This window comes from Sardina pilchardus, chromosome 6 (assembly GCF_963854185.1).
Source record: "Sardina pilchardus chromosome 6, fSarPil1.1, whole genome shotgun sequence".
Lineage (NCBI taxonomy): Eukaryota > Metazoa > Chordata > Actinopteri > Clupeiformes > Clupeidae > Sardina > Sardina pilchardus.
In genome coordinates, this window is record NC_084999.1 from 19478693 (window position 1) to 19548232 (window position 69540).

General features: G+C 42.4%; 7 protein-coding genes across 9 annotated transcripts; 3 read left to right on the forward strand and 4 right to left on the reverse strand.

Moving 5' to 3' along the window:
• Positions 1 to 7541: 7541 nt before the first annotated feature.
• On the forward strand, positions 7542 to 16859 carry smg9 (SMG9 nonsense mediated mRNA decay factor). Of its 2 annotated transcripts, XR_009939667.1 has the most exons (15): positions 7542 to 7657; positions 7898 to 8052; positions 8134 to 8208; positions 8424 to 8655; positions 10659 to 10756; positions 10915 to 11027; positions 12077 to 12188; positions 13073 to 13168; positions 13306 to 13391; positions 13679 to 13785; positions 14062 to 14169; positions 14471 to 14596; positions 15061 to 15217; positions 15448 to 15668; positions 16117 to 16859. XR_009939667.1 is itself a non-coding variant. In XM_062538907.1 (14 exons), the coding sequence occupies exons 2-14, from the start codon at positions 7909 to 7911 to the stop codon at positions 15524 to 15526; spliced, it is 1533 nt and encodes a 510-aa protein (XP_062394891.1). In that variant the 5' UTR covers positions 7542 to 7657; positions 7898 to 7908; the 3' UTR covers positions 15527 to 15742. The 2 variants fall into 2 exon arrangements, 1 of the variants encoding a protein (XP_062394891.1); XM_062538907.1 differs by lacking the exon at positions 16117 to 16859 and having other exon boundaries at positions 15448 to 15742.
• Positions 16860 to 17950: 1091 nt separating this feature from the next.
• Positions 17951 to 19114, forward strand: LOC134083385 (urokinase plasminogen activator surface receptor-like). Its single transcript, XM_062539713.1, has 4 exons — positions 17951 to 18083; positions 18196 to 18342; positions 18678 to 18791; positions 18912 to 19114. Exons 1-4 carry the CDS (start codon positions 17951 to 17953, stop codon positions 19112 to 19114), a joined length of 597 nt encoding a protein of 198 aa, XP_062395697.1.
• A 3890-nt stretch (positions 19115 to 23004) lies between these two features.
• ywhabl (tyrosine 3-monooxygenase/tryptophan 5-monooxygenase activation protein, beta polypeptide like) lies at positions 23005 to 36643 on the reverse strand. Of its 2 annotated transcripts, none has more exons than XM_062538909.1 (6): positions 36544 to 36643; positions 33724 to 34029; positions 30259 to 30382; positions 24356 to 24519; positions 23756 to 23851; positions 23005 to 23403 (listed from the first exon to the last, which is right to left on the reverse strand). In XM_062538909.1, exons 2-6 carry the CDS (start codon positions 34015 to 34017, stop codon positions 23344 to 23346), a joined length of 738 nt encoding a protein of 245 aa, XP_062394893.1. In that variant the 5' UTR covers positions 34018 to 34029; positions 36544 to 36643; the 3' UTR covers positions 23005 to 23343. The 2 variants fall into 2 exon arrangements, with proteins under 2 accessions (XP_062394893.1, XP_062394892.1); XM_062538908.1 differs by lacking the exon at positions 36544 to 36643 and adding an exon at positions 35591 to 35609.
• A 1858-nt stretch (positions 36644 to 38501) lies between these two features.
• On the reverse strand, positions 38502 to 46456 carry LOC134082881 (zinc finger protein 706). Its single transcript, XM_062538910.1, has 3 exons — positions 46220 to 46456; positions 41470 to 41613; positions 38502 to 39676 (listed from the first exon to the last, which is right to left on the reverse strand). Exons 2-3 carry the CDS (start codon positions 41602 to 41604, stop codon positions 39581 to 39583), a joined length of 231 nt encoding a protein of 76 aa, XP_062394894.1. The 5' UTR covers positions 41605 to 41613; positions 46220 to 46456; the 3' UTR covers positions 38502 to 39580.
• Positions 46457 to 46935: 479 nt separating this feature from the next.
• Positions 46936 to 52702, reverse strand: si:dkey-29h14.10 (uncharacterized). The gene is made up of 5 exons (XM_062537736.1): positions 52419 to 52702; positions 51887 to 52141; positions 48124 to 48189; positions 47744 to 47947; positions 46936 to 47408 (listed from the first exon to the last, which is right to left on the reverse strand). The coding sequence occupies exons 1-5, from the start codon at positions 52459 to 52461 to the stop codon at positions 47206 to 47208; spliced, it is 771 nt and encodes a 256-aa protein (XP_062393720.1). The 5' UTR covers positions 52462 to 52702; the 3' UTR covers positions 46936 to 47205.
• A 216-nt stretch (positions 52703 to 52918) lies between these two features.
• prelid3a (PRELI domain containing 3A) lies at positions 52919 to 58116 on the forward strand. Its single transcript, XM_062537737.1, has 7 exons — positions 52919 to 53026; positions 53829 to 53997; positions 54420 to 54509; positions 54720 to 54790; positions 54899 to 55001; positions 55735 to 55812; positions 56170 to 58116. Exons 1-6 carry the CDS (start codon positions 52995 to 52997, stop codon positions 55804 to 55806), a joined length of 537 nt encoding a protein of 178 aa, XP_062393721.1. The 5' UTR covers positions 52919 to 52994; the 3' UTR covers positions 55807 to 55812; positions 56170 to 58116.
• Positions 58117 to 59385: 1269 nt separating this feature from the next.
• Positions 59386 to 66214, reverse strand: fbxo32 (F-box protein 32). The gene is made up of 9 exons (XM_062538911.1): positions 65961 to 66214; positions 65098 to 65210; positions 64948 to 64997; positions 64709 to 64801; positions 62165 to 62258; positions 60774 to 60958; positions 60264 to 60446; positions 59796 to 59939; positions 59386 to 59571 (listed from the first exon to the last, which is right to left on the reverse strand). The coding sequence occupies exons 1-9, from the start codon at positions 66074 to 66076 to the stop codon at positions 59482 to 59484; spliced, it is 1068 nt and encodes a 355-aa protein (XP_062394895.1). The 5' UTR covers positions 66077 to 66214; the 3' UTR covers positions 59386 to 59481.
• Between the last annotated feature and the right edge of the window lie 3326 nt (positions 66215 to 69540).

Genomic DNA, 69540 nt, shown 5'->3' on the forward strand with positions numbered 1-69540 from the left:
AACGTCTGCATTTCCAATTTTTTCGTCCCCTCAAAACCCGCGACTGCCGCTAAAAAGGTGCGCTCATTGTGGAGACATGGAGAGGCTTGATTGGAAATATACTGTAAGAACCATTTGTTGTTATGGCAAATAAAGATGTTTCCATTGGCTATTTAAAAAGAGTATGAATAATTTTGGTCAGGCCATATATCATAAAAAATGTTCTGACTCCATGTTTCTAACACATTGTCTCAATGTGCCAGTGTGATTCATCCAGAACAAACATTGGTCAAGAGAACATTAAATCAATATTTGCTAAGGGTATGAATCATTTTGTTCCTAACTGTAAATGCAAAAGACCTACAGTATGATTTACAGTGCAGACCAGTTCTTGTGCGTATAAGCCATTGAAAGTACAATGTGATGGGGCCTTGACGCGTCCAAGTCAAATAAGCACATATCACGTGAACCACTTTCACGCTCAAGAACAACATCACACACTGTCAAAATATTTAATTTCCTCCTATTCTTCAAATGTCATTTCATATTTTGCACAATCAAGTTTCTGTCTCCCCAACAGATTTGTATACATGGAGCAGGAAGAGTTCTTTGAACAACGATGCCACACAATGTCATGTCACACAAGGAAACCGCAATACGGAAAGCACTAAAGGATTATTTTCTTCCAATGAGCACATTTATGTTCATATGATTATAATTATGGTTGTAATGTATTCAACCTTCAAAAAGGTATCTCCGATATGTGCAATATACATGTATGTATATATCTCCTACTCTTGCAGCTCATGTGTATATAAATGAGTGTGTGCATGTGTGAGTTTGCTTTAGTGTATAAAAGTGTGTGTGTGTGTGTGTGTGTGTGTGTGTGTGTGTGTGTGTGTGTGTGTGTGTGTGTGTGTGTGTGTGTGTATGTGTTTGTGTGTGGAATCTGTGGATGTGTGTTTATCTGTGCATGTGAATCTGTTGATGTGTGTGTGCGTGCTTAGTTACTTTTTAAACTAAGCCCCCTTCCGTCTCAACATTAAAATGGCAACCGTATTTTCCAATACTCACTTTATTGGAATTTAACCGTTACGCATTTTAACAGTAACGTCAACAATATATAGAAGACATCACAACCTGCAAAAAGTAATTTCAGGGAGGTTTCAGGGCCTCCTGATGCAACATGCAATGCATTGCTATCATAGTAGGATTCTTCTGCTTGGCTTTGGCTAAGAAGCATTTGACCCCATTCCGTGTAGTCTACCTGCACTCCGCCTTTTGTCAATACAGAATAACGAACAAACTAACTGTTGTTGACATTACACCAAAGATCCTTGAAGAACCCTCTCTGGTTACACCCTGAATCAACAGTAAACTGTAGCTTTAACTAAAATAATAATAAGTTTAAATAAATAAATAAATTAAATAAATACATTTTGAAATTGATTGATGAAATTGACGGCTTTTAAAAATGTAATTAAATGATCAAGCCTTGAACCATTACACGGCACCCCTAAGCATGCGTCACAGTACCCCAGGGTGCTGCGGCACCCACTTTGAAAACCCCTTGCATAGGGGTACCAGCAAACAAGGTTAAACCACACAAATTTCAAAACAAGATGAGGTTGGTGTGTTAACAGTTTGTACCTATCAGCCTAAATTCACACCTAGTGTGGAGATGCAACAGAGGCCTCAAAACATTCATCAGCACAGTTGAAGTGAATTCTAATGTGAACAAGGGCCTTAAATTGATATTCCGCCATTTTTGGAAATAAGCTCATTTTCCACCTCCCCTCGAGCAAAACAATTGATATTTACCTTTTTCCCGTTCATTCAGCCATTCTGTGAGTCTGGCATACAACTTTTAGCTTCAGCCTAGCATAGATCATCATTGAAACGGATTAGACCAGTAGCATCTTGCGTGCTAGCATCATGTTTAAAAGTGACTAAGATTCCGGTAATTTTCTCATTTAAATCGTGTCTCTTCTCAAGTTAGAAAGTGCAATAAGACCAACTGAAAATGAAACCTGGCGTTTTTCTAGGCTGATTTGACATGGAACTACACTCTCATCTGGCATAATAATCAAGGCAACTTGCAAACGTACCATGGGCGTAGTGATATTACGCAGCATCTGAAAATAGCCCCCATAGACAACAAGCAGTAGTAGTGCCAGTAGTTTGCAAGTTGCCTTGAGCTACTTACATTGAATATTCACATCTGCTTCGATGATTTTGCCTGATTACGTTTCTAAACAGAGACCAGACATTTTAGCTCGCCACAGATGAAATTTCACAAAACTTGGCATACTCCAAGAGGATGTCAGGTTAATAATACACATGAAATTTGGTGCAGTTCATAACAGCTCATCTGAACATAGGGGCAATTAACCTTTATGTTGTCCTCAAATCTTACCGACGTTCGTTATCCTTGGGGTCAATTTGACCCCAGCTAAATAAACTCTCAAAAAATGACTAAAATGAATTTTTATACCCAGTTTTCTTTGTGGTAGGTACTTAACAAGAGTGCAATAACCACCATCAAAAGCCCTACAAAACAATCCCATCCCCCCCACACCCCTGTATGAACCCTGGGACACTGGCTGGCGATATTGCCCATCAACAGCCCAAAGGCTGACTTTTTGGACTTTTTCAGACCTGCCAAAATAACTTATGGCAGAGACTATTTGCACCCGGGTGTAAATAATGAACATTACTATTTACACCCGGGTGCAAATAATCAACATTACTATTTACACCCGGGTGTAAATAGTGTAATAATCAACATTACTATTTACACCCGGGTGTAAATAGTGTAATAATCAACAATACTATTTACACCCGATGTCTAACATCCATGTTCTCTGTCAATAGGCCTGTGTATTTACCAGCTCTACAGTAGGCTAGGCCTAATTTAGTTTTGAACAGTTTTTAGCTGTTTTGCCATGTCTGGGTTACTTGGAAGTGATTATACAAATATTAGGCTAATGAGTGGTCATGTGGTAGCTTCATCAAAGACAAGCTACTTTAAAGAGTTGTTTTCTGAGTTGTCTTCCAGGCAGCGCTGCCACTGTTGACTTAAAAGCACTTAATCCTACTCCTATCCTTAACCTTAACCCTAACCTTAACCTAACCTTAACCTAACCTCAACCCTAACCTTAACCCATGCCTAAGCGCCTTCCAGGCAGCGTTGGGGGCTCAAAGTCAAAACACAACCTTTCTACTAACAACTACTGAAGCCTACTTCTACTTAACTGTAGGCTACTCATAACTGAAATAAAACCAGTCAATCTTTGACAGGTTCAAAAAGCACAAACTCTTATTTGCCGCGAGGTAACGTCATCTAAGAAAAAAGAAGTCATCGTGCGTACTTTGGCAGGCAAAAAAACCCCACATTTCATCTGAGATTCAAACCCAACACCTCGAGCATGGTAACACGGTCACTTATCCGCTGTACTTCACCCCGTTGAAGAGGAGTGGGAGAATACTAATCAAAGATTCTAGAATCTTTGATACTAATCATTCACTCACTTGTTGGGGTTGCTAGGTAACGGTAAACAAAACTAAAAGATCGTATTTCTTGATTTTGCTTGCAAACGGACGGCTTTACCCGTTCACTGAATAAAGTTTGTGGAAATTTAGCACCACTTTCCCATCTCAAATATAGTTTTAATAATACTAACTTGTTAGATTTAGGTAGGCCATCTCCTGCCAAGATGGTCCCGCTATGTTGGATAGCACGCATTTCAGGTTTGGTGAAATAAGAAAATGCCTCCATTCCACTATTTACACCCGGGTGCAAATAATCACTCCGATTAACTTATATGTAGGCCTAATATGTACTTGTATAATAATGATAATAACTACATGTTCTCATACTATTACAATAATAATATCCATAATGTGTCAAATATTCATTTACCTCATGTTTCATAAAAATGGGGTCAAATTGACCCCAAGAACACCAATGTAACAATTTGTTTTACAGGCCATTGGAAACATATTTTTGTGCAAATTTCATGTTTACTCTGTTGTACCCTTCAAATGAGGAAAAGTCATGAAACTTGAAGCAAAACAAAAAAAGTGAACCATATATTTTATGATGTTAAACATTGCATTTTGTCATCCTCGGTGCCACGTGCGCAGGGGTGGAGTGGCCCCCGGGGACGAAACATTTTTTTTCCGCAGAAGTCTACAGGGGCTAGGCTATATGCCCACCAATTTTCATGTGCCCGGTGTTGTACCCATAGGTTGTACCGGGAATCGTTGACCAGAAATTCAGGAAGTAGATGACGGGAAAAAAAAATAAAAATACAAAAAAAATACAAATTGAAAAACTTTGACAAGAACTAGGTACATGACCATTACAGGCAGTCATAATGACATGCAAAAAATGTGAAAACAGAACTTTTAAACTTTATGGAGACAATGAGCATGAGGGGATAGACAATGTTGGAGTGCTGTAGAAATCTGTAGCCTACCGAGGCTGCTGAGTCGCTATCAGAAAAGAAAGAAAAGAGTAAAACAAATTCATTTCTTGTAAGTATGTAACTTGGTTGTTCTTGGTGTTCATGGTTCAACAGTGATGGTTACAGTCTTTTACCTTTAAAATGTTTTTGTTCCATTACAATGTTTCAATACACTGTATAAATAATAAAAGTTGTGGTTAACACTAAAAGTTTCTGTTTCCCAGAGTACAATCTTTACATGCCCCCTCCTATTATAATATAAAGAGGTTCTGCACATCTACACCCTCATCACTGCAGTCAACATGAAACCAGACATCACCCTTTGTCTTTTGTGCACAGTCTTTTCTGAAAATAGTGATAACTGAAATTGCATTTTATTTCATGCAGAATGTTTCTGTAGCTTCTATTCATGGGATTCTCAAACTTCTTAAAGGTCTCTTCTTGGTTGCATATGCCATTTTTTACTCTCTAGTATCTGGTGTTCTTAGTTCTTAGTTCTTACTCTTAGTCGCACAAGATGCGTGATCAATGGGTATGGTTCAAATGACTCCGTACGCTTGGGTAGTCCTTCAGACCAATGATCCAGGTTCGTCTTTTGGATAAGCAAGTTTGTGATTGGACCCAAAGTTTGTGGACAAGAAGCAGGGGAGATAGATGTGCAGGTTTCCAGCCTGAGCTGCTGGGCAAAATCCAAATTCGCCAGCAGGTCAGCCTGGGTTTACCCAGTGTTCTGGCAGGTGTGTAATTTGTCTTTGGTCAACTTTGGATTTTACTAAGACTGGTTCAAACAGCAAATCTAGACAGCTGTAGGATTGTTTCATTGTGACATGAGTCAAGTTATTCAAGTTTAATGTTAATGTGATTGGGAGCAACAAAATACTTATTTTGTGAGTGAAAAAGATAAACCACTCAATTTCATCTTCACATAATTTATCGCAAATAATTTTGCGGAACCTTTTGGGTATTTGGGTTGTAGAGAGGATCTCCAATCCAGATCAAGATTTTGAGAACACGTGCTAGCATCATCACTTGCATCTAGCAAGTGTAGTTTTACATCTCGATGACAGAATTTTAATTACACTAACACTTTAACACTATAACACTTTAAGGGGTTGTATTCACACTACACTGGTGTTGGTAATCAAATAAAATGTTTGCTTTCTTCAACATCAACACTAGTGTGAAGACAAAAAAACCCTCAAGGGTTGAAAATGTCTAAAAAATAAATAAAATAACTACAATCAAATTGAGATGTATTTGTCACAATTATACAATATGTGAAATGTTTTGTCCACTAAAGAAATGAGTAGAAAAGAAAAGAAAGTATAAATGCATGAGCTGTTTCCAACATGCTTGTGTTCGAGCTACAATCCTCATTTAGAATCCGGATAGCCAAGGGATAAAAAAAAAAAAAAAAACATTTCTGCATTCTATCAGTGTTGGCGTTCAGGCAGCAGCGTTTCCCAAACCATACAGAGAAAAGATTTTATTTATTCTACTCTAGCCCTCATGCGCAACGTCCACATGCGTGGACAGTAACTTTAACTCTGTTTTCTACTTATTTATCATGTTGATATACACCAATCCACTTCAGGGCAGTTTTAGTAGGTCCTTGGCAATATATTAACAATATGTATCATCTTATATTTGGAATATTGACTGCTTGATGACATCATCAATTCAACATGAGTGACAGTAATGACCACGTGCTGAATGCTCCAGGCATATCCGTAAAAACCTAGTACTCAAGAGGGCAAAATCATGTTAAAAAAAATATTATGCTGTACAGGAGAGTGTGTTGAACAACTCTATGTTTTCAGAAATTAAATCCGATGTAAAATGGAGTTTGTAGACCCTAAAAAGCAACTGTCCACGTATATGTGGACGTTGCGCAACAGAGGAGTTAAATGGCCAAAAATTAGATTTTGTAACTAGGACTTTTTTTTTTTTTTTTTTTTTCAAATATGATTTTAATTGCTTTAAATTACAAAGAAACAAACATTTGGTAAACATTTATAAATAATGACCTAATTACATGTGGTAATGCCAAGGTGGTATGGTAATATGGGGGTAGTAGAGGGGTGGGTGGGTAGTAGAGGGGAGGGTATGAGAGTACTAGAGGGGTGGGTGGATTAGTAGTAGAGGGGTGGATAGTAGGGATGTAGTAGAGGGGTGGTTGGGTAGTGGTGGTAGTAGAGGTGGGTAATATAGGGGTAGTAGAGGGGTGGGTGAGGGTCGGTGAGCAATAATGGGGGTAGTAAAGGGGTTGGGCGGGTAGTATGGAGGTAGTAGAGAGGTGGGTGGGTAGTATGGGGGTAGTAGAGGGCTGGGTGGGTAGTATGGAGGAAGAAGAGGGCCATAGTTTCCACATTTTCTGTCATTACATTTTATTCTTTTTTACCCCTTTGTTGCGCACTGTCACATACGTGGACAGTAACATAACTTCTATATAAAAGCATATTTTTAAAAAATAATATTTTTATTGGGCTCATATAGAGTAATACAATCAATACTAAAAAAATCTAGACACTTTTTTTCATAATGCGTGCATGAAAGGGCTAGACTGACATCCTCTGATATAAATCATGAAGGTTGGGTAGGCTACCCAGCATATATTTAAACAGCATTCACACATAATGATCTCTGCTGTTATCAAGGTGGGCTAATGTAGGCCTATAAATGATGGCATCATAGCAAGAACGATAAGCAAACTGCACGGGATCTAGATTTTGGGGTAATAATAAGCCATATGAGGCACCCTAAAAACTAAAAGCTTAGACATGTAGGCCTACTACATTTTTCTGCACTTGAAAAATCTTCACATAGGCCTACAGGCCTGTTTTCTTACAATTATGCTTTCACATAAACTTGCACATCCCAGTCAAAAGCTTAAACACATACTACTTCAACAGAAAATATCCTCTAATCCTGGAATGTCCCATGTAGCCTACATATGCAAGAAAAAGATTTTATAGTTCATATATCACCCATTCTTGATCTAAGGGGCGCCTCGTAATTACACTCCAATGCAGGTGAGAGCGCCATCGGAGTCTGAGGGCAAATTAAAGCGGTGCACATTGCACACAGGAAGTACTTTTATACATGCCAAACACGATTTGCAGTGCTGTGTAGATGATTCCTACAGGGTTGTCTATTAACGCATGCTTATTGTTAGATACGTTCAAATAACCTACGCTTGAAACATCACGGTAAGGAAGGACATTTGTTGTGATGTTTATGGCCTAAGTGTCATGCTGAACGACATAAAACTACAAACTAGCCAGTTAGCTGGTTCGTAAGCCAGGGTAGCCTGCCTCTTGTTGATGTTTTGTAGCGATAGCATTAACATTAACTTCGTGTTAGAATAGCTGATTTATGCTAACAGTACAGCATTTCCTCGCCTCATCAGTCTCTTGATTCTTTACATTGTCATGCCATGTCTGATGCAGTTGTTTGAACAATGTCGGAGTCTGGCCACAGCCAGCCTGGCGTGTATGGTCAGGGGCGGAGGAGGCGCCGACGCCGGGACAGGGATCCCATAGGACCGGGACAAAATCTGTCGGGTCCCAGCCGTGATCGGGAGTATGTGCCTAGAGAACGCAGGGTAAGAACGTCAAGCCTTTTGAAAGAGCGATGGATGATCGTGCTCTTGGTTCCTAGAAATGATTGCCTTCCTCTTGTGTAGGATGGTAGTGAGGATCCACCTGGACCACTTCTTCAGAAGACCCCCATAATTCTCGCCAAACCACCTGGAGAAAGGGTTGGTAATGTTTCTGCAGTCCATCCGAAATCGAACAATTTATTTTCATTATCCCACCAAATGTTAGCCTGACCAGCTCTAGATTCCTAGGCTAACCAAATGTTGTTATGAAGTGCACATTTTGCTCAGGCGAGTTTTCCTTTAGCCATTTGCCAATGTAACCTATCGGGCCGGTACACTGAAAAGCTCGATCTCTCTTGGCCCCTCTATTCCAGAGCAAGAGTCAGAATGTCCCTGTTGGTGGCGCGCCATCCCTGGAGAAACCCATCATGCTCATGAAGAGCAGGGAGGAGGCTGGTAAACCTGGGACCCCGCCAGATACTGGCCCACCTGTGACTGGCACTGGAGCTGCCAAGCTGGAGAGGGAGGGCCAGCGTCCAACCCAGCCCGTGTATCAGATCCAGAACAGGGGCATGGGAGCAGCAGCCTCCAGTGCTGCTGTGGACCGTGAGTTCATCAGTTGCCTCTGGTGTTAACCAAGATGTATGCCCTCTTCGGAGACTGTAAATAGCACCCACACCTCTAACGCTAATTTTTATACAATGTCAGTGACATTCGGATGCTGTTTTATAGAACATAGAGCAAGATATTGACATAGGGTCATTCCACCTCAATTCAACAAATGCCTTCTGCTTGACCATCTCAGATTTCCTTCAAAATGTTACCATCTAAAGAGTAACCATTTAAACTGACCTAGCCAAAATATTAGATTGGTATACCTAATACATCCAGAGAAAAACGTTTTTGAACATGGTACCCCCCTTCTGATTTTTGGCACATTGGCGCCCTCATCTAAATCTGCAGCAACGTTCAGATGTCATTATCTCAAAAAGTGTTCAAGCTAAAGACTTCAAATTTTCTGGGAATAATGATTGCTACCTATAGATTCCACATCTTCATTCATAGGCCGTATGTATTGATACTGACTGTGTTTCAATCTTGTGAAATCAGAAGAAAAATGGCTGATTTTTTTTCAACCCCCACATTGGGTGCTCCATTACACAATTTGTAAACAAAATGTTTGACAAATGGTTATGTCTCTCTACAGAAGTGCTTAAGCTGTCTTTGAAAAAGTAATTAAGAGGTGTCTATATTGCTTTTTTGTTGGAAGTATTGTAACACAAAACTGAAAAATAATCAATTTGGATGATATTGTATCTCCCCATTACAGAGGTATGACACGCTATACCAATGAATTGAACACATCTCCAGAAAGAGTATGAAATGGGCTTTCAGACTGTGAAATTTCAAGATGGTATTATGGCTGCAGTTATTAAAAAACATTTGTTAAAATATTGGTCTATTACAACAATTAGTGTTGCTTTTTTGTGCTATATTTAATGATTTCATAATCCTTGTCTTATTCCTAAGTATCAGATGTTTATGTGTCATACTGTTAAACATTTATATTTTCATTTACTTGCTGAGTGATGAACTAATAAAATATTTCCTGTATTTCCGAAATAAATTGCTGCTGTCACTATTTAATGCCACTAGATGTCACTGTTCATGGATATCAGCAATGTGTTGTTATAGTAGACCAATATTTCAAAAATAACATTTCAATAACCATAGCCATAATACCATCTTGAAATTTCACAGTCTGAAAGCCCATTCTATACTCTTTCTGGAGATGTGTTCAATTCATTGGTATAGCTTATCATACCTCTGTAATGGGGAGATACAATATTATCCAAATTGATTGTTTTTCAGTTTCGTGTTACAATACTTCCAACAAAAAAGCAATATAGACACCTCTTCATTACTTTTTCAAAGACAGCTTAAACACTTCTGTAGAGAGACATAACCATTTGCCAAACATTTTGTTTACAAATTGAGTAATGGGGCACCCAATGTGGGGGTGTGAAAGAAATCTGCAATTTTTCTTCTGATTTCACAAGATTGAAACACAGTCAGTGTCAACACATATGACTTACTAATGAACATGTGGAATCTATAGGTAGCAATCATTATTCACAGAAAATTTGAAGTCTTTAGCTTGAACACTTTTTGAGATAATGACATCTGAACTTTGCTGCAGATTTAGATGAGGGCGCCAATGTGCCAAAAATCAGAAGGGGGGTACCATGTTCAAAAATGTTTTTCTCTGGATGTATTAGGTATACCGATCTAATATTTTGGCTAAGTCAGTTTAAATGGTTACTCTTTAGATGGTAAAAGTTTGAAGCAAATCTGAGATGGTCAAGCAGAAATTTTCTCTAAAATCCGTTGAATTGAGGTGGAATGACCCCATAGCATCATGTGGGTACACTGAACGACTGTATACATTGGGACTGGCATTACATCATGCAGTGACGTGTGCAGAATACATCTTAGTGAAGGTTACTACACTACTTACAGCCTGACTATCTGTGTCTGTGTGTGTGTGTGTGTGTGTGTGTGTGTGTGTGTGTGTGTGTGTGTGTGTGTGTGTGTTGTGTCCTGTGCAGCCGTGATTGGCCAGACGAAGTTGCTTCCACCTGAGAGAATGAAGCACAGTATTAAGTTGGTGGACGATCAGATGAACTGGTGTGACAGTGCCATGGAGGTAAGCTTAGCTTTACACGGCAAATGAGTGATTCATCATTCAACTACTAGACAACAGGACCGTGGGCATTAGGCAGTACACAGCCATGCGCGGAAGTGTTTCGGGTGGTTACACCACAGACATTGTGCATCTGTTTTACCTGGCTGTGTTCTTCGTAGTATCTGCGCGATCAGACGGACATGCTTGTGGTGGGGGTCCTGGGGCTTCAAGGGACGGGCAAGTCCACAATCATGTCTCTCCTGTCGGCTAACACTCCGGAGGAGGATCAGAGGTGTGTGTGTGTGTGTGTGTGTCTTTGTGTGTGTCTTTGTGTGTGTGTGTGTGTGTGTGTGTGTGTGTGTGTGTGTGTGTGTGTGTGTTCTGCTCTTGCTGTTTTGTCTTGTGATCTTTGTTTTGTCTTTGCTAGCTTGTTTCCTTTTTATATTATGCAAATCTCAATTTTCTATACCTGACGTTTCGCCACGGTCCATACTCGAGATCTAAATCTGTGCAGAATATGTGAGAAAAGCAAAAGACCCAAGTTTTGCATATTGAACATATTTGTGTCGTTCCACGGCAAAACCAGTCGCTTGTCGCAACAGGCGTTTCTGAGAAAAATGGCCATTTATGTCACTTGTGCTAAAATCGTGGAATTTTTTTTGTAAGTGTTTTGAAACAGTGGGAGGTCTACACTGTACGGCCGTGAATACATTTCGCCGAAAAACTGACCTTTTGTAGTCTAAAAACGTGAGTTTGTTGAGGTGAGAAAGTTAGAGGAAGCAGGAAGTTAGAGGCGTCTCGTTTTTGCCGCTCTATTCCAATATTTACGGTAATTGCACTCATTGACAACCACCAAGCCATCCGTGTGCTGTGTCGTTGATACAAGTACCGTAAATCTTGTAATAGCGGTGACCTTACAAAGCGTTCGTGAGTGTTGAGCCGACGGTTAACTTCAGAGGCAGATTTCTCCGTTTTTCTATTGGCATGACAGGATGAACTCAACTCCTTTGAATGTTTATATTTCAGTAATATGACGTTCAATTCATTAGATATAGGTATCGTTTTGAAGGTTGATTATGCCCCTTCCTGAAAACGTAATAACTTTGATTTTGAAAATTTGGACATTGTGAATGATTTTGCCGTGGAAGGTCACATTTTAAAAAAACATCTGTACCCTACTTCTTGACTACTTCATCTCCTTGTTCACATCAGCCATCAACTCATCATAAATTGGTTTCTGAGTATACTTTGTTCTTCATCCTGGGTAGGAGCAGTGAGGACCATGCTAATGTTGACCATGCCAATGTTGACCATGCTAACACTAGTGCCTCTGTCCTGCAGAACGCACGTGTTCAGGGCTCAGACCCAGGAGATCAAGGAGAGAGGGGGGAACCAGAGCAGCGGCATCGACTTCTACATAACCCAGGAGCGAGTCATCTTCCTGGACACACAGGTGAGACTCTGGGCCCTGTCGTTTGGAGGATCCTATAGAGAATCATGAAGTTAGGCATGAAAAAGTCAGAAGGGAATACATAGCTGTACAAGATATGCATATTATCTTTACAAACATCTAATGGTGCAGGACATAAACGGACAAAATTGGTCTAGTGTTTTACTAAAACACTTAAATCATCAACCTCAAAAAATCGGTGCAATGTAAGTATACAGGGCAAGTAGAAAACTACATTTTTTTACCACTGACTAGGCTAAAAAGTGACTACAAGACCTTGATATAGTTACAGTTATCTTTACAGTTTTCGTTTGTGGTATGAACGGCCCAATGCACATGTGTCTGTTTGCAGTGCATAGTCAGTGTCTTGCTTACCTCTGTGCGAGTCTCAGATGTAGTCTCTCACTCTTACTAGACGAGTATCTCATGGGAGCTACATTCTGATGATTTGACAACAGGCACTGAATCAATTAGTAGGCCCTGATTGAGATGCTTCTGTTGCTTTAACAGCCTTTAGAATGGATCCCTGAAGCCATGTTTTTTCTCTAATCAAGGTACATTGCAAGTAGAGGTATATTGCAACCTTTGTTTAAACACTGTTGTATACAGTACTGCCAAGTTGACCTTAATGTGTGTAGAAAGGATATTTTCTGTTCATAAGGGGCTCCACTCTACTACAGCTTCTTTAGGTCTGCTGCTATGGGTCAGGCATGAGTTGGGTAGATGGTGTAGGTCAGACAGGTGAAACAAACAGAATTTTAATGATCACCAAAAGGTAAGTCAGACAGGTATCACTTAATGATTCCTATTGAGTATTGATATACACAGTAGTGTTCTGCCTCATGGATTCCGTCCATTTCCAACACAATGTTTCTATGTGTCCACAGCCTATTATGAGCCCGTCCATTTTAGATCACTTGATCAACAATGACCGCAAACTTCCCCCAGAATACAGCCTCCCTCACACCTATGTGGAGATGCAGGTACGTGGCCCACCAGCCAAGGAGGGCTGGTACTGCACCATACACCATACTGCATCTTCTAACCCTTGCTGTGTCCCAACCTCGATCATAATGTTATATGCTGATCTCCACCCTCTCCTGTGTCTCACCCCATCCAGTCTCTTCAGATCGCTGCCTTCCTGTTCACGGTGTGCCACGTGGTCATCGTTCTTCAGGACTGGTTCACTGACATCAACATTTACAGGTCTTGTCTCTTTCGTGTCTCTGATGGTGTTAATGAAATGAACATTCACAAGATGAGCCATATAACACTATGTAGCTGGCTTTAACTGTAAATGTTATCCACACAACAAAAAATGATTGTATTACCTCTATCCAGACTTGGTAAGCAGAGGATGATGTTTCTTGATTGGGTGGTCAAGTGAATGATGCGGGAGTTTCTCGCTCACTCTCACGCTCAGTCTCACACTCACACTCACTCTCATGCACACTCTCACACTCACTCACTTGCACTCTGAATCACTCTCACAGGTTCCTGCAGACAGCTGAGATGCTGAAGCCCTCTACGCCATCCGCTAGCCACGACAGCACTGGATCCTCAGGAAACGACGAGGGCTCGGAGTATTACCCCCATATAGGTTAGAGAACGGCACACACTCCCAACGAAAACAAAAAACACACACTCTCACATTCACTCACTCACTCATGTGGGATGGCTAAGATTACGATTGGTCGACTACTCTTAAAGTAAGAAAACAGTCAAAACCGGGCCGATTTTAGACTGGGTAAACCCAGCCCAATCTGCCGGCGATTGGAATTCGCCCAGCTGCTCAGCGTGGAAACCTATTATATCCACCTCATGAAATGTGCTTGTTTTCCGTTTTCCGTCTTGTTTTTTTTTTTGTTTGGAACAGTTTTCCTTCAGAACAAGGCTCGGAGGGAGGAGTTCTGCCCCCGGAACCTGAAGAAGATGCACATGACCGTGGACAAACTGATGGCTCACTCCCATCTCAAGTACAAAGGTGAAATCACAGCACACCACTGACCGTTGACATGTGGAGTGAATGTCTTGTGTGCGTGTTAAGAAGCAACATCTCATGAGTAATAAAGAATCAATATCTGTCGTAATGAATCTCAGCTATTTACATGGCACATAGTACCCCAAAATACTTTCACATATTGTGCAAATGACTAATTATTCTGATTACTGTCAATAATAACCATGTGAATTGTGGTCAGAGTGGTACTAAGGTCCTTTGTGTGTGTGTGTGTGTGTGTGTGTGTGTGTGTGTGTGTGTCTGTGTGTGTGTGTGTGTCTGTCAGGCACCCTGTCCATGCTAGACTGTAACATCTTCCCCGGCCTGGGCCGAGACTACCTGGAGACTGAGGTGAACCTGTTCCTCCTGCCCATGCTGGACAGCGATGGGGAGGACACCTTAACCAGAGCAGGTAGGTGTCTGCCCACCCTCTCTTCCTCCTACTTCCTATTTCATGGAACATCCCGTGGGTAAATCCCACCAGATTGATCGATTGATTAATTTCCTTCATGGATTAATGATGGAACAGAAGATCCACTAGAGAAAGCACTTTTTTTTCCTTTCAAACATGGTCGTATGAGCTGTCCTATAGCAACTAACCAGAGGGATTTCCATTTGGCAAAATGAATGAGTCACTATTGGAGTGAATGGTTCGACTTCTCTGAGGCGGTTAGTTGATGTGGGCTTTGGTGTCAGTTTCATAGTATTAGGTATCAGATGAGAGAATATGACTCTTATCACCTGAAGGGGCTTAAAGAAACAACATAATGTCATGACAACGTACCGCGACCTGAATGGCCCACCTGTGAGTGACCTGGAGTGAGTGGCACATCTGTGGCGTTACCTTTGAGTCTGTCCCTCCTTCCCCTCTTCCAGGTCCGGCGTCGGGTGCCGGGGGGGCTCCCCTCTTCTCCCTGCTGCCCGGGTACAGGGGCCACCCCACCTTCTCCTCACTCGTGGCCAAGCTGCGCAGCCAGGTGCTGGCCATGTCTCGCAGCCAGCTGTCCCACACCATCCTCACAGAGAAGAATTGGTAAGGAGGGCAGAGATGTGTGCAGTCTCTCTCTTCCAATGCAACGTCTCCAGACAAGGGGGCGTTTTGAGCTTGTAGTTAAAGACACAACTTGGTTATTTTATTGGTGGGGGGGGCTGGGAATGATAGGTTTGTTTGGGTGGATGGGTGGTGTTTTTGGTGTGGTCATTGGTGCACTTACCTGTGTTCTTTGTGTGTGTGTGCGTGTCTGTGTCTGCTGCCTCTAAAAGGTTCCACTACGCGGCACGGATCTGGGATGGCGTGAAGAAGTCCTCTGCCCTCTCTGAGTACAGCCGCCTGCTGTCTTAGTGGCCCCCGCCGAAGCCGCGACCACAGGAAGACACGAGTGACCGCTCGAGCTCGAGCTCCTCCACCTCTGCCGTCAGCCTGCCTCTGCCCTTACCCACAGCTGGAGGTCTGGACGTTTTGGACAGCCTCCCAGCACCAGCAGGTTGGCTGAGGAGAGAGCAGGGCGGGGAGAGCATGCCGGTCTGCTTTCAGAGGCCAAGCAAGAGAGATTGTGTGGCGGATCACATTAAGGGGGGGTGGGGGGTGGGGGATGGGGGGGGGGGGGGGTATCAGGTTGCAGGGACCTGCGCGACACTGATTCTGAGTGTGTAAAGTGTAAAGTATGAGAGAGTGAGGTTATGAATGATGTGATGACGTTTTTTTAATTAAAGAAAGAATGCAAATGAACAGACAGTCACAATTTTTTTTTTTTTTTTTTTTTTTCTGGCCCCGCAAATTACCCCTTCACCCCCTGTTCGACCTGCCCATTGTTTTGTCAGTGAAGTTTTATGGTTGTGGTGAATGGTCATGTTTGTTGTATTCAGATATGAGCAACCTTTTTAAGTACATTTTTTTTTAGCTTTTTTTTTTTTTTTTGCTATTGTTAATAGGACAGTGAAGAGGCTGACGGGACGTGAATGGGAGACCGCAATGGGGCGGGACTGGGAAATGATCAGAGTCCGACTCAAACCCGCGTCCCCATGGACCCGAGTGTGGTGTTGGTGCTGTAGCCAGTTGCGTCACAGTATCTCCCGGACACGAGTGACTTTTTGACACGGGAGTCGTTGGGGAGATACTGAAGAAAAGTTGTTTTCAGCTTGTTTTCTGAAGGCAATGTTCCCCCCAGGTCATAACGTAAAAACGCTCACAGAAATCCGTCATTAAGGTATGCTCATACCAGGAATGTGAATGGCAGAAACAGCAGTTTTAAGTATCACTCAAATGTGCATAACATCCACACTGAACACTTGTAATGATAACGTGAATGCTAATTTTGTTGGGGATCATTTTTAGGGCGATTTTTGAGAACAGTAGAACTGGGCTGTAGACATCACATGGACATGAGGAGACTTTCATAATCATTGATCAGAATGGATGTTCTAGATAGAGTTGTCTTTATAGTTGATGAACTGCATAGTGCCCGTGATTCATTGCACAGCCAGATTTGTGACCGTTTCGTTATTTTACTGAAAAACTGAAAGACTTCGGTTTTGAGTTCTATGGATTCATACAGACCAGTGTGTAACACGATGGAAGCCCATGTTTTTGGCATAAGCCAATATTCCTCCAAAAATGTTCCTCCATATGACTATGTATATGTATGTAATAAAGCCAAATGTCACACGTGATCATCTGCATGTTTTGTCTGCCTGTTTTGTGGCGCCTAAACTAGAACTAGAAATGCCTTTATTTTCATAACTTGCTTTTGTACCTTTCGCTTTTATTTTTTTTAACTTCCAAATTCTTTCCAGCCCTTTCCAAACCCTTTGTGTTCTTGAGAGATGTAATTTCATGCTCATTATGGACTATTGCACTGACCTAGATACCTGTATATCAGGTGTATTTCTAGGGGGGTCTTTTGCATTCATAGTGTTTTCTCCACAGAAGTGTTTTACAATAGGATGGACTCGAGTTACATGTTCTTCCTTATCTACTCTTCCCGAACTCCTGTGAGTCATATCACACAACTAGTGTTATATCACTACAGGCAAGTCAACTGGACGGACTGGTCAGGCTATTCTTTTCACAGCACGGGGTTCAGTCTAACAACTACAAAACCGTGAGTTGGGCTTTGCTTTGGAGTGGAGAGGCTTGATGTGTGAATATTCATTGGTACTGTGAGGTGTTTTGGATTACTTTTGAATTGAGGTGAGTGGGTAGCCCTGGTTGACCTCAGGAACACGGTCTTCTTGGCCTCACATCCCTTTGGAACCATTAGTCTCTGCATCCACACCTGGGTTATATCTCCGTGATCAAGATGGATGTCCATGTTGTGCTCTTCTTTATGAGCACCCTTCTCTGGAGAGGTATATATACACCATACACCACACACACATATTGTATGTGACTATTGAGTATGTATCTGTAGAAAACTAATCAGTTAATAGTATGATCCGTGCATTTGATTAGAACCTGGTATTTCACTGCAATGAGGTTTTGTCATAATCTCAATGCTACATCTACATTTAATGTTTCTGCAAGCTCAGGGCATGTTTTTTAAAAATAATAATGATTAAAAAAAAGGCCCCAGCCGTGGCGCAACTGGCTGGGGCACCTGCACCACACGCCGGCGACCCGGGTTCGATTCCCGCCCCGTGGTCCTTTCCGGATCCCATCCCCGCTCTCTCTCCCATTCACTTACTGTCTTTCTCCACTGTCACTGTCAATAAAGGCCCAAAAAATATACTTAAAAAAAAAAAAATGCTTTCCGTCATCACAAACAGCATGTTTTGTGATGTTTCAGTGCATTCCCTAAAGTGTATGCAGTGCATCCCAGAGACATCTTTGAACTGCACCAACACTGAGGTGGACTGTCCTGCTGGCGAGTGCCTGAGCCTGGGAGTAACAACCTACACTGGTGAGCATGCAGCGGCTTGGAGTCCTCCTGTCTGAAGGAACCAAAATACCTCTCTTCCGTTTTTGCCCTCTCTTTCCACCACTTTGACTTTTCTCTTGCCTTATACTCACAGAGGGCATGAAAGTCAATCATATCAACTTGAAGTACTGCTCAGCACCAGGACATTGCCCCTCCGGGTCAATCAATTATGGGATGGTAGCGTCAAGCTATGACAGTGAGTGCTGTGGGACTGACCTGTGCAATGCTCAGGACATGCCAGGTGAGTACACATCAGTCAGTTCACACATGATGAATAAGAACATGAATACATACGAGTCAAATAAGACTGGGTTTTATAACTTGTAGACTTGGAGAAAACAGGCACTTGGGTCATTCTACAGAAACATCTTAATATTTATATTTCTACTTAATATTTGACAATATTTAATACTTAATATTATATATATATTTTTAAATTGTACATTTATCTAAAGTTGTACATGTAATTTCTGTGAGTCACTGGTGTTCCTTTACGTCTTCCTCAATGGAAGAGTTATCACTGGTGTTACCAGTATTTTTTCCCCCAATTTATAATTTGTTGTAAATTTCTTCTAGATAGACCACTCGTCAGCTCAAAAAATGGCCAGAAGTGTTTTACCTGTACAGGAGAACATTGTTCATCCACAGTGGACTGTTTAGGAGATGAAAATCGCTGTATCAAATCAAGAGGTGTGTCTTTAATTAATTACAAAAGCTTTCGTTCACTGATTTGTTATTGTTAGCCAGATGCCTGTACTGTAATTGCTATGGTTTCTCTCTCTCTCTCTCTGTTTGCATATATGACCACAGTAATCACTGATGGCACCACCATGACACTGAAAGGATGTGCCTCGGAGAAATTATGTGGGACGTCCCAATCCCAGGTGGTCCTGCCCAACATCTACACAAGCTCCGTGTGCTGCGAAGGAAGTCTGTGTAACCATGCCGAGCACTCGAGGTTGCCTCTCTCCCTTGTTCTGATGGCTTTTTCCTCCCTCATCCTCACACTATGAACCACTCCTTTTGTTTGAAGGGAGTATGAGATCATCTCAGCTCTTAATTAGAGGTTACCAGACCAGAGGGTTATTATTCCAAGTAGGCCTACATGCAAAAAACTGGGTACGGTAATTCCAAGTAACTTACCCAGGTTTGTCACTAAACCACATACTTGGAATACCCCTCTGTTCCACACTCGATGGATTGCATGTCTGCCATGGGCACGTCCTTGTTACATGCTATGTTTTTTGTTGAGGTTTTTCTTTTTTTGTTCATCATATATAGCTCTACTTTTCACTTTTAACTCTGTGTCAAGTAAATGGATATGATTGAGGCTAGTGGTTGGTCTTTGATTCCTTGCAAGTCCAAAGACATTGGAGAATCAGCTTAAGCAATAAGCAGCTAAAATCTTTTTTTGGACATGGCTGATCAACAAGGATGTGGAATTTTCAGTTGACATTTCTAGGTTTTGACCATCTCATCTGGCAATAGATAGTGTAAATATTATGAATCTTAGTCATAAGTAATATGATAATTATTCAAAATGTAGTTTAACTGCTAACTGCTTTTCTTTTATTTCATTGTGGTACGTAAGCATGAGCCTGGCTCAGTAATCTTTGTGTGATTGTGATTTTTTTAAATTCTTTTTTTAAAGACAGACATCACTGCATGATTAATTCAGACAATCCATAACCCTGTTTATTTTAAGTCGTGTATCTATGTTACTTGAGACTTTCAAAAATATTTGTTTTGTAAGCAAAAATAAATGTTTTATTCATACACCTGTCCAAGTGTAATGTTTTAAATGGCTACTGATCAATAGATCAATCAGGACATGGATGTTGATTCTGAGGCTATGCATTAGTGTTTGTATGGAGTGTGTGAGATGAGTGGGAAGAGGCCTGCATGTCTTGGAGAGAGGGAGGAAGATGCCATTTTGGACTTCTATATCATTAGATAATCACCTGGCTCCCTCTGTTGGGTACAGCAGTTATGACAAACGAACTTGTGCTGAGCAGGACTAAAAGTGAACAAATTAGTGAATTTTTAAAATCTTATCACAACAAAAACATAAATTTAGCCAAGCATATGATAATGTAATCCATAGGGTTGGGACCAAAAAGTGAAGACAGGCTTAAGACAGCAATATTTAATAGGACTATATATTCTTTTATTCTTCAGTTATTTGAAATTTAGAGCTAGAGTTTACAATTGATAGAAACACCTTTGTCTATAATGTTAGACAAATGAGTAAGTAGAACTGTGTTAAAATGGTGGTAGAGCTAACCCCCCACCCCATGTTTTGTAAACATTTGTACATTTCTAAAATACACTCAATAACCAGTGTGTAAGATTTGTGTGTAGACAACTGCTGCTTAGCTGTATGCTTTGCTCTGATATTCCTGAGTCTTCAGTTCATATTTAGGGAATACAGGCATCAGTGGGTTTATCCCTGGAAACACATGGGATACAATTCATTATCTAAGAAAAGCAGCCTGAGAGGTCTTACAACCACGACTAATAAATAAGATGCTATGACTGCAATAACCACCAGAGGGAGCAGGACTAGAAGGATAGAGTTGCCAACTAATTGGTCTTCCCTTTGATAATTGTGTTTAATGAGTGGACTCTGTGTTATCTCACCTGAATCACCAGGTGAACATGTTCATTGAGTCTGCAACACTTGTGTGTAAAGTCAGAGTATTACACAATTCCACGGTCTCAAAATATCAGGGATCCCACCCATCTTCACTGACAATTTCAAAAAACTTTCCATGACTTTTAAATGACCTTGAATGAAATTCGCATGACTTTTAACAGCCTACAAATACAACTTTGCTTAATGAACGCCACAGTTTGGAGCCAATTATGTACAAGATTGAATACAAGGTGTTTTATGCTGTATATGAAGGAAACCATCATGTGAGTTGTTGTATGCTCCAGGGGTGCCACTAGACCTAAACTACACTAGGGCACATTACTTCCCCATTTAAGGTGGTCTTGTGGCATACTCCCCTGGAAGAAAAGTTTGCATATCGTAAAAGTTTAAAAGCATCAATCTGGTGCACTTTCAGAATAAATTAAAAGATTTCCCTCACCTATTTCTATCTGAAGATTTTTTTCATGTTGTAGCATTAACTAATTTGCACTTTAGAATGATAACCATACACACACACAAGTGGTATAGTTATGCAATCGGCCCTACTCTGGGCTCTCATACCATTTTCATCACCATAACAGCCTACCTTTGAATTAGGACATGTGACACTTTTAGCTTTCATGAAAGATCTCTAATGCCCTCATATAGCCTTTGGTACACTGAGTCTGGAATGAAGATTTGCCTAAATCATAAAGTACTGTATATTCATTAAAATGTACATTCGTATAGGCCATATTGATCATTATCAGAGGCCTACCTGGTCTGGTAATACTGTGATTCTGTGTTGCATGCCAATAGACCATCCTGCTCCATTAAAAAAGTGAACGGATGGGCTATGCACTGCTCCTTTCATATCTCGTGCTTTGACTTTGCAGATTTGACAACATTCCTTTCTTTTCCCACTATCATCTAAATAACATTTTGCTGCTAAATACAATAACTAGTTGACCCTGAACTTGAGATTGTACAGGTGTACATGCCCCAATAAAGGGTGTCTAACAAAGTCCTAGGTATGACAAATTAAAATGTTATGACTTTCATTAAATTGACTGAATTCCATGATTTCTGCCTGGGATTTTACAATTCCATAACTTTTCCATGAATGTGGGAACCCTGAAATATGCCATCTCAACGGCTGAGCTACATAATAATAATAAAAAACAAGCAAACACAATTCAATTTAAATTATTATTTTTTTAATTCCACTTACATGAAATTACATAATTTCCCTCCAAATAACATGTATGCTTGGGTGTTTCCGTATGAAAAATTCCAAAGACATGAGACAAGCTAGCCAGCCCAACAGCAAACGCACTCTCTTACTATCTGCAACTTTTATCAGAAATTCCAAATACCAAATATCAAAGGAAATAAAAGGCAGTTTATAAAATTAAACAGTAAAACAAAACTTAATTGGGGGGAGGAAGCAGTAATTGGATTAAGCACATAGGGGCTTCCCACTGCTCCGATTGTACAGCACTGTGAACAGTTCTGCCAAGCTATAGCCCACTAGGCTCTCTCTTTGTTCTTAGGTCAACCATACCTCGTAATTGAATTAACCATTTGAAAAAGAAAAAAAGTTTTTGTTTTTCCTTAATATTATTATTTGCAAGCCACTCAAGATGGCAAATATGATAACAAAACAAAAGGAAAAAAAAAAAAAAAAAAAAACCCTTGAGCAAGTGACCGTAAATGGAATGTAACCTTTTTCTCTCTGTTTGTGTATTTTGTTTTGTTTGCCCTCTGCCAAGCGCTATTGTGATACAGTATGTGCTTTTTCAGAGGGAGGGGCAGGAGAGCGAGGGGGCGCACATTGCATTCGACCTTTAACCTCCCGGTGCTAGGCCAACCCACTGCTGCTGTCCTGAACTGTTTTCCCGCATGGCTGATAGTGGTAGGGCTTCGGTCAACCCATCGGCCCCAAGAGAGGGAGGGAGAGAGAAAGAAGGGGGGGGGGGGGGGGAAGAGACAGCTCTGGGTCTTAGGCAGTGATGACGATGGCACGGAGGGCAGCAGGAGTTGGCAGTGCGCTGGATGGGTTCCCCTCAACCCTCATACGCCAAGAACCTTTTTGTGCCCACACACTTTCACTCATCCTGCTGCCCAAGTCTGAAGCTCCCGACACGCACCCTCTCTGTTGTGCACGTCGTGCGCGCACACACCCATGCACACACAGCCAGGTTCAAGAGCTAACAAGCCCCTCCCCACCCCACCCTTTCCATTTGCGCCCCCACCCTTCCACCCCACCCTTGTATCCACCCACCCCACCCCCTCCCCACGGACACACAGACCCCAGAGGGAAAAGCCCACAATGACTAGAAAAGTAGGGAACAGAGAGACGGCAAGGGGGGGTTGGGGAGGGGAGGGGGGTAGAGAGCTAAGAGAGACTGAAGCTGGACAATGAGGTGGTCTCAGTGTTGATGGTGCGCCAGGACGACAACGACGACAGGTTCGGGGGGGGGGGTAAGGAGGACGAAAGGGGTTGGAGTGCGAGGGTAGGTCGGGATGGGGTAAGGGTTAGGATTAGGATTCGGGTTCGGGTTGAGGTGGGGTGGGGGGTTGGTCCGTCACGGGACAGGTTGAGATTCAGTTTTCTCGGCCCTCCTCAGTGTCCTCGCCATCTCCCTGGTTGTCTGAGGTCCACAGCTGGAAGAAGAGAGAGGCAGACAATGGACGGGTGAGAGGCAGCCAATCAAAGCACAGAGCATGATTTCCTCTCATCCTACCGAACACTGTACGTAAAGCCTGTTGCTGTCAACAAAGACTCTAAATGAACAATGCTAAATCTAAGCCTAATCCTCATTAAGAGCCAGATCATCTATGAATAAACACATACCACCAGATCAAATCAAGATGTGCCAGAAATACCAGGGACTTTAGCGCCTGTGTATTGCACACTTCTACAGGCATTTCATGTTTTTTTCAGGCCACATGCACGCCGGCAGTGGCAAACGTCTCCCACAAGACCATGGGGTACACTCGGGACTCTCATACTCACTGTGAGGTTGTCTCGCAGTAGCTGCATGATCAACGTGCTGTCTTTGTACGACTCTTCGTTCAGCGAGTCGAGCTCTGCGATGGCCTCGTCAAAAGCCTGGAGAACAGACACAAGAAAGGAGGTGAGGCGCCATGTTTGCTCAGGCTTCACATTTCTCACACTCTGGTCGCAAGGTTTTTCCCCCGTTGTCCTCTCTTCTCCGGACATCTGTCCTCAGTCTCGGCCTCTTGTGTCCTCTTTGTCTCCGTCTCTCCTCCTTGCACTCTATACATGTGTGGGTCTCTCACTGCCTGTGGCGGTCTTTCTCTCTCACTCTCTGACTGTCTCGGTCTCCCACGCTCTATATAGGTATAAATGCAGCAACTTTTTTCAGCAATGTTGCTGGGCAACCACATAACCACATCCATGTGTTCTAATTGGATTGGATTGGATTGTATTGCATTGGATACTGAAATAGTCCAGGAACAACAAATGCTCAATATTAGAGGAAACGTGCCAGAACAACAATCATCTAGACCCATTGCCCACCCACATGTTACAAACATGCTACATCAATACATGTAAATCTCTGTCTGTCTATGATGGACATTACTCTCGTACCGTCTTGGCCAGTTTGCATGCCTGCTCGGGCGAGTTGAGGATCTCGTAGTAGAAGACGGAGAAGTTGAGGGCCAGGCCCAGGCGGATGGGGTGGGTCGGCTGCATCTCTGTCTTGCTGATGTCAAACGCATCTTTGTAGGCCTCCTGCGAGTTGGAGATGATGGCTGGGGGAACACAGACAGACACCGCGGAGGAGGTTAACACAAAATCCAGCCTCTTTCACAGCAGGGTTTCTGTTGTCCGGTAATTCATATTAAATATGCACTAAAACAAGTGTTCTATACTACCCTTCTATTTTAAATGAATTTTCTTTTTTTTTTTTTTTTTCAAGCAAGTCTAACGACAATGACTACGATGAGTCTGAAGAGTCTGATCTGAGATAAAGTCTGAAGACCACAGCAGCAGAAAAGAAACCAATACGAACGGGGGGGGGGGGGGTTCAGCATAAACGCAAGGCGACAGCTGCGCATATCACTGGGAGTGTAAAAGTAAAATTTAGCAATATGTAGACCTAAGTCTAGGTCTAAAGCTAAAGGGAATTTAGGCCTACGTGTTACCACGCTATATTGTAAGCTATATAAAATGTGCTACCACGTAGGCTTGGGTTGAGCAGCCTTTTCAAGCCCAAAGCTATTTATTTTCGCACTTCATGTTATGCACTAGAGTCTGACAACATTTATTTTGTGCCTGGTACATATGTGGTCATTCTATACATACCCTAACTATTGTTGTTTTAAAGGAACACTTCACCGATTAGTATTAAGCATTGTATCTTTAGAAAACCAGTCATGTTTTTGAATAGTCATGCATTATTCCCATCATTTTACATCATTGAAAGCAGGAAGTCCTATTCATGGGTCTCATTGAAATCCGTATTTCTCCCATCTCAAGGCAAACTGAGGGAATGATGCACGACCATTCAAAAACATGACTGGTTTTCTAAAGATACAAAGCTTAATGCTAATCGGTGAAGTGTCTCTTTAAGGTCGTTACAAATTTATTTCACCAAATTGTCTTGGAAATTGAAACCTCCGTCACACAGACCGGCACCACCTTTTTCCCAAGCAGAAATGCTGTTCCACACATCGGCGGATGAAGCATGTTTCATTTGCCATTAACTGGTTTTAAGGTGAACATCCAATTCAACCAACAGGTCAACCACAGACAACTGTACTACAGACAGAGTAACAATAAACCTTCATTCAGAGCCCAGGCAATGGCTGGAAACTGAACATTTGTGTGAACCATGAACCGACAGTTCAAGGGTGGGTGTGTGAAAGGGACAGTGGCAAGGGGGTAGGACGCTACTGACAAAACTACAGAGAATAACAATAAAAGAGGAGAGAGGAGAGAGAGAGAGAGAGAGAGAGAGAGAGAGAGAGAGAGAGAGAGAGAGAGAGAGAGAGAGAGAGAGAGAGAGAGAGAGAGAGAGAGAGAGAGAGAGAGAGAGAGAGAGAGAGAGAGAGAGAGAGAGAGAGAGAGAGAGAGAGAGAGAGAGAGAGCTCATGTCTTCTCTTTCCTCTCTCTGGGGGGGAACAATGGCCTGTCTGTTCCACACAAAAGGGCCTCTGCCGGTTGGAACTTCCTCTAGTCTGTGAGCTGCCTGTGAGCTTCCTCCTGCCATTGTTCCTCCTCATGCCAAACAAGGCCACATGGCACACTGCAGCCCGCTCCATCTCCACAGCGCTGCGGCCTCCAGCCAACAGCCCAAAAAACGCTGAGAGGGGTGGGGGGGGGGGAGAGAGCCATGGAGAGCCACTTGCCAGAAGCCCTCTCTGTTGAGGCCTGTTTACACACCACAACTTCAGGGGCTGAACTAGGTTCATTTACTCAGACGTAAAATGACTGACAAACAGTTAGTGTCTAAAGGTTCTATGAAACTTTAATTTAACACAAGGACATTTTAAATTCAATTTAGATAAAATGGCAAGGAATTTGTATAACAGACCAGCGCAAAAGCTAAATACAGACATCAGTATATTTACATTTACGTTTATTCATTTAGCAGACACTATTGTCCATAGTGACTTGCATATGTCAACTATATTGTTCCAGAGCAACTTGGGTGCCTTGCTCAAGTGCACAATGGTGGAACCCGGGAACTGAACCAACAACTTTCAGGCTACTACATGCTAGCCCAGCTCCTTAACCACTACACTACCACCGACCCGTGTTTTGTACATGTTATTGTATATGCCAGGGATATACTTGTCTTCACATACAGAACCGGTTCCGTTGTGAGCGAAACCTTGCTTCAATTCGTCGCTCATCTAGAGTCATGTACAGTCATGTACTGCGCCTACACTATCGCCCCTAACGCTCATGTGAATATTGCATCTCATGTATGTGCGAGTTTGTTTTCAAGGATGTGCACGACCAATGGACCGTGGACCATGTGCATACACCTTGTTAAAAGCGGGTACATCCCACAATAATGTGGGACTTCCTTCTTAAGCACGTTGCTTATTAGTGAGCTCCGTCTCTGTGGCTACCAAACCACCCCGCCCCAATGTGAGGTTTCTACCACGGAAGTGGGCTGGGCTCGGGCTTGGCACTTATGGCTCCGGGAAGGAGTTTCATTTGGCTCGGAAGCCTGGTACAGACTCACAGGCAGGGCGTGGTTTACAGTCAATGTGTGTGTATTAGCGTCAGTGCTTACACATCTACACAAGAGAAGGCACAGGCCTACACCTGCTACTACTATGCACACAAAAATGACCACGAGCATACACACATAGAAAAACCCACATCCGGCCACCACACCTCGCCTGGCTTTGGCACAGGAAGACGGCTTACAAGCTTCTTCCTGTCGCTCGACCCTCGGAACGAACGGGGGGCCAGACAGGTCCACACTTGTGCAACGCACCAGTGGTAACACACATACGTATCGCACACTCAATCGTTTTCACACTGACACACACATCAGTCATCACCTCACTATTTGAATGTTATTTCACAGTTTGGTTGTTTACAGAGGCATTTATGTGCTTGATTTGCATTGTTTAACACGTTTCTGTGGGCACATATAAATGCGCTTGTGTATGTGTGTGTGTGTATGTGTATGTGTGTGTGTGTGTGTGTGTGTGTATGTGTGTGTGTGTGTGTGTGTGTGTGTTCTCGTGGAGGGGCCGGTTGGGTGAGTCACCGGCAGCGTGAAAAGTTTTATGAATGGAACCACAAATAGCCCCACATCCCCACAGAACTGAGTGGCCGCTTGCCTACTTCCTCTCTGGGAGGCCGGCTCTGTGTCCGAACAGGAACCCTGGGCTCCTCTCCCTGACCAGAGGAACAACCGCTGGGGGAAGCACGAGACCCCACTGACCTCACGCCGGGGCAAAAACAACAGCAGGACGTCCACCGCACCGGAAAGGACGTGCATGTGTGAACAACGAGAAGAGGAAGCAGGTCTGTGTGTTTGTCCACAAGACACAAGTGATAAAGTCCAGAGACATCTGTTGAAAGGCGTCGTCACTTCGTTAAGCCCCCTCTTCCTTCACTGTGTGTATGACTCATGGGGAAATCAGTGTTTCACATACATTGACTTAGATCAACACTGAGCACCACACAATGATTTTCTACATTGTACTATTTAAATGGGATGAAATCCTTTCATTGTAGAGTCTCTCTCTCTCGTTCTCCCTCTCCTAAATCGTGATTAAAATTCAGTTGGCGTCATAACCACACTGCACAATTTTGAAAAAAACTGTAGCATTCAAGTTAACTCAGCTAAGTTCTTATCACAACGTAGTCAATTGGTCAAGTAGTAGAACTCTTCATTAAGTTATATGCAAGCATATAAGAAACGTTATGTTACTGTTGGGTTGTCGAGGTGAGCACGCTATAACGTTACACAGCTACTTGTCATTATCGACAAAGGCGATCTTTATATCTTATACAATTTGCCATAAACCGACCGACCCAGTCAATTTAGGACTGACCCAAATATATGTATCTCTTTTCCTTTTAGTCAAACTGACTTGCTGGTTGTAAACTTGTGTTAAGACGACCGATTTTGTTTTTAATCTTAATATCACAATCAAAATAAATGCAATAGAATAATATTCATTATATTTGTGAATATAAATTGCCTACATACAAACAAAAGGCTATGTTCTTTTCTTTCTTTAAAATAAAACCCTGTGGTGCCATGATCTATGATTATGTTTACAGGATTGATTTACGCATGTCACACTATGGCCCATATGTTCTCTTTTTTTCATTCACTGTCAATGGTTCGCACTTGTCTACGGCTTAAGTAAAGAAAATGCGGTCACCGTTAGGGATGTTAACCGGTGACTGTTTGACCAATGGTTGACCGTATCCACGTTAGCCGACCAAAGTTGTCGCTAGTCGGTTTAAAAAAAAAAAAAAAAAAAAAGAGCCATCTTTAAATTAGGCTAAAGACAGTGGACTAAACGCTACTACAGCTAGCCATTTCATTCCAAGAAGATCTTTTTTTTGCGTGAAGTTATCCAATTATCCCTCACACTCAATTTTTCATAACGCCTGCTTGTAGGCTAGGCTACGTAATAAACCAATAAAAACATTTGGCACGAGGTCACAGCGGTGGCCGGTGCGTCTTTTGCAATCTGGAAATGCGCTGTTTTATCCATTGGTTTTATAGTGTTGCAGTCTAGGCAACTTTCGACATAAGATGGGCTTAGATTTGGAAAGACATTACATCTACATTTCAGGAAGGGTCATCAATGGTAACAGATAAGGTAATGATCATCTTTCGTTATTATTGTTAGCACTTCCTCAAACTAAGCTGCGTCTCTTCGGAGCTGTCATTTTCATAAGTGAGCCGCGGCCATTTCAGCTTCAAATGAGCTTCTAACGCTAGACAAACGCCTTTATTTGCAACGCGATCACCTTGTACCCAAACCATTTTCGGAGCAAAGGAACCATTTGTCCTCCACTTACAAGCTCCTTGGTTTGCAGGACTCATGTTTGGCGCAGTAGGATTTTAAAAAGTGAAAGGGCGGCGCCAGGGCTGTGTGTATGAGCGTGGGACAGAGAGATGAGAGTTGGGAAATTGCGTGGCTGTTATTTCAAATAGCATAATTTATTTTAAACGAATCGGTTAACCGGTTTCAACCGGCTAATGAGCCTCGGTGGTCGGGCAAGAAAATTTGTAGTTTTCGCCATCCCTAGTCACCGTTCAAAGTCATACTGGGTCGGGCACCATAGTAATACACCAAGACGTGTTTTTTGACAAAGGTTTCAAATTGTTTGTGGTCTATATAACCTGCATCAGAATGAGGTTTTCAATGGTGCGCCTTAAAGGGACACTTCACCGATTAGCATTAAGCTTTGTATCTTTAGAAAACCAGTCATGTTTTTGAATGGTCGTGCATCATTCCCTCAGTTTGCCTTGAGATGGGAGAAATACGGATTTCAATGTTGGACTTCCTGCTTTCAATGATGTAAAAATCATCATTTTACATCATTGAAAGCAGGAAGTCCTATTCATGGGTTTCATTGAAATCTGTATTTCTCCCATCTCAAGGCAAACTGAGGGAATGATGCACGGCCATTCAAAAAACATGACTGGTTTTCTAAAGATACAAAGCTTAATGCTAATCGGTGAAGTGTCCCTTTAAGTCACTGTTTGAAGACCTACCTACCGACCCATTTTGGCTGTTACTACAAACAAGGATATTTTGAAGGATGGCCTCATGCAGGCCAAGTATAGGACATTCATTTTATTGACACCCCTCTCCCCTCCCTCCACCTTTTTATTTTCACCTACCACCACAAATAGAATTCCATTCTGTGGGAAACACTAGGGAAATAGATGTGTGACAAAATAAAGGGAAGTAGAGTCTGCTTGCTCTCTCTGTGTGTACTTAAATACATGATTGGTGTGTATGTGTGTGCCAGAGAGAGTGGGAGTAACTCACAGGCCTTCTCCTCGCCCAGAGCCACCTCTGCCAGGTAACGGTAGTAATCCCCCTTCATCTTCAGGTAGAAGACTTTACTCTCGGCGGGAGTGGCCTTGGGGATGAGGAACTTGTCCAGCAGGTCCTGCAAACAGAGCACAGAGAGCTTGTGAGTGTGTGCAAGAGTGTGTGTGTGGTGTGTGTGTGTGTGTATATATCTCTGGGTGTGAGCAAGAGACACAGAGTGTGAGTGTGAATGAGTGAGTGTGGGAGTGAGGGAATATGGTTGAAAGAAAGTGAGAAGGAAGGAGGAAGTCAGCAAATCAGTTAGAAAAACAAACAGAGCCACGCCTGTTGCTTTCAGCCGGGTCACTGGCAAGGGTAGGGCGTGGGTTGCCATGGCGTCTGCGGCGGGGGAGGATCTATGCAGAGCCCGTGACAGAACTACAACAGCACGGACACCAACACTGCTGAGGAGAGCCAGCCAGGGCCGGCTCAAGGAGCAGGCTTGGGGTGAAAAAAAAATAAAAATCCTCCTCTGTCCTTGTGAAAAGGGACGGTGTCAGCCGTCACACACACACACACACAGACCAAAAACATCAAGAGCCTCCCTTTGAAAGCCCTGAGGCTTGTTTGAGGCTACCAGCAACAAAGATCATGTAGCATCCCACCTCGGGATTCTCAGAGAAAGAGCGCGAGAGACCAAAAGAAAGACAGGACGACGATGTGGAGACGGGGATGGATGGAGGGAGAGAAAATGCACCAGAGCACAAGCTGGCACATGGGAAGTAGGTCAATGCACACGCTCACTTGCTCGCTCCCCACTCTCTCTCTCTCGCGCACGTACGCACGCTCCCCTCGCTCACCTCTCATTTGCAGCTCCGCTCGGCTGCTCGCTGCCAGCACCGCGGCACAGTGGGATGCGGCCGACGAGTAGGCCATGCCGCCAACGCTGCAAGAGGGAGGGAGGGGGGAGGGGAGGGGAGGGGAGGGGAGGAGGGCACTCTCCGATGCCCTTGCCACCGCCACAGAGGTATTACATCACACCTGCCTGCAGACCATCTGACCCAGTGCACACGCGTTTCGACCAACCCAGTTCCAGCACTGGAGCAGACCGGAGAGGCCGCTGCCGCGAGAGGCGTACGCGCGCGCGCACACACAGTTCCCAGTCCATCAACCAGGACAGACAAGAGAAGAAAAAAAAATAAACGGGCTGGGTGTCACTGTGAACCAGCCAAGGAGCAACTGGAATCACGTCAAGATGGGGGAAAAGACAAGACAGGTGTCACTGAAACAGAGAGATGATCACACAGCTCTGAGCAGTGGGGACATCTTCAGTGGGCATGGAGCTCAAATAGCTAGTGCACACACACACACACACACACACACACACACACACACACACACACACACACACACACACACACACACACACACACACACACACACACACACACACACACACACACACACACACACACACACACACACACACACACACACACACACACACACACACACACACATCCTTGTGACTCAAATCACACCCTGGCCCCTATGGTGATGTCACCCATCCCAGGGTGCCTGAGGCTGAGAACAACACATGCTCTAGAGACCCTGCCCCCCACCTCCCAGCCCAGACTCTGGCAGGCCGATGAGGTGTGCGAGTGTGTGTGTGCTGAAGGACAAGCTGTTCCTGAGCGAGAGGTGGTGAGCAAGTGTGGAGTCACCGGTGGACTGGCTGCATTCCCTCTACCGGGGAGTGCATCTGATGATCTGATGGCTGTTCTGACGCTCACCGTTTCTTTCTTACTTGCTCAGACACACTCAAGACACACACACACAACCCTTCTCCACTTCCCTCTACAGGGGTATCGGAGAGGTGAACCGAGAGGGAATCAGATTAAGTCTTGGAAATGGGACTTGGGCCACCGTAGAGCCTATCTGACAATGGCCTCTTTCCCTGACACCGTGCACGAGCAGGATTACACAACAGCACCGTGCGAGTGTGCACCTCTCTGTTTTAAGCAATGAGACCTGGTTGGTGTATGGTACTACAAACAAATACTCCATCCCGAGTGGCCATTGCTTGAGAGACCCATTCACCTCACGTCCATGACACATTAGCTCGTCTGTTTCTCTTAGTCACTCGCTCCCATTTCTGGCCTTTCATTGTGGATCTGATGGGACTGAAACATATGTGACTATTTCGGACCTCGCGTCTTTGATTGCCCTCAGGCCTGTGTCGAGCACACAGACTTTGCCCATTTGGATGGTGTGGGGCTCCACGCTCTGCCCCGTAGTGGAACCAGCCTGGTGGGACTGGCAAGGGCAGGCGCGCGGGCAGGCAGGCGTGTGCGGGGGAGGAGGACAGAGGGGCGAGGGAGCTACTCCTCCTTCTCCTCCTCGCCCTCGTCTTTGTGAGGAAGCAGCCGGCTGCAGCTCTGGACTGAGTCACCCTGTGGGTGAGTCCTCATCACCGGCGCCAACTCCACAGCCAGTGCGGCCCTCGTCTCCATGCCTGGTTACCTCCCGCCTCCACTTCCTGGCTCTGAGGACTCATGTGATGGGGCTATGGAAGACTGACGCACTGCTGAGAAACGCACCGCCTATTAGGATGTGTCTAGAGAGTGTGAGCCCTGGACACAAACATATTGCCTCTCCATCCCAATTGGACCATACATATAATTAGGGTGTGAACATCAAATCTGCAGCCAATAGCACTCTGGTGAGAAGAAGACATTATGTAGTCCCATAAAAGCTGCATGAAGCTGCTATTCAATACATTACATTAGGCTGAAGCTTTCTAACCAAAGCGACTTACAACATGGTAAACATTTTAAGCTTTTTAAAGCAATTCTAGGATTTTTCAATAATCACTAAGTTGCCAATCCAGCCAGTAGGAGCTACACACTGGCCAGTCACACAGTATAATGGGGAGAACAGCTAAAAGGTACTACGCCGACGACATCAATGAAGAGGGAAGTGGGACACATCACCTACCATTGCTCAAAGGCACTACTCAGAGAGTTCACACATGAGGTCAATGGTTTCACTGCTCTCCGCAGGCCGAAGGCAGGCCAGTCCTGTGGCAAATCCGAGCTTTGTGCACTACGCCAGAAGCAGTCACCTGCGACACCTGTCCCCAAGTGAGGACACCCGTGTGTGTGTGTGTGTGTGTGTACGTGTGTGTGTGTGGAACTAATGGGATCAGGGCGACAGTAATGAGCTGGGCCCAAGGAGGGCCCTGCTCACGCTGAGTAATTAGAGCAAACAGAGGAGATACTGATCTGGATTACTGTCAGCCAGCCTTCAGCAGACACACGGCGCACACTCATGAGAGGTTTATAAGGTTACCCCTGCAGTGTGAGTACATCAGCAACGCAGCACTACAGCGCTACTCAACCCAATGACCACGCAGGAGATCCGGAGGACCCCCCCCTTCACACCTGTCTATCCCCCCCTCAATCCAGCAGTCATACTCACTAGCACGTCAGTGCAGATGTCCTTCAGTTCCTTCTCAATCTTTTCCCGGTACTCTTTGGCCATTTGCTGCTTCTTGTCGCTGCCTTCAGTCTTTTGCTCGATGCTGGAGACCACCCTCCATGAGGAACGGCGCGCGCCCACCACGTTCTTGTAGGCCACCGACAGCAGGTTGCGCTCCTCGTTGGACAACTCGTTGCCCTCCTCCGTCACGGCCTTCATGGCGGCCGCCATGTCATCGTAGCGCTCCGCCTGCTCGGCCAGCTTGGCCTTCTGTACCAACTCGCTCTTGTCCATGGCTGCACACGACTAAAGTCACAAACACACACAGCAGTTAAGAGAGCCGTCAACTGGTAATGCTAACTGGTAGGCTACCACTGCATAGGTTCATGAGGTAGGCAAAACATTTGCAGTTTTGTAGTACAGCCTAAAAATACACAAAACAGTACAGCAAGGTCCTTATACTAACACCTTTTTGTTACTTTTGCAGCTAAACCTTTTGATGAGGATGTCAGAGTTATCACCAGTAAGGATATCTAGACAATGTCAAATTACCTTTCAAAATCGAAAGTGAAACCACACTGTATAACACATGCCAATGAATGACTCAATTTGAGGATTTGGGTTAGGACACAGAGGACTGGATATGTGTGGGTATTCAGGGGACACTTTGCTCAGCAGAAGAGATGACAGCTGGAGTTTATTGATGGATCATAACTAACGTGTTAAAGTGATGCAGACCCTAACATCACACAACGCACAATGATCACTTCCAAATACAATCATGTTGGCTTGCTGACTAAGAAATCCAACTAAAACAAATGATCGGGCCGATGACTAGACTTTGAAAAAAAGTCAATAAACAATAAACGATACATTAAATGAACAAAATATTCTTCCATTAGCATGAAGACACAAAAATACATTGCGTCTAATTGTCGGTATAATTCCCCATTTCTACTACTCGCAAACTTTGAGAAGATACCAAAATCACTAAAATTACTTCAGGAGGGGGCTTGCTTGCTCAGTCCGTTTCGTCCACGCGAGTGTACCAGGGGTGGCACTACCGTGCTATGAAAAATGCGGATGTGTTCTTGTTCCCCACCACACCCCATTCCATACAGCTAACCAGCGACGTAACCTGGTCCTGGCGAACAGACGTAGTCGAATCGCTGTTGCTTAACATTATTGCTTAAGAAAATGCTAGCCTAGGCTGTTACTACATCGTTATTTGCTTTCGCCAACAAAGCAAAAGGGCAATTTGCTGGCAAATAGCTGCTACTCTCGCTGATCCACATGGCTGCGTTAGCATTACACCCTACGATGCACCTAATGATTTGTATCTAACGTGGTTACATGAGAAACGTGGGCTAATGATTTAAGACGAGCACAGATACATACAATATTTCTAGCAAGGCAAGGAATATCTGACTAGCTAGCTAACCCTGTAAGTTCTAAAAAAGTAACGTTTGACGAAATCCATCTCCGGCTAATGTCAGACGAATTATTAGGCTAACGTTCAGTTACACTTTGCGCACATAAAAGCAATGTTATAGATCACAAGCTAGCATCCCAGAAGCAATCTTGCCAACAATATTTATTCCAGACACTGAAATGTTTACGACTGAGATGGGTTGACTTGCGATTAGGGTGGGTTTTCTATCGCTTGGTTTGCTAGTTGTAAAGCCAGACAGCTAACGTACTATTGTTCGACCCACCCCATGTAGGATACAGCTAGCTAGCTAAGCGACAAGTTCACAAGGCCCCGAATTAACGTTAACACCGCTCAAAATCGTTATCTGATGACCCGCTTTCAGCGAGACCAATTACTTACATATTTAGCATCAAGTCAGAATGCCTGGAATATTACCTTGTAAAATAATGTTGAGCTAGCTGCACCAGTTCTCAGTTTACGGCGAGGGCTGTCAAAGCAATAACGTAACGTTATCGACAGGTCTGGAGTAAACGTGTAGCCTCTAACGTCAACCAAATGTCACAGACAGTGTTAACGCAATTGGTAAGATGTTAAGGGGATTTTTAGAGGTTAATATGAAAAAACATCTTGTTTAATGGACCTAGACAGTTAAATTACGTTTAACCCCGCGTCAAGCTGGCTGAACTAATAATTGTACATCTAACATCTCCGTGTCTGTAGTTCCGAGGAACCCACCCATTGTGGTATGCAATGGAAATCCACAGCAGCTTGCTAACAAGCTAAATTGTTCCTAACCGTAAAGTTACCGTCAGTCAAACGAAAAAATACTGGCCATCTGGCTGAATTAGAGTAGGTTACATTGCTTAGATAATAAGGAATACAAATCAGCAAGATGGTAGGTTAACGTTACTCCTTGAGGCCAGCTAGCGGGCTGGTTTCGGCGATGTTACATAATAATTCTGGTCGTAGCGTTAAATGGTGAGTCGAACATTTATGAAAAATTAAACATTTCCGACTGCCATATTAGCTAGCTAAGCATCAACCTTGGAACCCTGAACTGACATGGATATAATTTGCTATATCTGGGGTTTCTCGGATTTCTAGTCAGCTTGCCAACACCAAGCAAAAACAAAGTGATGAAATATCCTTCAATATTAAGATGGGTGACCACAGACTAGCCACTCGCTATCTGGTCATCATTCCTTTATTGTTCTCCCATAATATTAGCTAGCCTGCAAACGCTAGTGAGATAGCGAGTATCGGCCCGACTGACTTAAAATGTCCAGAGTGAACTATTACTTTCCTATGAGCGATATCTGAAAACATAACGCAACAATTCGGTGTAAAATCTCAGGTATGAAATTAAGGAAAATTCAACTTCCTCTTACCTGAGAGTAGGGAATACTAGCGTTCCTGGTCCGGCTGGCTAACTACGGTCCACAGCTGATCCTCACAAGCGCTCTCAGGCTAATCCACGGGGTTTCCCTCCAATCACACAGGCCCCTGGAGCAGGGACAGGGCAGGGCCAGATGACGTCAAAGGTTACCAAGGCAACCACCCTACGATGTGCGCGGTGATTGCACGAAAATTACTCCAGACTTCCATTCTGAGAATTTTCCCTCCAGTTCTTCTGCACTGATTTCCTCTTGGTGTCATGTCTGAATCATCGGCCGACGGTCCATATCCACCTATCTTTTACTGTCTATGATATCCACCAGCCGTAGAGGCTGGTTACGTGTCATCTTTCTCTTGTACATACTATTAGAGGTCACAGAGGTGGTAATGACATAGATTCTAGTCCAACTGCAAAATCTTTTGAAGTCTACACTGCAGAGTATGGGCTTTTCCATGCAATGGGACATGCCTCTTGAAATTGTCATTATTAACATAGCCTACTACAGTATCTTATGCCCCCCACCCCCTCTCTGATACAGGGAGATTTCTGTGATCCTTGCCGTGAGCGTGAAATGTTAAACCTTCATACAGAAAGAATGGACTAGAACACTGAATGCAGGGCTGATCCAAGAGATGAGCTATTTCTGTGCGCTTCCAGTTCATTTCCATTGGGGAAAGCAGTGTTATTTTTTTACATGGGCCTCATGCTCTCTTCTCACATAGGAAGTCAGTAACCTACTTTGGGCAGAATTGCAGACACTTGTGTTATAATTGACATTGAGTGAAGTAAGGCCACATTATCTTAGTATAGATAGTGAATGGGTAGATCTAGGGAGTTTGGAAATCCCTGGATGAGCTGAGGTACCTGTAAGGGTGGGGGTAGGTGAGTGACTGTAGTGAAACAGGTTTTTTATTCCTCAGAACATGCCGCGCCCTCCAAATGTGTTGAGAGTTGTCATTCATGGAGACAATACATTGTCAGCTCACAGCAAACAGGGCTCAGACATGCACAGTTTTCCTTTTTTGGGAATGTACATGAGAACTGCTTCGCAGAGGTGTGTTCAAGATGAATCACTACCAGGGCAGCAGGGCTGTAGTGGTAAAACAAGAGGTGGGTAAATTAATGAATTCTGTGATCACAGTATTGCTGACTGTGGCATGCGGTGTTAGATTTTATTATTGTCCAATGTTTATAACAATACCTATGCCATCACATGGGTCCTTTAGTGTCGGTGAGTGTGAATGTGGATAATATGGTGTGATTTTTTTATGTTGAAAGTTTCATTTGGTGAGTAAACTATTCCTGAAATGGATAAAATGTGTTTACTTGAGTTTAGCCTGCACTACAACCCTGATCACTAACTGGTGAAGAAGATAGGCTTATGCTACATGGCCATGGCTTAGACATAACAATATGATGGATAAGTCAATCAACAAATAAATCTGTAAACACACAATAATAATAAAACAGTGACTTTTTGAGATTACACTGTTTAACTTTGTTCTTATTTAGTCTTTATTGAGGGCTGTTGGTCATCTTTTACCTCAAGTATTTGTAATGGAATTTATATATTGGAATGGTTTCCCTAATTTACTAGTAAAATTTGAGCAGATACTACCAAATGAAACGAGTCTGATACAGTTCAAATTTCAGAGGGAAAATAACAGTGTAAGACAAATTCTACATAATTAGCTACACAAATATTTACTTAAAAGTAATAGATGAGTATAACTATAATTTAGTTACATTGTACTGACCACAAGTGGGTTTTTCCCAATGCTCCCCCCACGCCCAGTCACACTGCAATACCTATATTTTACACATCACAAAAGTATGAAAATAACTCGTCAGCTTTAGTTTGGTTCTGGTAATTCTTTGTGATCCTGATGAATGAATGTCTACAGACTGCAGTAAAGAAAAAAATATCAATTAACGACAAATGCTGAAACGTTTACCAAAGTAACACTTTATTAAATTGTTATAATACACCACAGAGGTACAGACGCAGAATGGAATGAATATCTGCTGCCAGTAAGAGGGCCAGTCCAATGGGCAAATACAGTGCCGTTTCACACCAGTGACATTACAGTGCATTGATTTACTAGTGCAATGATGACAGAACACGAGTGTCCTTTGTCATTTACTTAGCCAATAATCCACCAGCACTATTAAGTCCTAATAGTAAAACATACATGATAAAAATGAATATAGTGACATTAATTTCAAATTTATAAAACTTTGGTGACTGTGATTATGCTTTGACAAAATGTTGACAAAAATACATCAATGTTACATTTCAACTTCCAATACCTGGAGCCTACCTGGAGCGTACACGGAGATTAGTATTACTGCAAAGCTTGTTAAAATTAAAGTATACTGTACTGGATTTATGCACATATTCACATATTCATATTCTGCATAAAACCTGCACATAGATCAAATATAAGTATGTTGCTGGCAAAAGAAACAATGAAATAAAAGAGGACAGCAAATAAAATCAACTTTAACAAATAAAATTCTCATGTTTTCAATGACCTACAGGGCATAAAAAATAACATGTTTTGAAAAGCATTTTGCACAATCCCTACACAACATGTAGATATACCAGACCTAAGAACAAAATCAAAACTGTTCTTCGACAAAAAAAGGGAACGCATACACACAACTAAAAAAAGAATCTGTGCCACACATGCTGAAAAATCAAAGGACAAACATTTTTAACAAAAGAGGTTGATTCAGCAAATGTTTAGTCCCCAAGCTCCCCTGGGCTGTGGTGGTGAGTAGTTAGCACAATATGGTAATCATGTTCAAAGTGTGTGATGTGTACATATGATAATCATCAAACCTCTGAGAGTTCATCATCATCTGTGTTAACTTGGCTTTGTGGTGTTGCTCTGGGGCCCCCGAAGTAGCAGCAGCAACCATCCTGAAAAGAGGGGGGAGAGAGGGTATTCCACAAGAGATGGCCTGGGAGTTTTGACAGGCCTCTGAGGTCAATATGGTGTGGGGACCCGTATCAGTGGCTAATCTCATGCTTCCACATCATTAAGCTCCGGGGGCAGGGGGGACTTGGGATGTTTGCTCTCAAAATGTTGCTTGAAGGTCTTGGGATCCGGCATCTGAGTCTGAATATGAATCAGGAATTAAGAATCAATGTAAGATGACTATTCAGCTGCTTTAAGTATCTAATTACTGTGGTGACATCCTTGGTATCGTTGTTCTTAAGTCATCTTCTCTTTCTTTAATCTACAACCGTTTTATGGCGCCGCTTCTTCTCCTAACAATTTTGTCAGTATCAGGCATTTTTACACAGAGATTCTGCAAAATAGAGAGAGACATTCCCTTATCTAACCCAAAGATCAGGCCCTCATGTCAGATGTATGGCTTTGGATAACACTGCAGCATGCTTCATTCAGCTCCACTTCAAGTTGTGTCTCATACTTGTTCCACAATATTCGACTGCCCCATGTACACTGACATGGTTCCACCTTTGTCACTAGATTACATGCCAGCATTTTCAGGGGCTGAATCCCCATTTCACCTCAGTCTGCCAGACAGGAGCACCACTATAATTACAGGATAAAACCTCAGTATTAAAAGGCCCATCGACACTGCACCTACTCCAACACTTACTGTACGTTCACACCAAGAGTGGCGGAGGCGTCCTGACGAACGGAAGTCATTCATTTTCAGTCATCGTCTCTCGGTGGCGAGCAGACGAAAAAACTGCTCATTATCATTGCACTGAGATACTAGTCTGGCCCCTTTCAATGTGTTTACGTTTCCCTCAGTCACCAGGATGGCAGGCCAATCGGCGACAAGAGGATGACGTTAGTTTCAAAATCAAATGCGGCTGTGGTAGCAATGTCTGCAAACATAAAAAATTGCAGTCGGAAGAGTGTGTAAATTTATACAGCAAAGGTAAATACATTGTTTCCTGACTGCCGATGCAGTTTATTATCAGTTTGTAAAGGCAAAGTAGGAAGTAATGTTAGGAATCCCTGATCGAGGTCATTGGTTAGGCTGGACCAGAGGCTGGACCAATGATTTCAAAGTTAGCGCAACATCTGTGCTGTTACAATGCAAGGATTGGAAACATTTCCCAATTGTGAGTACACAGACTCTCTTCAAAGTGAGTGGGTCCAGTGAAACCATGCAGGCTACACGTTCCCAACAGTCCCTTAAAAATGTAACATATGACTGAACATTCCAGCAGGCGCCTGGAATACCTCCTAGGTTCAAGTGTCAAAAGCAGAGCAGCCAGAATAAATCTAGACGCCCCCAACAGTCCCATTGTGTACGCACCGTTAGTGATTACATACTGTTATTCCAAATCGAACATCAAACAAAGCCATATTCAGAATTACATAGACTACACCTTAACATATCTGAGATGATTCCTTATAATAGGCCTACATAAACTCACACAGCCACAAACAGGCAACATCATGTGTCAGTGTTTGCATTGTTCAACATAACTTGTTGTTGGGACCTTAACATGATCCAATAACAGGCATTATATGTGTTCATTGTGACACCAATCTTCCTCTGCCTTCAGTCAGAAAGATTTTATTGACCAAACAACTAATTGATCAATCAAGAAAAGAACGGACAGATTAACTAACCGACAACAACTTAATAGTTCCAGCCCTAGCTGTTCTATAAATCAATCAATCAGTAATCAGTAAAAAATGATGGATAACATGTTGATCACTGTTACTCAAAACCTAAGCTGGAATCAGATAATTCCCTCCTTAAATATTACTTAAACTGATTAATTGTTTTCCAAAATAGTTGTTGCAATAATTGACAACAAACTGATCAATTGTTGCAGCCATACTTACTATACCTTACACTAATCCTTAAAGAAAAATGGATATCGTTTACAAAGATGCTGGTGTCCACAGAGAGTTCATACCCGACACACAGTGCAAGTGTAGACAAGGGCAGCCTTAGCTGCTGTCTTCTGGTCGTGCCCCTTGGCTTTTTTAATCTCCGCCTGTTTCTTAGCGTTCTTCTGCTGGGACTGGATCTTCTGGTGCCCACGGGCCATGGCTGGTACCTGGTATTGCAAGGCAAGTCAGTTCATAAGGTTTCCCCATTAGTAGAGGAAGTACCCAGAAGAGCTTGATATGATGGTTGTAAACCTCAGGAGCCAAGAACAAAGGTACGCACAGCTGTAGGACTGTTAGGAAGCGCTACTCTGACAGAGTTAAGTGGTTAAGTGGACATTAATAAAAGAAAAAAAGGAAAATTGATGTGGAGGGGCACAAAGATGACCAGAATCAATAGACAAGACACGCATGGGCACAGCACCAACAAATATGCGTGTCAATTACGTTACTGCAAGAACTGAGCAGGAAAGGTAGCCTAAACTTTTACCCCCTCATTTTACAACAATAAAGTAACCCCATCCATTCAGCACAACCAAAGGTTGCTCTGATTTCCCTAAAAGAACTATTTGGACGTTAAAAGAATAAGCCACCTTCCAAAGTGGGTTACTTGAAGTTTTAGGTCACTAGGAGAGAGCAATTAATCTCTGAAATTTCCCCGAAGAAGGCCAATGTTGAGAAGTGAAAAAGGTTGGTGAGAAGAAACAACTAGGTCATTTAATAGTGAGAAATATAAATTGTGTGCTGTTAGAATCTTTCAGGGAGGATCATACAACTTGCACATCTGTAACATAGACTGTATATATAGAACTGAAAAACAAACTAATACGTTACTGCTAGTTTTGCATGCTTAGTATGCTTACCAGTATGTGTTAACAGTAAAGGATCAGCTATAAAACTATGCCTTTTCTTGTAGGTGGCATTTCCCATGTCCTTTCTCCAGTCCCCGGACGTCCATCTCATCCTTTGACAGGAACAACCTCAGACATGTCGAGCGTGATATTGAAAGGTGTAGATTGCCTGAACAGTCTAGGACACTTGCTATGTTCATGATCATGAACATATTGTATCATATTTTAAACTTGCAGTATATCCCTGAACTCAAACTTAAACTATTCTCATTTGCCCTCATTGTAAAGGTTGCTGGACTCTGTGTGCATTGGAAACTGACAATAAAAATGAAAAACTTAATGTTTACTTGCTATCAAAACCATTGTTATTCAAACGTTGACATGTTCACATATGGGTCATGGTTATAGAATTTAACATGATATAACATGAACAAGTTCAAATTACCAGTAAACAGTTTTAAATGGTTGGTAAGCCTACATTAAGCAAAAATAATGAGGATACAAAATATTCACAAATGACCATGTTTTATTGTGTTTGCCAAGGGGTGAGGGGGGGGGGGGTTAGTCATTAACTTAGAGAGATTTCAGCTCTGGTGGCAGCAGCGTTGTAGACCTTCAGCTCTGGCGATGGTGGCGTAGACCTTCAGCTCTGGTGATGGTGTAGACCTTCAGCTCTGGCGATGGTGGCGTAGACCTTCAGCTCTGGTGATGGTGGTGGTGGTGTAGACCTTCAGCTCTGGCGATGGTGGCGTGGACCTTCAGCTCTGGTGATGGTGGTGGTGTAGACCTTCAGCTCTGGCGATGGTGGCGTGGACCTTCAGCTCTGGTGATGGTGGTGGTGTAGACCTTCAGCTCTGGTGATGGTGGTGGTGTAGACCTTCAGCTCTGGCGATGGTGGTGGTGTAGACCTTCAGCTCTGGCGATGGTGGTGGTGTAGACCTTCAGCTCTGGTGATGGCGGTGGTGGTGCAGGAGGGAGGCGGAAGACAAAATACCCCCTTCCTGCACCACCACCGCCATGTGAAAAAACATAAATAAAATCAAAACTTCCAGGAGGTATTACAGTTGTATAGCATTACAGACAACATATAAAAAAAGTTCTAAGTTTGTGTTATGCCATGAAACTTACTTTACACGTCTTACTTTCTCATCCTCTTTTAATATTTCTCCACAATCTCAACCATGACATCATTCTTTCGTTTTAATGTCTTGGGTGACACAAAAATGTAACTGCTCACTACTGACAAGCCACATTTTGATCTGATGTATTAGCAGCCACCATTTCACATTCCTTCTCATTTGCAGCACTTGACAAAGAAAGGATAAGAAAATAACCACTTGCCTTTCTACTAGCAGGTCTCTTCACCAGGTGGTCAGGAAGGGAGAACACAGTTGGTACTGCAGTGCAAGTCAGACGATTCCCCTTAACATAATGAATTGGGTATTCATGAAATGGGTTGAGTTGGAATTTACATCACCACACAGTGTTGGTCAGGAAAATGATTGGCTTACAGAGGTATCAATGGTGAATTCATGGTCTTCAAAATGAAGACTACAGAGATGAGATGACTTGCTGGGCTCCCAGTCTTGTCGTCTTATGTTCCCCAGCCATCGTCTCAGTCTGTCTGCATGCTGCACACCTAAAGGAAAACTGTAAAAAAAAAAAAAAAACATTCATATGTCAAGCGGTTGTGAAGGGGCATAGTGTATTTATTACAACCATTACATATGCCTGACATTCTGTATACAAAGGCCAAAAACATTTAACTCATAATGCCTCCGGGCTGCTGATGACTGGGGCTGTAATGCCATGCTTTGATGTCTGGCGAGGCTGCTGGTTAATCCGTTCACATTTATTAATTCAGTCAGTCGTTGTATGACATTCATTTGACTACTACTAGGCTATACGTTCAAGAAACGTAGCTACGGAATCGCTGAATGCCGAGGTAGCACAGCTACATTAACTCGGTAGCATAAAGTTAGCTAAGTTAGACAGCCTTCATCGGAAAAACGGCTGTCATAACCATAGGTTCATTACATAGTGTTAACATATTTAATATCATTAAATATAACCAAGAACTATTAATGTTAAAGTTTGCAATACACCACGTACACGGCTTCGTCTAAGAACTATCACAACATTGTTAAATAAACGAGCAGCTAAACTGACAACAAGGCTAAGATAAATACCTGGTAAGGTAATGTAGCTACCCGGTAACCTAACGTCAGCTAACTGGACCGCTATTCCTGGCACAATCAGACACATTGATATACTAATAACTACAACCATTCTTGTACCTAATCCTTTTAAGGATGTCTGACACAGATGACTGTAAAATTAAATTACCTTGCTAAAGTAAACGGCTAAGCGATCCCTAGAAGACTACATACTGTAAGTTAGCAAGCTAATATTAAGTTAATATTCACTTACCGAAAAAAAACTGCACAGAGCTTCTCTGGGGTGGCCCGTTAGTACAACCAACAGCACAGCACGACATGACTGTCAATGTATAAAGTGTAATAACAGCAAATAAAACAAATATGATAAGTTGCCTGACGAACGAACACCACCACAGCCGAGCCTACAGCTACTCCACTGACTGAACGGCTGCAAGCGGCTGACGCTGCGGTCACGCACTGTCAATCAACGCCCGTTTTAGATTTGTTAAAATAACTTTTCAAAAAATAATTTCACAGAGAAAAGAAAAATTGTGTGTATTGAAGCACATTGAAAACTATTTTTTCGAATAACATGTTGTAAATATAACATTAGTTTTAGGTGAGAAAAGTGACACGGAAAGTTGGCTACTTGGCCATTGAAATACATGGGGATGGGCGGAGCTACGAATTGTACTGCAGCCAGCCACCAGGGGGCTCTGGACTAGCGGTTGCTTCAATTCCAACGGACGACACACTGTCCAGGTCTATATATACAGTCTATGATCTGTAAGGATATGGGAGGATATAAAGGGAACAAACAACCTTAATCTATGCCTTAACTAACTAGACAGCAATTCATGTGTAAGTGTGACAAAGTTGTAGCAATTCAGCCTAACCAACTGAGGCCATGCATTAATTTCTACAGCGAATAAGATAGTAGGCTATGTCAACAATGACTGGTGTATGAGGGGGACTCTCTAATGGTACGCTGGGTAATATTAAAATCACTGGATGTTGGCAATTCAGTGGCAAGATTTATCGTGTACTAGCTGACAACATTTGTCAACACTGTTGATGTTGTTATCAGTCTGATTTATTACTCAGCAATTGTATGGATACAGAAACCGAAAGGCAAGTATCGAAACAGTCGTGGTTCTTATCGGCCGAGACTACTCAGCTGGAGAGTATGGTTAGCAATGGTTGTTTCACTATCTGCAAGCTAATCGTTATTTAGTTAACTGTATCTTTACTTTACAGAATAGTCACGTTGTTGCACGTGCCCGGTGTTTTAAGGACAATCGGCCTTTTGGATAAACACCTGAGAATCAGCAACTTTATTTTGCAAACATAACCCGTGAACACATTTGTGCATAGCCATAACTAGGCATTCTAGTTGTTTTAACTAACACACTTGCTGAGCAAGCACCATGCAAGACAGCCAAGAATAAGCCGATGTCTCATATCAGCAGATAAACAGAATGTAATCAGATTTGACGATAGCGAAGACAAACTGCTAACTTCAGTAGCCTACATTTATTTCGAATCTCCACTGAAAGCAGAAACATCAACATCACTTAACTATATTGTTCACTAACGTTAATTGACCGGTCAATTGTTACTCAAGAATAGCATAACTAGACGCGGTTGGTTAGACAGTAAAGGTAACTGTTTGCTACATCGATGAAGAGGAATTTGGCTGACATTAAATACTTTCAACAAAGATAAAGATATCTTCAGGTTGCTAATATCTCGAAAATGACACTTACCTTTAGCAGTATGTCGCTGAAGTACTCAGAAACGAGATACTCTATCTATATTTTCAAAGTCTGTTTTCTTAGCACCTGACTTCCTTGCTACTTGGATAACAATTCCAGGCTAAATATGGCTTTAGATTAGCTAGCTAACTATTTTAGCCTAGGATTCCAGCCAGCTGAGCTAGTAGCCGCACAAAGCATGCGTACTTTGATAACCCCTCCCAGTTTACTGCATAGATGTTGAGTGTGTGTGTGTGTGTGTGTGTGTGTGTGTGTGTGTGTGTGTGTGTGTGTGTGTGTGTGTGTGTGTGTGTGTGTGTGTGTGTGTGTGTGTGTGTGTGTGTGTGTGTGTGTGTAGGGGGGAATGAGGGGAGGGGGATTGGGGGGCACTGCTGCATGTGAACCTATAATCTGTTGGACAAATCCAAAATCAAGCCAACAACAGAATATGATTTTCAGTCTGCTACTGTTATTTTTCCTATTGTGGTAGGCTTACATTGGCTGAAGATCTATTTGCCAAGTGGGGCAACTAAGTTTATTCAGCCACTTTAAAGGACTTGAATTTTCATTGCTTTTGCTAGAAAATGTCTGCATGTCAACCAGAAGTGGAAATTATATATCTTGATGGAATATGTTGTATATATATCTGAAGGAGCAATAAAGAGCCACTCTGTGGACCAAGTGTTCTGACCAATACAATGGCAGACAGTCTGGCCTCAGCCCACCATCAGAAGCTGTGAGGCAAGATCTGAGCAAGATGAATGTCAATTCCTCTCATCGAATACTATGAAGAAACAGAAACGTCCACTATGGTAAGAAATGTATTTCCACAATAGTGGATACAACAAGTGTCTAGAATTCTCTGAACTCTTAATATATACAGAATATGACTGCAGCAGCAGTCCGTTACTGTAAAGTGTGCAGTATTCCATTGAAACCAACATCAAACCAAAAGAGTGTCCAATCACAATCCAGTAGATCTGGTTGGAATATTGTAATCAACCATCAGAACTTTCGAGGTATTCCTCACTGTCATCCTCTTCTCCATCTTCTTCAGCTTGTGTTGCGGTGACCACCATTGAGTTCTCATTGCCAATGATGACATACTCCATATGCGCATGTTGGACCTGGATATGGTGAGGTTCGCCAGAGATCTCTGCTGCTCCCTGCTGGCCACTTATCGGAATGCTTCTTACAGTATCTGTTAGGGGGGGAAAAGTTACAGTTTATCCTTAAAAGTGATATAGGCACCTATAAACATTTGTATTTGAAACATGCCCTCAATGAATTAATTCAAATCATTAAACATAGAAATCGATAAACAATGTATTTTATAGACCCTTTCAACTAGATAAACCAATGTGTGCATTCATGGCATTCCCAATGTTACAGAAAACAACACTGAGCTAATGGTAATGGACAACTTGTCTGCATTGATTTTGAACGCTCAAACTACAAACCCAATAGGAACGGACTGGAAGAGTCTATACTTAAGGAGGACATTAATGTGATAATGTTCATATGTTCAATCCTCACCTTGTAAGCTATAGTCTTGTCTTTCAGCCACGAGATGCTCCTGTTCAGTGGAAATTATTTGGCTACTCTGGTTCCCAAAGACACAGTGAGTTAAGTTTGAGTTGTGAATGTTAATGATGTAGGCTGGTGCGTGAGGAGTAAACTTCCTCTCTGGAGAGGAGCAACATTGAGAAGTGGACTGTTCTGTGTAATCTTCGGACTTCACTGTGGAGAAGAGTACACATTGTTTAACAATGACCTTTAAGAGTGAAGGGGGCTCCACGCAAACACCCACACTCACACCTGAAGTGTGTAAAGAGTCTGTTCAAGAGTTATGTGCTCATGCAATCACAATAGCTGTTGACAGATTAAAATGGTCCTCTAGGAAAACGTAGGCCTACCTGTAGATAGGTAGTTCCTGGATGGCTGTTTGTCAATAGTTTTTGATGGTGTGGCTACAGTAAAGCCTAGATAAAGGATAATAAAGCCGTTATGAAGCAGAATAACCCCACCCTTGACCCTTACGGAAAAAATATATATATATATATGCATATGTGTATATATATATATATATATATATATATATATATATGAATCAGTGTTTACAGAAATATTATAATAATATTATCCCTTATCACAAAATCCTATAGGATTCCAATATTTTGGTTCCAAAATCCAAAAGGATTTTTTGATAGTGACACTAGGCTATATCTTGGAGTTGGGTCATATTATAGAAGTATCCTATTATAAGACTGCTATAGGAACACTACTGAGTATGGAAGCATATGAGTTCCATAATTCAAATGAGAATGCATTCTGCAGTATGCAATTCTAAAAGACATTACATTAGGCAATTGCTAATTCATTATGCAATTTAATATTACAATTTGCAATACTTTCTTTCAAAATGCATTTTAATATACAAAGTGACAATGCAATCATCAAATCAATTTGATTTATTTTGGTTAAAAATTTGAATAAACATGGATTGAATTGCATTCCATTTTGCCATGGTACTTTAGTCTCAAAATTCAAATGGCAATTCATTTTGCATTTCAATTTTCAATATTCAGTTTCATCTTTTAATTGTCAATTACTTTTGCAATGTAATGTTCAAAATTCAATGTAGAATTGAATTATTTTTTAATTTTTTAATGTATTTAATTTTTTTTTGAAAATGTTTTTAAAACAAATATTGAAAACATTTTGAATATTTTTTGGCAAAAAGTTTTGCCCGGTTTGCAGAAATAGCGCCCCCGTTATTGCATAGCACTTTGTCACGCTCTTTGTGTCCCAAAATTCAAATGGCAATGGCAAACGCGATTCCAAAACACATTGCAATCTGTCAGTCTTCCATCACCCATGGCGGGAACTACGTCACGTCCGTGTTTATCTCGCATTGGTCAGTTTTCTCTTTAAGGCGGGTCTTAGGCAGGGCGGCTGACGGCCTCCAGGTAGAGAAGAGAACGTAAAAGAGAAATTGTCGCTGACACAGTAGCCTACTGTTGAAGGTGATGGGCAAAAACAGTCGCTCAGCTACTGAGGGAGGCAGGCGTGTGTGTGTGTGCGTGCGGAGACCTTGATCCGACCGTACGCCACCCCCTCCAGGAGCGTGTATCAGGGTGAAGCGTTAAAAACAGCACACAGGTAGCCAGGGGAGCTGAGGGAGCTGGCAGCCCAGGGCCCTGGAGCTCATATCTGGGTGGAGCGTTTGCCCCTCTCAGCCCGGAGGACTGCTCCAGATTAACGACCATAGACAGTAGGCTACTGACAGGGCTAACACAGGGCTACTAACAGGGCAGGGCTGTTAATTACAGGGCTACATCGTTTCATTCACACTCAGGCACTCCTGGTCTGACCACGACCGCCGGTCCAGCTGCAGCCTGCACTGTCAGGAAGTCAAGGAAGCGTATAGCCACGTCCTGAGATATCGATGGCTTTGCCCCAAACGAGGAACGTGCATCGTTCTTTTCTCAAATACACCATATTTTTAAGCAAATAAAGTTGTTTACTTAAGATTACTCAGCGTTCTATCAACGTTTGGTCAGGACCAGAAAGCAAGCGTAGTCACTTGCTGAGATATCGATGGCTTTGCCCTAAACGAGGAAGTAGTTTTTCACTGATCGTTGATAAGAATGTAGCACAAATTAGCAAGTGCATCTTTTAATCAGTGTCTACGTTTTATTTTTATAACGTAGCACAAATGTATTACATTCGTCAATGTCGACGTTTTTCAGTTATAGTTTTGGATGTTGAATGTTTGTACAAACAACAATCCAGTGGGATGGGATCACGTCTCACCGAGTCTCGCAACCGATTCCCTACCACCGCCGTCATGTCATCCGGCACAAGCTTCCTTGGTACACTGCTGTCATAAGCATTACGGTTCCCCATTGACTCCCATTGATTCTGACTGACCATTTCGAAACGCCGCTGACATATGATAGTAACCGATAAAATTTCGTCGATAAAATTTCGAAATTCTTGCTGTATTATGTCGGACAAAAATGTAGGTTATTATCAAAGTGAAATGGTTACTATCATATGTCAGCGGCGTTTGTTTCAGCACATAACGTTTTCCTTCGAAATGGTCAGTCAGAATCAATGGGAGTCAATGGGGAACCGTAATGCTTATGATAGCAGTGTACCATGGAAGCTTGTGCCGGATGACATGACGGCGGTTTCCCTACCGGTGCAGCGAGAATATTTTCGCGGACCAAACGTTGATAAAACGCTGTAATCTTAAGTAAACAACTTTATTTGCTTAAAAATATGGTGTATTTGTGAAAAGAACGATGCACGTTCCTCGTTTGGGGCAAAGCCATCGATATCTCAGGACGTGGCTATACGCTTCCTTGACTTCCTGACAGTGCAGGCTGTAGCTGGACCGGCGGTCGTGGTCAGACCAGGAGTGCCTGAGTGTGAATGAAACGATGTAGCCCTGTAATTAACAGCCCTGCCCTGTTAGTAGCCCTGTGTTAGCCCTGTCAGTAGCCTATCTTACTGTCTATGGTCGTTAATCTGGAGCAGTCCTCCGGGCTGAGAGGGGCAAACGCTCCACCCAGATATGAGCTCCAGGGCCCTGGGCTGCCAGCTCCCTCAGCTCCCCTGGCTACTTGTGTGCTGTTTTTAACGCTTCACCCTGATACACGCTCCTGGAGGGGGTGGCGTACGGTCGGATCAAGGTCTCCGCAAGCACACACACACACGCCTGCCTCCCTCAGTAGCTGAGCGACTGTTTTTGCCCATCACCTTCAACAGTAGGCTACTGTGTCAGCGACAATTTCTCTTTTACGTTCTCTTCTCTACCTGGAGGCCGTCAGCCGCCCTGCCTAAGACCCGCCTTAAAGAGAAAACTGACCAATGCGAGATAAACACGGACGTGACGTAGTTCCCGCCATGGGTGATGGAGGACTGACAGATTGCAATGTGTTTTGGAATCGCGTTTGCCATTGCCATTTGAATTTTGAGACACAAAGAGCGTGACAAAGTGCTATGCAATAACGGGGGCGCTATTTCTGCAAACTGGGCAAAACTTTTTGCCAAAAAATATTCAAAATGTTTTCAATATTTGTTTTAAAACCATTTTCAAAAAAAAATTAAATACATTAAAAAATTAAAAAATAATTCAATTCTACATTGAATTTTGAACATTACATTGCAAAAGTAATTGACAATTAAAAGATGAAACTGAATATTGAAAATTGAAATGCAAAATGAATTGCCATTTGAATTTTGAGACTAAAGTACCATGGCAAAATGGAATGCAATTCAATCCATGTTTATTCAAATTTTTAACCAAAATAAATCAAATTGATTTGATGATTGCATTGTCACTTTGTATATTAAAATGCATTTTGAAAGAAAGTATTGCAAATTGTAATATTAAATTGCATAATGAATTAGCAATTGCCTAATGTAATGTCTTTTAGAATTGCATACTGCAGAATGCATTCTCATTTGAATTATGGAACTCATATGCTTCCATAACTGAGGTAAAGTAGCAGAAAATCATAGAAATGTTATATAGGCCTAGCCTAGCAATAAAACTGATGTAGAAATGGTAGGGAAACTAAAACCTATGCCGACGATATTCTCAATGGAAAATGTGTAATTCTCAGCGTATACACAACATAAGTAGGCTAAACTGCAAGGGGTACCTACCTGTTAGTTTCTCAGACAGATCCGGATTACAATGTGCCAGGCACTGGTAGAACTGCAAGCATGCATGCCGACCTTTCCGTAAGACGATCTGAATTAGTTGGGAAGCTTTTTGCGTCGGTGTTGGTTGAGACGTAATAACTCCAACTTCATGATTTGTAATGGTCCGTGTGTGGAACAGATAAGTTGTCATCTTTTCAACCAGGCAGGGTGCCAATGACTGACTGAGAGTGAACAACTGGCCTCTTAATTGCTTCTCTGTTCGAGAGGATGACGTAAATCAACACACACACGCGCGCGCGTCCGCACAACAAGAGCGAGAGAGAGAGAGAGAGAGAGAGAGAGAGAGAGAGAGAGAAAAGAGAGTCTCAATTAATTAGTCACAACAAAGTAAAGACATGTATATGTTCAATCCTAAGGACGTTGTACTGTGTCTATCTGACTCAAAGTTGTGTCACTATCTCAAATCTCAGTCTCAACGAACTATTCACCTTTGGTCAAAGCTAGAAATAACTGATAGAACGTAGCTACTTACCAGGGGGAACGAAGCCACTGGGTGCGTTTAATGTTAGATCCATTTATGGGCGTCAGAAGAATCCCTGCATTTAACCACAGTTTAACCAGAGACTTTATTAACGAAGGCTTCGGTTTAACCCTACAACCTTAGCCTACTCATATGTAGTTTTGGGAGGGACTTTAGAAATTTCTTCTTCGGAAATTCCCTGCCATGCACGTGCTGTACTGTACTTTCCCTTCTCTGATCTTCTCCGTGTGTGGCAGCCGACCAGTGCTTTTGAGTAAGCTAGGTAATCAAGAAATATATTTGTTCAATATTCGATTTACGCCTGTAAATAATATGATCACTGGTAAATTGCATGTCCGGTCTAGACAAGTGCAGGGGGGGGGAGGGGTTTGCGCAGCCTCACGCAGCATCCACCGGTGCGAACTCACCACTCACTGGTCACCGTCATCCTGGGCGGGTCCATTATTCCTGTAGCTTACGGAGAAAGATGCTAATTCCCCGGTGAAGATGTCGTTACCGGTAGCTGAAATATATTGAATTTGGACCTGCTACCAAAAGATTTTAGAGGAGAAGAGTAAAAATTGCAACATGAAAATTTGGAGTACAGAACATATATTCAGGTAACGTTAAGTAGCTTGCCAAAGCTTAACTCTACTGTACTATGATGAAGCTGGCATTGTTTATTTGCAAGAATAAATCAGCTAATGCTACTTGAACTAGCGACATAATGATTGTCATTCTTATCTTTCTGATTGCTGAGAAAGCAGTAGTGCTAATGATAAGTGGATGTTCCAGATTCCTCGAACGATAGTGTTATTGGACGGTGAATATATTGCTTGGCGTTTTACTATGACCAATAATGTGTACATGCAGATGTAAGGACGCAGAGGCTAATGGCATTGAAGTTAACTTGACCCTTATGCTAGATATTTTGGGATAACATCATTTCAGGAAACTATGGCATTGCACATCTAATGTGACCAGAAAGACACCGACAAACAAGTCAACAAGACAAATCAGTGCTGATTCAACATCTCAGATATTGTCTGTGATTGTAATCTTGACACCGCATAGAGGCTGCATGGTCTCCTTGGTATCACACATCAATACAAATGCGTTTTTGTGACATTTACAATTGCAACACCGTACTAATATGGCTAAATGATAGCTTAACTGCCTTTTAAACAAGTATTGCTATGCAAATGTCAAATGTAGCGTATTACCCTAATATTATACTCACTAAAATTAATTACATTTAGTTTGAAAAGAAAAGAATGTGGTGAGAGAATATGACAAGGAAATAGCCTAGTACAGATGCAAGTGTGACTGCAGCCATTGTTAGTAAATGTATTATAACAGGAAGAGAGGATGAGAATAGAGGATTGTTAGCTGATGCCAATGTCTGCTCTTTTCTGTTCATAGCTACCCCTGGGAGACGGTGATCAAGGCAGCCATGAGGAAGTACCCCAATCCCATGAACCCCAGTGTCGTAGGAGTGGATGTCCTGGACAGGAAACTGGACACAGACGGTCGTCTTCACAGCCACCGGCTGCTCAGCACAGAGTGGGGCCTACCGGGCATCGTCCGAGCGGTCAGTGACTGGATAGTAGCCTAAGGCAATTTGTGGCATGTCAACGAGCGTCTATGATTCTCATGTAATGTAAATCTTAAATAAAGTAACTTAAATGTTTCAGATAAAATGTTTTTCATCGCATCATTAAATCGTTTTAACGATATAAGTACTTCACCTCATTTATATTTGTCATTTATATTTGTTAGAAATATGTATGCCCCAATAAGGCATTTATACTTTACAGAGGGTGTAATTACTATATTATAATAATTTGTTTGTTGACACTGCAGTCTGCTGTTAGTAGAATGACACTGACAATTGCTGAAAAAGTGCAGATAATTTGTGTTGAACCACACACCATTCCTTTCAGTAAAAAAGTCTCCACTCTCCTTGTAGATGATATTGGAATGATTTCCATTATGTCTGTTTTTATACTTAAGATTTTGGGGACAAATCGAACAGTTACCTATGTGAAAGAGCTCTCCATTGTGGACCCCAACGAGAAGAAGATGGAGCTGTGCTCCACGAATGTGAGTGATGTAGCCTGAACAATGCACCCAGTTTGCCTGTGTTTATTCTAGGAGGACATGTGTGTAACATTACAAACACATACTACTCAATTTCATGACTACACAAAGGATTTAGCATGTGTGCATCTTGGGTGTGGCACATCTAAAACAAACTTGCCGGAAGATTTCCCTTCTTTTCAGCTAACTGTACACATTTTGTTCACTCTTCAGATTACTCTGACCAATCTTGTGTCCGTTGATGAACGTCTCCTCTACAGACCTCACCCAGACAACCCTGATGTGTAAGACATATGAAATCACTTCACTGGGAACATATCTGTTATTTTTTTTTTATCTGTACAGAACAATGCTAAAATGTTGTTTATTTCTTTATAATGCTGTTTTTGCAGCACCATTCTTACACAAGAGGCCATAATCACAGTGAAAGGCGTCAGCCTCAGCAGTTACCTTGAAGGCTTGATGGCCCTCAGCATGTCTGCCAACGCCAGAAAGGTACTTAAACAAGCCTTTACTCCACAGTACTTTGATTGGCATTATTTGTTTTTCCTGTGATGCCATTTCCTTTGTGAAACATTCTGAAAACAGGTCAGTTTTGCAAACAGAAAAGTGAACTGAAACTGAAACTCATAAATGGAAGTCATCACAGCTCAGTCGTCCGCTGACGACATACGATGTGTGGACATTTTTCCATTGTTTAATAAGAGGAAATGGGGGATTCATAGAGAACCTCTCGTGCTGCGTTTGTATAGGCCACCACCACTTAGGTTCTCCTTCAGCTTTCCCATGTTCTTCCCTTCATGGCCACACACCGGACATGCAGCTAATTGTGGCTTTCAAAAATGGCTTTCACCTTTGCCCAGATGACACAATCAGTCCAGCAATCACATAGTGGTCACAATTCAGAACACTTTTGACGTTTTTAGAGGAAAATGTTATGCCCAAGACACTATTCATATGACTAGACGGATACTAGTCATATGAAGGTGGGCTGGACTGTGACCTTCTTTGTCTTTATGCCCTTTGGAAGTCCCTGGTACACTTGGATATGAAATACTTAATGAATAATGTTTCAGAAATATGAGGCACTCACAAGGGCTATATGTTTAAAAATGCCTCTAATCTCACATTGGTATGCAGATAATAATAGATAGATAAAACATGTCAACGATGATGCAAAACATGTCAACTGATTTTGCGATTGCTTTGCTTTTTGTGTTTGCTGTAGGGCTGGGATGCAATTGAGTGGATCATTCAAAATTCAGAACGGGAGAAAGTTCCTCTTTGTGACCTGTGCTAAACATGGGTAACTAAAGTTCTAATTTTGAACTTGACTTCACTTTGCATATAGACATGAGACCTTTTCTTAATTTGACTGTATACATACAATATGTTGTGGTTATGAGTGTATGTGTGTGAGGGTGTATCTGTGTATGTGTGTGTAGTTTTTGTATTTGTATACTCTCTGTCCTCCTACTTCCTTCATTTGCCTGCAAAATAACCAGTTGTGTGTGTGTGTGTGTGTGTGTGTGTGTGTGTGTGTGTGTGTGTGTGTGTGTGTGTGTTACCTTGTGTGTGTGTGTGTGTGTGTGTGTGTGTGTGTATGTGTGTGTGTGTGTGTGTGTTTGTGTATGTGTGTGTTCCCTTGTGTGTGTGTCTTCAGAGCCTTAACAGCGTCCACCAGAAGCCAAGGAACCTCAACATTAGCAAAAGAACAGAAGCACCTCCAGATACCACAGCTAGCCTAACCGACTGTAACTTGCCTCAGTTCTGCAGAAGTGCACTCCCAGTAAACCTGTGGAGGTCATGGACACTGGACTTGAGGGCGAGTGTGTGAGTGCCACTTCAGTCCCATGGAGATGATTTTACCTGATTTTACCTTCAGGAGTGGCAGAGGGGGCAGTAGGCCATATTTGAACCACAGACGCTGCGGCCTGATGTAATGATCATCGTGGATCACAGTTCTTTAAAAAATGTTCAAATGAAGTCACTGATACATCTCGTTAAAAAAAAACCTGCATTCCAGTATGTTCTCTAATATTTTGTGGCCGTGATTTTCAGAACAGTCACTGATACTGTATGTTGTGCAGCAGCACAGTGGTTTTCTTCAGCACTGACATCCAGTCCTATACTATAGTCAGTTTCGATACATAATGGACTTCCTGTTACATCTCTGGCTATCGTCAGATTTTAGAGGGACTTTTTGCCACTTCTGAATAGCTATGCATACCACACTGGCTGAATTTTGTTTTGGTTTGGACCATGCCGTCATCGCTTAATTGCTATTGGTTTTTATTTGATTTAGCCTCAGCTCCCAAATGTCATATCAGATTGCAGCCATAAAATGACCACAGATAATCATTAGATATCTTAGTTATTCAGAGAATGCATTCTGACGTTTATTTTCATGAAGAGGTCTGCGGTCATTGTGCTGTTGAGTGAGAAAATGCATATGGAACAGTATGTAGCAGCATCAGATTGTTCTGACCAAGACACATCCAGCCATTTTGATGTCTAGTATAAGCCTGTCTTATCTGCATGGCAATTTCAGATTCAAAGCAGTGCCATTGGTGCACTAGAATGGACCCATACCCCAAGGTAGATGATGACAACATTCTTTGTCCTTAAATTGATACTAATTTTAATCACTTGGAGGATATGCCATTGCATTTGTGTAAATGAAACAGTGGAAGTTCGGAATCACTGGGTATTGATAGAGCATTGGTACATTTTGTGTGTTCAAAACAGAATTTTAAAAATGTAGTAATGTCACGACACAGGCCTGAGCTTGTGATTTGAACCTGCGGGCTCTTCTGTTGTTTAATGGTCAGGTAAATGACTCACACTTCAGCGCTATTTAGGAGTGATGTTTATGTTATATTAATGGTTTTCTTCAAACCATGTGGCCTGTGGTATATTGTGGAGCCTATAGGGAACAGCTGCTAGTGTAGCACAAAGCAGGCAGCTACAGTAGAGACAGCACAGCAGCAGGATTAAGTGTTTTGTAAAACCAGCGGTTAGAGCGTCCCTGGCGCCTTTAGCCCCTCGGTGAGCGATACAAACACAGAGCCTTGACGCTTCCACTATTGGCCTGGATGAGGGACTTAAGGTACTCCATGTATCCAGATTCAACTATTTGGTGCTGATAACCATCGCCGGAATGGTCAGAATGTCTCCTTTTTACTAATGTGAAGTAAATGTCTTTGCACTTTCAGAAACTAATGTTAAATTGCTAAATCTAGTTCAGAGAACTTTCCATCTTTAATTATTTATTTGCCAATATGCTGTTGATTTATTTGCCAATATGCTGTCCATAAAACACAGAGGATTAGCACTTTATTTTTGTTTACATGCTATGCACAGTTATGATGAGAAACTAGTGGTACAGTTATTGCTACTGAAATGTTTATGTTTACTTTGTGTTGATTCTGAATGGCACTAAGTCTTAATATATGTTTGATATTTTATAATTATTTTGAAACATTGAACTGTTCTTTACCAAAACCAATGTTGAAACCGGTTAATGAAATGACTGCTGTTGTAATTTAAGACTTCTGTTTGTCGAGGTTTCACAATGAAGATTTTGAAAAAACTTCTGACAGTAAAGCAAAAGCTCTAAAAGTTCTCTGCCCCATCTTGTCAATAACATTTTTTCACTTTTTTCCAAGATAGGAACTTGCTATGGTCAAAGCAATACGAGACATTTTCTATCCTTTTCGAAACTGAATTAAATGCTGCATTTGATGCTAAAGTTTGCATAATTGGAAGGGAATGTTCATTGCTCTCCTCCAGTAGAGGGCAGAAGAGTCAAGGTTGTATTGCGCAAGTAACTGCAACTCTTCAGTAAACACTGTACGTCACTTCAGTTCTACGCCAACTTGTTTGGCCTGAAGGTGAAAAACTTAGTAGTTGGATACAAGTCCAATTTCAACTGCAGACAAAAGATCACAAAGCTGAGTGATTTCAAATAATTTATTCCACAAATAGCCCCCATCACACTCTTTAGTAGTTTCTCATTGCATATTTAAGGAAACTCTTGTGCATTAATGCCGTTGCCGTCTATAATTAATAATTTTGCTTTTATACCACATAATACTGTTCAGTTAATAACAATGAGAAAACAGAAACAATTTGGGGTATAATTCTGCATCATGCACGTGGCCACCAAGACTTTGTCAAGCATTAAGTTGTAAATCTGCTCGCCATAGATATTCCTAATAAGGAGGATGGTGGCCCTACAGCCAAGATCTCAAAGTTGTCAGAGTCATAGTTTGTATAACTTGCTTATAAAACCAACAACAAAAAAAGGAATTTCTCAGGATTATCTGCATTTTCTGAATTATCTGCGATGCTTTCAGGCACTTAGTGAATCTGTTATTAACAGTGTACAAGAACTCCTGTCATTCCCAACAAATTGACACATTCATACTCAATAAGAAAAGTATAAAAGTGAAAAAAGAAAAAACACAAAAGTCAATTAGAAAAGTATTGCACACAATCATATTACAAGGCCCTTTTTGGTAAACACCTATTTTCTCTTACACATCATGCTTATTCTGACTTCAAAACCATACTTTCCTTTCAGAATATTTGGAAACGATCTTACTCAAGTATTTGTTGACTAAAACACCTGATTCCATTCAATTAAATCACTTCTTGAAACTACAGAAAAGAAAAATCACTTCTTGGTTAGTCCATACATTCCACGTGTTGAGGAAGATACTGTAGTAATCGACCCAAAATATCTCCCAAGACAAAATTGCATCTTCCAAGTGATACATTCTCTTATCATTCTATTTCACATTCACTATATCTCAAGTCTCTTTTCCCATCAGTGAAAACATAAATTATATAATACAGCCCCCCCCGCCCTCCCTTTCACCCGTCCAGGCCTTTTCCCCTACCCAGTCTCAAGACATCCAGGAATCCATTGCACTATTGACATATATACACATGCTGATGGCGGACTTCCCCCTCAGAACTTGAAGAGGTTGATGAAGCCCTGTGGAGATACTGGAACGCAGCAACTCTCTGCATTGTTGGCTGTGCATGGGTGGTCTGTGTCCTGGGAACAAAATGAAAACGTCAACAAAAACAAAGCTAAAGTCAGTGGACTGCTGCACATTTCCCCTACTTACTGTTGCAGATGCTAGTTTAACAGCCGAAAGTGAGTTTGCATGCATGAGATTGCTACTGTTACAGCAGAATCACGGAGAAGTTGAACGCATGTGAAGTGAACAGGGTGTCGAGGTGGCTGATCTGAATGTGTGTCGCGTGTGAAATTCTCACCTTCCAGAAGAGGATGTGGCAGTGTGTGCAGAACTGCAGTGTGTCGCTGTACTGCTCCTTGTGAGGGTAGCACCTGCTCATCTTGAAATACATCTTCTTCCATTCTAGGTGGCCTTTATCAGACACCATTAGACGCTTGCGGATCTGCACAGAGCACAAGAGAGGAAATTAAAATTGCGGTCCAACAACAGAAGCTGTTATAAAAGATCAAACTCGCATTAACGAGTCCGATGAAATCTGAAACCAGAATAGTCCACAACTGACGACATCTTCCAACCTCAAAGCGGCAAATAGCATCAAATAGCTCTGGCTTGTTTGGATAGCTCCAGAACTATGCTCCCAAACATCTGGAGTTAATGGAGCTTCAGTCGGCTGGGTGGAAAGGCGCTCAGACCCGACACGCTCTCTCACACGAGTGTGTTTCAATAGCAGGACTAACCCATCAACCCGGCTATGGGGGACGCTTACCTGTCGGTCGGTGAAGTGGTACTGGCACAGGTTCTTCCACAGCAGCCGGTCCTCTGACAACACCCCGAGGTCCGGGCACACCTGGCCGAGACTGACGATGTCTCGCCCGTCCGAGAGGCGGCGCATGATGTTGAGCTGGAGGCTGGCAGGGAGGTCAGTTAGGGTCATCCCTGTAGTGGTTGGCTGGAGGAGGAGACACAAATTATAGTAATCAGTCAAGAGATTTCAAATGATCTGCTGTGACTGGTGAAACAATGTTTGACCGTTAAGAGCTTTTCTTTTCTTTTATACAGTAATTATATAAACAGATAGAATATACTTCTATGTTTGTGTGACTGAGAAGTAGATAAAAAATACTTATTCCTACTTTAAAACACCAGTGAAAGAATGCTATTAAAGTAGGATGATCCATGGCTATGGCACCCAAACTCTCAAAACAGCCTATCTATCTTTGTGTCCTGAGGAAGCCTCTGCTTCGCGCCAGGGGCCTCTCCGAGCTCTGGCACTCACCCTGTTGATCTGAATGTTGTCCAGCTGCTGTTGCCACTGCAGGATGTTCTCCATGCGGTGCACCCAGATATTGATGTTGCCCACCAGCACCGACTTGCCCATGTCCTGCACCAGGCCACACAGGGACACGTAGAGGGTCTGCAGGAGCTCCTTGATGGGCCGCACGTTCTGCTGGTCATCCAGAACTGGGACGGGGAAAGAAGGAGGCATGTTGTTAGCGTAATGCAGCTGAGGACAACTGAGGTATTATTAGTGGAGAGGGTTGACGATTTAGCATTAGCGTTTCAGTATTTCAGGAGTTGAAATAGTGGTTAGACAAAAAACAAGAGATTATGACGCCATAAATGCTGGTTAGACAAAAACCAAGAGATTATGACGCCATAATCATAATTGAACTTTTTAACTATTTTTTGGTTTAGGTTTGTATTTGTTTGTATTCAATATTGTATTAGTTTGCTAGCCATTGCATCATCCGAGGGGTTTAATATGAAGACTTCAGGAGTAACTGCTGATGATCTCCAAACAATATGACACTTTATAAACAATGGCTGCTCAGTGCATTGTTTGTTTTTTTAGACATCAGTGGTTACTGCCAATGTTGTCCGAGTTCGCTATTTACCTCGCTTACCAGGCCTCCTATACAGTGGCATTTCTGTGTCAACGAGCATATCCACAAAATTTCACACTCTCAACTCTCATATACCTTTCAGACATGATCTACAAGTAAGTCTTACATGTTTCCCATAACAACCTGGCTCTTTGTTTGGCTCAGGGAACATTTAGTTTACAATACTCCACAGAGATCTGTTTGCTCTCAAAAGGGCCTTCATTCCTTCCAGCGAAAGCAATTATGAAATTCCCCAGCCATGCCAGCCACACTGAATGACAGTGGTAAGCCACTTTTGTCCATGAGTTGCAAATGAGTTCATTTAGTATGATGGGAGACCCATCGACTTGCCTCATAGTTTTGCTTTGCTCACATTGCTTTGCACAGGGGTATGCGATTCATGAGGGAATAGGTTTTAGATATATAAAGCAACACAAGTAAATAACTAAATAAAAAGGCACAAAAGAACACTGAACACTGTTTGGCCATCATTATCAACCCTGAATGTCAAGTGTCATTCATGCAGCCCAGTTGTGGCAAATACATGAAGAGTTCAGATGCAAGAACCGTTAAGTTCACCTTCACAAAATGTGCAATAATCATGTTTTTATAATCAATCCCAGGCCATTTCTATCAAGTCATTCCCACAGCATGACTGATAATAACAGTAATGATAATAAATATATGTATGTACAAATGGACTTAACTTGTTTTACATATGAACTCTTCAAATACTTCAATTAACCAAACACCATGCTCCTGAGGACACGAAGCCTCTGCTCACCTTTCTGCACCACTCTCTCCAGGATGTTCATGTAGTTCTTCTGTGCCACTCCGCTCAGAGACGGCAGCTGAGACTTGGCAATCAACTCCAGCAGCTGCACAGGGACACACATAAATTTCAAAACGCCGTCAGATTCCAGACTCGCTGTGCTCTCATCATTTACTGGGCTGTGTTTCTCTTTTAGACAGGCCACTTTCAAAACAAAAGGGCCCAGTGGGGATACAAAAAATCTCTTCACCATTTAGTGTGTGACCTCTCTCCTTGAACCAAGACAAGAGAGAGGTAAACTCAGGCCGAACTGCAACAGAGGTTATTTTTGTAGTCGTTTGGAGAAGCTAGCATGACTTTTTTTTTTTATTATTGCAATACAGAATTTGAAATAATAATTGTTACTTATTGGTAGATTTTGCTGCACTGTATAACTTTATACTGAAAGAACGGTATAAATTGAAAAGGAGGCAAAGTCATTAGCCTATATATTGTAGACTACTTTCATTTTGCCAGCACAGTTCAGGGACAGGAAGACAAGAGGCGGGAGGAGAGTGGACTGGCCAAACAGTGGACAGGGGCAGCCTGAGTGGCAGGCATGCGAGGGCATGTGACTTCTCAGCCACTGTGCTGACATCATGGAGCAGCACTGGCAACCACTTGACCCTGAGACAAATGAGCAAAGTCCCCTTTCACTGGACTCCCCCCTCCCTCCCACCCCCACCCCCACCCCCACCCCAAGCATAACTCTGGACCAGATCTGGGCGAACAGGTCCCGATCCCCTCCACACACAGTGGCTACTGGGGCTGGTGGAACATCACGTCCTCGCAGCAGGCAGCCATCATGTCACCTTGCTGCTGGCTCGGCAGCCGCTGTTTGGTTTTCATCAGCTACCACCAGGTGCTGAACCGGAGCCAAAAGCGCTGCACTGTAAACACTTCAGTGCACTCGCCGTCATCATTCACAAGTACTTCTTCCAGTTCACCCTCCTTTTACGTAACGAGTGTTTACTTGCTCGGCCCCATGTGACCCACATTTTTTTTTTCGGGACTGTTATGATGTCTGTGAGACGACTACCCGACACAAAACAAAATGGTACAGCAGTGGTCACATGTTGTCGGAGGTTCACAACAGGTGCTGGGCCACTTAAATGCATGGCACACTGTGCCCCACAACACATCGACAGCATCTAGAAAGCTCCGAGTCTTGCCGCAAGAGGGGACGGCTTTTTCCACTCTCATTAAAATCTGATCCTTGTAACTGAGAACACTTTGCGCCGGTCACTCTGCAAAATACCAACACACAGCTTCCATTAGGCCAGACAACAGACTACGCAGCACAGGCAAACCTGATACCTCTGTTGCCATGCTTCAAGAACTGGAACACAGGGTTCCTCTTTATGGCCGACAGCAGGGACACGTCCAAACAAATTGTTCTCACTAAAACAGTTGTGTTTCTGAGCCTATTTCACCTTTACGCAGACGTTGAGATGGCACAACAACAAACAAAAGTCTGGCACTAGAGGAAATCCAACCAGAGATATGTGACAGCTACAAGTGTCATGCACTCTGTCTGGTGCTAAATATACCCTCTAAATAAAAACAAATGATTCATCTGTATGGCTTGTTGATGTAGAGGCTCTTTGTTTTGAAGACTCCGAGCAATGGATGATCAATAAACAAGGGGTCAGAACACTGGACGAGAACTCATGACAAGACACTTTTGTGCTCGTCTAGAGACTTCAGGCTTGTGAATTCCACGACTGGTTACATATGTCAAATAAACAACTGCAACCTGAGACTTGGGGAGTTTACAAAATGGGGTTATGCTGTGTGTATCTGTGTTTGTGTGTGTGTCTGTATGTGTGTGTGTGTGTGTTTGGGGGGGGGGGGGGGTTCGAGGAGATGGCTGAGTCATTTGCCTTCCCGGTCTAGTTTCATAAACCCCCTCATGCCTCATGCCTAGCCCAAGCTCAATCATCTGCTTGAACGCTGGCTGATAGTAACCCCTTTCTCTTTCCTCATTTAACAGGTAGAGTTGACCTGCATGGCCTTCGCTCTTTATGCTCCCAAAACCATGTGGTCAAAGAATAACCTACTTCTGTATTCATTACTTCTCCTACATGCTTTAATACCACACTATAACATTTCTCAAAAAAATATAGTCTTTCTAATAGGCACTTTCAACTGGAAATCACTGAGTGAAGCAGCAATGTATGTTGGATTCCTATGTCTTCAGAGAGTCTTCACATTTAAAGGGCAGGACCAAAACACACAGACACAAACACATGGAGGAACAAACGCCTGCGGGCCACCCTGGGGTCAGAACATCTCCACAGGCCGCCTCTTGTCTGGAGTGCAGTGATAAGGCCCTGAGATACACACCCACGGAGTGGGCTTTAACTCTCTCAAATGGCAAGTGTGCAGAGAAGCAGCTCAGTATAGGCTACACACACACACACACACACACACACACACACACTGGGAATCTAAAATCTTTCTTTACAGTCTTGGATTCTAGCATTCTCTATTCTGAAAGGCCTGAGTCAGACTCACCCTCACAACGTAGTTGAAACGCCGGGTGTCCCTAATGGCACTGCAGAAGTCCAGCCGATTGAAGGCTTCACCCAGAGTACAGTACCCATGGCGCTAGAGGAGTCATGAACACATTCTGTTTCAGTCATGGATTTAACTCATGTTTCAGTATTACTATAGATATATAAACATAATACAATAGCTTATATGTAGACACATACAGGTGACATGACTTAAAGATATACATTAGTTTACATTACCTCTTTTGTGCTCCCTTTGTGTACATATATCCATTTGTCTTTGTAGAAATCTACATTAGAAGACAAAAGAAAAGGCATTAATGTTGTAATACTGTAGGCATTAATAATGAAAAAAATAGTGATCTTAGTCGAAGATGTGCCACCACTTACAGGGAATCTTAGTGTTGTTGTTTAGGAGGTCCTTCTTCCTCTTCTTTGCAGCCACATCATAGTTCAATGAGAGCAACAGGTTTTCTTTGTAATAAATCTCCTCTTTGGAAAAGCTATAAGACACAACAAAACCCACTGGACTTTGATTACATGCATACCATACTAACATTATACTAACACTAATATTGACATTATACTGGTCTATTAAATCCCTCCTTCCTGGATTTCTGCCAGAACATTTAGTTGATTATTGGTACGTAGGCCTATGAGTATTTGTTTATTTATTTGTTTATTTATTTATTTATTTCATTTTTGGGGGTGATGTATAGGCTACAGCCTATATCACCAGTTTCACATGAACACTACAGGCCCACTTCCATTTCTGTTCACTGAAAATAAAATTCTCTACAGCAAACCCCTGAATCCATGATAGCCTATAGAAACAAAGGGACAATAATAAACCCTCACTGCTGTTGAAACTTCAGATGACGTCTGCAGCCAGGCAGAGCAACAAAGGCATCTTGTCATTTGAAACGACGGACAGACGTAACTAATAAACTATTCACCAACATTCGTTTTTTAAGACAAACTTGAGTGTTGACCTTGATGTCCTAGCTATATGAGCAAAAACAGCGTACTGCCATTCGGTAACGCCAGGACGCATCCGATAAAGTCTTGTGATAGAGGCTACGTCTCATAACTGCTATTATAGATTATCTGCTCGGTGGTAAGCTTAACAAACTACAAATTGTATAGGCTATATATAGGCTAAACTGTATCATTATGTCACCAACTCTGGTCAATAACATTAGGATACATGTGCTCATCAGGTAAATGACCATCAGCGGGATGCGTTCACTGACCTCTTCAACTCGGAAACATTGTTATTTTTTTCGTCCTGAGACGATTTTTTCCATCCCTCCTCTGTTTTCACCCAGCTTTGACCAGGTGACCGCCAGTCTTGTCCAAGAAATGGCATTTTCGAATTGTTGTGACCGGCGAGTAGGCTAGATTCAGTGAACAAATTAAATAAATAGAATATCAAATGCGCAGGCTTATTTCAAGAAAGCGCTGAATGTCTTTTGTTGTTAAGTCCTATGGAAAATGATCTGATGTTGAAAGTGCGCAGCGGCATTTTTATATGTGGTCTGACAATCCGGAAATGTGTTCCCACCCGCCCACTTTGGAGACAGCCCATCAAGTCAACACGTGGCTTTGTTTATCATCTTCCACAGTATTGCAAAACGTCTCTAGAAACATTATCACCCCAAGTCGGGGATGCTTTCACCCTCTTACTAAATAACCCTCATGCAGTCTTGTGAACGCTACCAGGTGATTTATCCGTGCTGCTGTTTCACAACGTTTGGAAAATAAGATGTATGAGAATTATACAGAGACACGTAGGCTATCAACATTCTGAAACTCGCTCTTTACGCAGATAATACCGTTTAAACCTGTTTAATGTAATAGCTGTTCAACAGTTACAACGAGTTACATCATAGGTCGAGGCTTCCGATGATAGATAGGCTACTTAAATGAAAGTAGCCTAGGTCAGATCCTGGAGCACTTGAAAACTGGTGTAAACAAATGGCGTGTTGGTACCTCTACCACAATTTAATCACAAGACATAATTTGCTTTTTTGTGTTGAAATTAGCCACGTTGCCATCAGATTATATGGGAGAAAGTGTTCTAGAAACTTGCAACATAAAACGTTGCCAACATCCTTGATGTAACCTATGTGATCTGGAATTTTGGATGTCTTTCAAAACAGAGGCCAAAGGTTGAGATTGTTTACTGAGCAGTGAGCAGAGAGACATATAGATTTCTACTGCTCAGGATGTAATGCCTCTATTCCACTGTCTTCTTCAAAAAAGCAGGAAGGCTACTAATTTCCCTAAAGTCATGCACTGTAATCAAATGGTGTGGAGTGAGATGTTGATAAATGAACAGCTGTTCTATGCAACAGCTGAAAGGGAATTGATTTGACAACCAAAGAACTACCCCACACCTTCCCATTCAGACACAAACACATCCACACCATGTGTTACATAATAATAGGTGCCACCATGTGATCGTGACTGGGTGTTCATTTTCACAGTTTATTCACTGTTTTGAGTAGAAGGAGATCATGTCACAAAGACAGGTCAAAATGACAAGTCATCTGCATACAATGCTCTTACAAGCGTCTGCTGGGACTCTCAGTCTTGAGGTATGCAATTTGACTGCAGGCCAGAATATCAATCGGACCTTAAAACAAATGACAGTTACAGGCCTGTCATATATGAGACTGTGTCGGTGTCATTATCGATGATGCAGCATTATGTTATAAATATGATATAAACACAAAATTCAATATAATATCGTCAATACCATTGACAAAATTGCTGGTGCAATCTGAGGCTGAGGAGTTTGCCAGATGTTGAGCAGGGCCCCTTCAGGGCTTCTAGAGAAATACTGCCGTGTGACTGTGAGTGCAACAGCCACTGACCCACCCCCTGGCATCCCTATAGAGCACCAGCTCACATGGGGGGGTAACTGGAGTGGGTTGCAGCAGGTGTGCAGACCTCGCCAGGGCGACCAGGAGATTGGGATTGTCTCTCTCTCTCCCTCTCTTGCATGGAACTGAAGGTCAAATGTTACACTTGCCTCAGCAAGGAGGAAAAATACATCAACAATTGCACAAGTCACGACAGCAATGGAAAAAAAAGCTAAGAGGACACTGTCGTTGGTCATAGAGACACCCTGTTCTAAATAAAAGTACGCTTGTGACACTCGGGCCAGTTACATGCAAACAACCAACTAGATTTAAGTCTGGTTATATTCTGTACTCTGATTAAAAATGTCAGGTAAATTAGGAAATCAGATTGAAATTCAACATTATGATACCACCATCATGATTCCTGATTCATGGAATCTGATGTTCGTTTGTTTGCTTAGCCTGTATACATTCTGTGTTGTGATAATAATCCAATTGGTCTGCACATGTAACTTCATTGACACAGAAAACTTAAATATGGAAAGAAAAGTTGTATTTCTCTAAATCCAACTTGATTCTTACAATGTATTATCAGTGAATGCTTTGTTAAAGAGAAATCATGCTCAATTTGAAAGATACCGGTATCACAGAAAATTCCTGAAATGAAAACTCCATAGTCAACATTAAACTATGAGGGACTTTGCAAGTCCCAAATATTTGAAACAACAAACTTGCAGTTAGGCGTCTGTCCAGAGTAAGTGATGTCAGAGCCACTGTTTAGATTATGGTTTAAAAAAATGACCGACTTCTCTCTTTTTTCTTTAATAAAAAAATATCTCCCATGGAAGCCAGCTCATGTGTCCCAGGGATAGTGTTAGTGTTAGTCAAATAGATGCTGGTAAGCAACATTCAACATCATGTGACATCTGTTCTTCTCCTAAAAATATCCTTTCCCATGCTATGCCTAGCGTTTGGCCCACAGGAGTGGCGCAGAATGGGGATTTCCTAGACATTCATGCTTGGGCCGAATGCCTTAGAGATAAAAACAAAACCTCACTGGCTTACTCAGTCCTCAAAGGATATCTTCTGGAACAAATTGTGGTTCCTCATAGCTATTTAAGAACACTGGACATGAAAATAATATGTATGGCAAATGCATGTGTGAACCTGTCCTTATAGTGTTATTATTAGCCCAAATGGGCTTGTTCACTAGATGAAGTATGATAGGCAGGAATTTTAGGCTGATGAAAGCAGCTAAACTACTTAACTAAGTAGTCAAGCCATGATAAAGATGTAGTTGCTTCATGCTATCAATCTTTTCCATGAAATGTATGATGGAATTCTCATTTGTCTGTTTAGCTGTTGAGGCCGCGTGCCAGCTGACTAGCCCTGACTAGCGCCGTCCCGCAGTGATGATGATCACACACCTGTTGCTGCTCCTCTCCTGCCATCATTTCATCATTCCCCCGAAGCTGGCAAGCGAAATGTTGCAATTTACCCTCTGGGCCGTCACATCTGCAGAATAGGGTCAGCCACATGATTCTCGGGGTGTAGTGTTCTCTCTTGTTTGTTTCCCGAAATAACCTGGAGATCACCTATAGTTTCCAGAGCCCCTCACACGCGCCTCCCCAATTGCCCCCCTCCCCCCCCCCCCCACACACACACCAACAGCCCTGTCTGTGGCCCCCCCAGCATTTGCTGAGCAACCTTTGGCATGGAATGTCCAGGCGCCACGGGAATTCTAAGTCAGTTCCAGGTAAGTCATGAACTCCACACATGTGCCCAGTCAGCTAAAGGCTTTAGCTGCCACTTGATATGCAACAGCTCAGAAGGTTTTCCACACTCAGAATATGTGATTGTCTGATAGGAACACAACATACTTGCTGCTACGCAGTTGAGAAACTGATGGCTGTTGAGATGTCAGGAATGTTTGTATTTCTGATGGATTCAAATCTATGGGATCCAT

What these genes read in the sequence shown, in the direction of transcription:
- fbxo32 (XM_062538911.1), bottom strand. Translation starts at nt 66,076, where the DNA reads ATGCCATTTCTTGGACAAGACTGGCGGTCACCTGGTCAAAGCTGGGTG. An exon ending in GTTTCAACTACGTTGTGAGG is followed by an intron (nt 62,259 to 64,708) that starts GTGAGTCTGACT and finishes GTCCCTGTGCAG; the next exon opens with CTGCTGGAGTTGATTGCCAA. An exon ending in GCCACATCCTCTTCTGGAAG is followed by an intron (nt 59,572 to 59,795) that starts GTGAGAATTTCA and finishes TTTTGTTCCCAG; the next exon opens with GACACAGACCACCCATGCAC.
- ywhabl (XM_062538909.1), bottom strand. Translation starts at nt 34,017, where the DNA reads ATGGACAAGAGCGAGTTGGTACAGAAGGCCAAGCTGGCCGAGCAGGCG. An exon ending in CATGCAAACTGGCCAAGACG is followed by an intron (nt 23,852 to 24,355) that starts GTACGAGAGTAA and finishes TCTGTTCTCCAG; the next exon opens with GCTTTTGACGAGGCCATCGC. An exon ending in TACTGCGAGACAACCTCACA is followed by an intron (nt 23,404 to 23,755) that starts GTGAGTATGAGA and finishes CTCTTCTTCCAG; the next exon opens with CTGTGGACCTCAGACAACCA.
- prelid3a (XM_062537737.1), top strand. Translation starts at nt 52,995, where the DNA reads ATGAAAATTTGGAGTACAGAACATATATTCAG. An exon ending in AGTACAGAACATATATTCAG is followed by an intron (nt 53,027 to 53,828) that starts GTAACGTTAAGT and finishes TTCTGTTCATAG; the next exon opens with CTACCCCTGGGAGACGGTGA. An exon ending in CACCCAGACAACCCTGATGT is followed by an intron (nt 54,791 to 54,898) that starts GTAAGACATATG and finishes CTGTTTTTGCAG; the next exon opens with CACCATTCTTACACAAGAGG.
- LOC134082881 (XM_062538910.1), bottom strand. Translation starts at nt 41,604, where the DNA reads ATGGCCCGTGGGCACCAGAAGATCCAGTCCCAGCAGAAGAACGCTAAG. An exon ending in ACACTTGCACTGTGTGTCGG is followed by an intron (nt 39,677 to 41,469) that starts GTATGAACTCTC and finishes ATTCATATTCAG; the next exon opens with ACTCAGATGCCGGATCCCAA.
- LOC134083385 (XM_062539713.1), top strand. Translation starts at nt 17,951, where the DNA reads ATGTTTTGTGATGTTTCAGTGCATTCCCTAAAGTGTATGCAGTGCATC. An exon ending in GGGAGTAACAACCTACACTG is followed by an intron (nt 18,084 to 18,195) that starts GTGAGCATGCAG and finishes TTATACTCACAG; the next exon opens with AGGGCATGAAAGTCAATCAT. An exon ending in CAATGCTCAGGACATGCCAG is followed by an intron (nt 18,343 to 18,677) that starts GTGAGTACACAT and finishes AATTTCTTCTAG; the next exon opens with ATAGACCACTCGTCAGCTCA.
- si:dkey-29h14.10 (XM_062537736.1), bottom strand. Translation starts at nt 52,461, where the DNA reads ATGGATCTAACATTAAACGCACCCAGTGGCTTCGTTCCCCCTG. An exon ending in CAGTGGCTTCGTTCCCCCTG is followed by an intron (nt 52,142 to 52,418) that starts GTAAGTAGCTAC and finishes CCTCTCGAACAG; the next exon opens with AGAAGCAATTAAGAGGCCAG. An exon ending in CAGGAACTACCTATCTACAG is followed by an intron (nt 47,948 to 48,123) that starts GTAGGCCTACGT and finishes TCTTCTCCACAG; the next exon opens with TGAAGTCCGAAGATTACACA.
- smg9 (XM_062538907.1), top strand. Translation starts at nt 7,909, where the DNA reads ATGTCGGAGTCTGGCCACAGCCAGCCTGGCGTGTATGGTCAGGGGCGG. An exon ending in GGAGTATTACCCCCATATAG is followed by an intron (nt 13,786 to 14,061) that starts GTTAGAGAACGG and finishes TGTTTGGAACAG; the next exon opens with TTTTCCTTCAGAACAAGGCT. An exon ending in GGACACCTTAACCAGAGCAG is followed by an intron (nt 14,597 to 15,060) that starts GTAGGTGTCTGC and finishes CCCCTCTTCCAG; the next exon opens with GTCCGGCGTCGGGTGCCGGG.